The 67,503-nt window shown below is 35.6% G+C and overlaps 1 protein-coding gene across 1 annotated transcript; it reads left to right on the top strand.

Moving 5' to 3' along the window:
* Nucleotides 1–9,998: 9,998 nt before the first annotated feature.
* tmtopsb (teleost multiple tissue opsin b) lies at nucleotides 9,999–49,634 on the top strand. The gene is made up of 4 exons (XM_051098836.1): nucleotides 9,999–10,550; nucleotides 15,130–15,458; nucleotides 33,467–33,700; nucleotides 47,913–49,634. Exons 1-4 carry the CDS (start codon nucleotides 10,187–10,189, stop codon nucleotides 48,186–48,188), a joined length of 1,203 nt encoding a protein of 400 aa, XP_050954793.1. The 5' UTR covers nucleotides 9,999–10,186; the 3' UTR covers nucleotides 48,189–49,634.
* The last annotated feature ends 17,869 nt before the right edge of the window (nucleotides 49,635–67,503 follow it).

Here is a 67,503-nt window from a genome sequence, read left to right as displayed (position 1 = left end):
GACTTGGAATGATTTCTGCCACATTATCAGTCCCAAGAGAGGAATTTGAAGTAGATCAAACTTAGATGTTTTGTGACTTATACTTTGGTGAGTCTGTGTCACCTCACCTTGCCCGCCTCTTTCCCGACCCTACTCATAATGGTGATTTATGTATGCACTTTCTCTTTTCTCCTACAGTAATTGACAGTGTGATGAATGGCTGTGGAAAAGAAGGCAAGGCGCTCCAGCAGAACGGTAGTTTGTTCTTCTTGACTAGGAAGCAGACTCCGATGTCCTTTAAAAAGTGAGAGTTGCATTCATTTGCAGATAGCTGTGTTGAATGGACAATCACTGGCTGACAGCGAGGCAGATTTTTCTTTAGTCAAGTCCAAATTTGAAAGGCAGGAAACTTTAATTTAGCTGAATGAATCTGTCGGAATACACAGCACATAAACTATTCATGAAGCCTAATTAAAAGGAAGGAGACTGTTGAGATAGTTTAGTCTTTATTACTGAAAAAATGACATGTAACACTTTATGATAGACTAAAAATGAACACTTTTGAACAGTTTCTTTCTGAAATCAAATAACTTGACTTTTCCGAATCATTTCAGGTTCACCCCCAAGCAAAATTTGTTAGTAGTTTAATAATTTATCAGTACCTTTTTCCTTAGAGACTTTATTTAGCTTCTTGGTGTCTATTGAACCACAGGTGTGAGGGATAGCTCAGTGCTATCACTTTTGATCATTATTGAATTTTCTTCAAGGCTGGCACTGTCATTATTGGAAAATCTTTCCAGTATATTGTGTAATTTTGTCTGCAGAGATGGGAACATAAATGTATCAGTCACTCTGAATAAAAATGTCTGCTAAATGACATGGAAGTCTGATGTATCTGAGACCCTCTCAGGGCACATTTCTCTTGGACATACATCCCTGCACACACTCTCACACACACACATACATACTCCATCTGTCTTGCCAGATATATGTAACAGTAACATTAGACATAACATATTCAGTATGTCTTCTTCATAGATCAGAATGGCAGAAAAGGCCACTGTTTGATCCACTGATGTCTCTATATGAAAAATAAGATTAATACATGCAGATACCTGAATTGCTTTCAAAATAGTAGCAAGTGGACATTGTAGAGTGACTGGCATGCTAAAAACTATCTGGGGCAAATTCAATAGCGCTTGTGCCACTTTCCATGAAGTGATTAAACTTTAAAATTTTGTTCACTAACCACCAGCAATCCTGTTTAACAATATGCAAAATTTACTGAAATAAGGAATATTCCAGATTAAGCTCAATAAACAGCATTTATGGCATAATGTTGACCATAAACTTTGACTCTTTGAGCTTAACTTAATATGAAATATTCCTTTAAATTGTCATTGTGTTTCTTTTTGAGCACACGTTTTGTTAGAAACTGTGAGCTGAACACACTGGAGAGAACAGATAAGTGCTTAGCTATTGTATGGCGAAATGTCTGTTGACTGCACGGTTGGTTTTAGCTAAAGTTGTCATGGTAGCCCATGTTAATGTCAAGGACTTTCCTCATGTCGTTTCAATGGCTTGTGAATTGGTGGATGTGATTGTCTGAACATCTAAAGAGCGTTTTTCGCTTGTGTTGCCCCTGGTACAGAGAACCTTTTCCTCAAACCTGATTTCAGAAGAGAACAACTCAAGTTAAAGGATTAGTTCACTTCTAGAATAAAAATTTCCTGATAATTTACTAACCCCCATGTCGTCCAAGATGTTTGTCTTTCTTTCTTCAGTCGAAAAGAAGGTTTTTGAGGAAAACATTCCAGGATTTTTCTCCATATAGTGGACTTCAATGGGGATCAGTGGGTTGAAGGTCCAAATTGCATTGGGGTCTTATCTGGCAAATGGTTAGTCATTTTCTGAAAAAAAAAAAAAAAAAAAAAAAAAAAAAATTATATACATTTTAGCCACAAATGCTCATCTTGTGCTTGATTGACTACACGCATTACATTGGAAAGGTCATGCGTGTCGTAGGCGAAAGTACTGACTAATGTGCAAAGAAAGTCAAATGCCCTTTACGAAAAAAGGGCAATTTTGAAGTTGGAGGAGAAATGAGAAATGATTGAAATGATCCCCATTGAAGTCCACTATATGGAGAAAAATCTTGGAATGTTTTCCTCAAAAACCATAATTTCGTTTTGACTGAAGAATGAAAGACATGAACATCTTCGCTGATATGGGGATGAGTAAATTATCAGGAAATTTTTATTCTGGAAGAAAATTTTTTTGCCATTTCATGCTCTGACTTCATTTTGTTTTCAGGAATAACACTGCCAACACTAGTGCCAAAGCGTAACTGTTTAATACCCACAAACTGTTTTTAGCCATCTCACACAATATTCAAATGAAAAATACACTACTCTCTAGTCTCTACACAAGGTCTGTTACCACCCAAAACGATTTTAAAATTAGAACATCAGTGCAATGACAAACTTGTTTTTTTCCGTATGTGTGAACAATGTGAGCTGTGAGTTTCAGAGACACATTTGAGAAAATGAATCTTCAAGCTGTCACCCCATGAGACACAATTAAAACTTCCATATTCCTCACACTGCAGATGTGTTAACCCAGCACCCATGCATACTAGGGTTGGGTACCTGAAATTCGGTGGCGGTACCCAGTGGTACCTTTTTTCACTTTAAAATTAGCGGCAATTCGGTGTCAAGCAATTGTTCGTTTGGGTTTTCCTCTTTTCCTCACTTTCCTTCGCTATTAGCTTGTAAAAGCACCATGCGCATTTTACTTTCACTTTCAAGTTAATGTTAGTTGGCTGTGGATTCAATTAAAGCAACAAAAAAATACAGCGTCAAACTCACAGAACTTTTATTAACAAAACAAATATATTATAAGAAATTACATAGGCTACACAAAGTTTAAATAGCTTAGGTATACAAAACTAAAAATCAGCAAAAACTGTGGAACCAAATAAATAAGAAACATAGAATGTTTATTAGAAAAAACGTTAAATCAGACTCCTATCTGCTGCTGTTCTGTGATGTAAACTAAACCGTCTCTGCCATTCATATATAAAATGGAAAACAGAAAATATAGGATTCATATTTAAAATGTTTTTGCATTTTAAAATTCACAGACACTAGTCTATATCACGATTCAAATTAAGTGATTGACCTACTTTTTATTTATTCATCCAAAAAGTTGACTAATTCTGTCGTGGGATTCCGCATTATGGAGTAATTCCATTTTTATGAATAAACTCTACGATCTTGTCCACATTTTCGCAGAAACTGTATGGCCCTAGAAATATAACGAGTTGCAGGAGTGACATGACGTCACAGGGTTTCTCTCTTTCTCTCTCTCCTTGTAACGTACATAACCACATGCGCTCTCGGGTACCGAAATTTGGTACCAATTGATTTAATGTGAATCTGTACTCAGTAGTACCGACGCAATTCGGTTGGTTAAAGTTCTGTGCCCAACCCTAAATACATGCAAATTTCTTGACAAATGACACATTGAATCTGTAACACTTAATGAAGACAGACAGGATGTAAAACATTGGCTGAAGTGAAGGTATCAGCTGTGATTGGTTCCCAGTTGCTTTGGAAAAGAGTGGCACCACCAGCATAGCTGACACAGCTCAGAAGAAGGTGATTAATGGTGGAAATGGCATCCTTTTGAACTCTCAAGCCCCTCTTTACTATTATTCCCCCAATCAAATCTCCTCCTGTCTTGGCCCGTACCCCAGGGGAACCAGGGAGAGTTGGAGCAGACAACTCCCTACGCTGTGCTGTAGGTTTGGGCCTGAAAGTGATTTCCTGTGTCTGGATGGAAGCGATAAGTGTGTTTTTATCTACACTGTGGCATTAGATCTGGGCCCTAGGGAAAGTGAAGTTTGTCCTCAAACAAAATTCTCTGTCACTATGGAAAATTGTCGATTGTTTCGTTTTTTCAAAATTTAGTTTACGTGATATTACATTTCTAATTCATTCTGGTAAGTGTGTACATGGACCTTGTGTCACCAATCTGAGGTTCTTGGCCTTCTGAATATCATGTACGAACCTCACTTTATACAGTTATAAGGGTTCAAATGTTTTTATTTTTATTCAGACACCATTATTCTCTGGTTCATGTCGAGCTGCAGTCTATAGATGATTGGACATCTTTCATCAGCTGCAGACTCGTGAACAGAGCTTTTACATCAGCTCTAGCACTTGACCTTTCCCTTTCTTTAATCATAGGGAGTTTATGTGTACGTGTGAGGGTGAATTCAAACCTAAGGCGATCTGTAAAGCATGATGCTTGCGTGTGGTCTGTGCATGTGTTCGAGTTAATGAGAAATAGAAGCAGCTAATCAGAATATATAAAACAAATCCCTCTCTGATCCTAAGACCTCTTCACCTCACTCATGTCCACCCATATGATCTAATCAGGCCTCATTATTATGACCTTGGCCTGGCATACTCCACGCTGAGGAAACTCAGTATACAGCCGGCTCCCTGCCGATAGCATGCTGGATGGATTTCATATCACGTTAGACAGAACAGTCCTGGCGTGATGAGAAATTGAGATATTTTGGTGAAAATCAGGCGGTGTGCTGAGGAAACATCTCCCTCTGTTCTTATTTGACACGAACGATTAGTTTTGCTTCTCTTATTCGGGATGTCTCCTGGGCTCCGTCTCAAATAGCAAAAGAGTGTGGAAAATTTCAGAAGAGAGAACAAAAATCTCACTGCAAAACCATGACAAGCAATATGACACAAAAGCGTTTATTGACTTTTTCAGTGATCTGTCTTCTGGAAGTGTTCAAATGTTTCCTATTACTCCAGTCTTAAGCATATTTGGAAAGTAAATCATGTCCATTTTGATTTCATGCTGAAAATCATGTCTTAAACTTTCCCAGTTAAACATGGATTGGATTGTCTGTCTTTGTCCTCATCAGATTTTTACATGTGTACAGAGATTTGGTCTGATCCAAATGGTCATGCCAGTTATGGCTTGTAGAGTAAAGCTTTGATTTACTGGCTTTAGACAATTCATTGACTGTATCAAAGTATTGTTCATGTGTTTGTTTACACATGAACAATACTTCACTGCTTCTCTGACTTCACTGAACTTTATTGCTTTGGGCTGTTGTGCAATCATGGATAAGCCTCTGGTGTTATCGTCAGCACTGATGATTTTGGCAAATTAGTTTTTGCTTAGTATCTAGTTGAAACCCTAACCCTGTAACTATATCCCATCCACTCCTGTTGGATTTCTTATGAGTAATCTCTTCTGCTGATTACCGTCTTCTCTTTTTCTCCCTTCTAACGGGCTGTACAATAAGGTATCTTGCTTTCCTGAACAATGCAGTTTTTTCAGCCCCGTTATTCTGAGCCCATGCAAAGAGATGTTTTAGTGTACTCTGTAACCCTGTCACGATTCACTGTGGGACTATTGGAAGAGACCATCTTGAGACATAAGGCAGCGTTGATGGAAATTTGTTGCGACAGTCACTATTCACACATACGATGCACTTAAAAAGGGGAGACGTGGCTTGTTGGTTTGTTACAAAGACCCGTGGGATGATTGGCATACTGAAACATAGTTTAGAAAGATGGTGTTTAGGCTTGTCATTGACCTTTGCCAGCAACATCCTTGATCTTCTCAAGGTTGTAGACAAGCTGTACCAGCCAAGATTGACTTTGATAGAAATGGACATTTAAAATGTACTGGAAAATTCAGTATTAAAAATAGATTTTAAATAGTAGATTAAAGATTACATTTAGATTACATTTAATAGACGATCCTTCTGAAATCATTCTAATATGCTGATTTAGTGCACAAGAAACATCAGTGTGGAAAACAGTTGCTTTTGTGGAAATCATGCATGTTTTTCAGGATTTAAAGAATAGGAAGTTTGTTGTGAATAGGGTTTGGGCTGACAGACATCACAATGTTTACCTGGCATCACGATTCCCCCTCAACTCGCTGAATCCGAATACCGTGTTCAGAAAGGAGACGATGTGTACTATGGAACCCCTAAAGGGAATAAATTCGAGATGGCAGAAAAAATATATATTTAAGTGCTTCCTCTCACAACTATATCGTTGGGTAATTTTACTGTATATAAATTGTGGGCATCAGGAAGCTGTTATCAATATGTGGGGCACTGAAATCGTATTTAAATGCGCGCTTGTTTTTTACTTTCAGTTTCGAGATTCACACGTACTGTGTGTTTACTATGGACTGGCAGTACTAGTAGTAATTAGGTGTTTTGTTGTGAACAAAAGTAGTAATTTTGTTATGAAAACCTGGCAACCCTGGTTGTGTTTAGGATCTGCAAATCAATCACCATCTTCCTTTCAGTCATGTCTCCTTACTCTGTTTACGTGGTAGGTGAAATGTTATGTAGGTTGCTGTAATGTAACAGGCTACTGCTAGCAAGTGGCTAACGATGTCCTTTTAGTGGCTCCTTAGAATGCGTTTTCCGTGTCTTTCCAAAGAGAGGGTTTGCACTTACATCAGGATTTGGTCAGTAACCCGAATGCGTTGCCATATTGTTGATACTCGGATCTAAACAACAACATGAATTGCACAGATAATGTACTACTGAATAAGTTGTTCTGCTAATTTATGTTGTCTAAACCACTGGAAACCTGCTAAACCAATTTGGTAGGCCTGAGCATATACAGTTAAATGTCCAAAATTTTCACTAGTAAATTAGGAAATCTATATTATTAGAAAATTACTGATGATGGTATCCAATATGTTCTAGCAGTGCTACCCCATGGGTAAGTTTCAGGTTTTCTTTTTTTCCGAATCTAGTCTCAATCCATTCTTGTCTGTTGGTGCTGGGGTGTTATTTTATTCTTGTCTCATATTTCTATCACTCTTATCAGGTTTTCATTTTCTGCAAGAAAGCCTAGAACACCCATGGTGTTATGGTGAATACAATCTGCTGGAATCTGTGAAGCTCATGTGGATTTCATTGTGTTTGAATGAATGTATGTTGATGCGTGGTTACTGTGTAAGAGAGGAAGCTGATCAAGACAAACAAGTCCATCCCGAGGCCTCTTCACCTCACTCATGTCCACCCATATGAACTAATCAGACTTCATAATTACGACCTTGAGTGGCGCACCGCACACAGAGCAAATTCAATAAACTACAGCCTCCCAGCTGATAGCACACTGGAGGGATGGATTTCTTTTGTAATGGTGTTGCCATCCCAACACTTTGCAAAAAAAAATCTTTTGGCTAGGAGATTGTTTATTTTCAGAGATGACAGGTACAAAAGCTAAAAATATATCCATATAATCAATAAGCACTTCAACTGCTTTTTAACCTACCTTGTCATTGGTTCAATCAAACTCACTTTCAGCTGATAATTGGTGGCATGTTAGATCAGGCTTAGATGTTTAGTGATAATGAAATGTGTTTTGAAAATGAGTTTTACTACCTTTCAAATAATGTTCACAAGGCTGTTTATTTGATCAAAAATGTGTCATTTTGTGAAAAAAACCCCAAAACAAAACAGTAATTTTGTGAAATATTATTAGTTTAAAATGACTTTTCTATTTTTATATATTTTAAATTTTAATTTATCACTGAAATGGCAGAATTTCTGTCACTTTAGATCTATTTAATGCATCTTTGCTCAATAAAAGTACTCTTTTTCTTTAAAAAAACATTCATATTTATGTATATTGTGCTCATATTATGTATTTTTTCATCAAAAAATCTTTTTGAATTAAGAGGCCATAAACCGACCCCATAACTACATTACAGACTGTACATTAAGAATCCAGTTTAGGATAAAAGTTGATTTTAGACAGAAGTCATGGGCTTAATGAAAATCAAACTTTTGCTAATCAGCACTATAAAATGCCACGCACCACAAGATATCTTTCCCTCAGGAAACTATAAAAAGAAAAGGCAGCATCCCCTCTGTGCAGCTTCATGGGCCATTTTGAGCCCTGAACATTTCTCTTAATCAAACATTCTTTTATCTTCCACCAGAGGAGCTAGAGATCTGGAATTTTGCAATGGCAAGAAACCTGACTTTACTTAAATCCTTTTTGGTTTGTGATGCATCAGACATCATTAATTAAAGCAGGATACAGATAATGTACCTCTTTTGTGTAGCAAACTCCACTAGATGTTCTTCCTCTTTTCTCGAAAACATCCCTGATGAATGTGTCCCTCATAAGTGCTACAGGACACAATGAAATCCCACATCAATAGAATTGATTGCAGAGCAATTCTCTGACACCCCTTGTGGAAAAAGATGGACAAATAGGGGAGAAAATTGCTTTTCTGACCCCTCACCTGTCAAAAAGAATCCCTGTGAAGAGGTAAATATGCTTACAAAAGAAAATGATTGATCAAAGCAGAGGAAGAACCAGAAATTACTTTGCATTGAACTCGTCAGTGTATTTTTATGTACTCCGCAAATATAAGTCAAATGAGGACTGTTAAATTTCTAGGGGAAAAGCAGGAGTGTGTTTTATTTTTGGAAATATTGACTACAAAATCTATTCCTTAATCGTCATTGACAGTTTTTTTTTTTTTTTTTTTTTTTTTTTTTTTGCCGTTTCATTTCTTTAAAGATTGTTTTTCCTCCACAGGTGTCAGTGTTAGCAAAGACAAAACAGATTATTTTAAGTTAAATTTATTACCTGTACAGTTAGAGTCAAAAGTTTACATACACCTTGCAGAATCTGCAAAATGTTAATTATTTTACCACAATAAGAGGGATCATACATAATGCATGTTATAACTATATTTTTGAGATCCATCTTTTTACACTGAGGACAACTGAGGGACTCGTGTGCAACTATTACAGAAGGTTCAAACGCTTACTGTTGCTTAGGAAGGAAACACAATGCATTAAGAGCCAGGAGTGAAAACTTTTTGAATTTGAAGATCAGGGTAATTTTAACTTATTTTGTATTGGAAACATGTAAGTATCTTCTGTAGCTTCTGAAGTGCAGTACTAAATGGAAAAAAAAATATGATATTTAGACAGGATAGGAGAAATGTAAACATCATTCTGTTCAAAAGTTTTCACCTTCTGAAGCATCAGTAAGCATTTAAACCTTCTGTAATAGTTGTTTATGAGTCCCTCAGTTGTCCTCAGTGTGAAAAGATGGACCTCAAGTCATACAGTCAATGTTGGAAAGGGTTCAAATACAAAAATGCTGAAAAACCAAAGAATCTGTGGAATCTAAAGGATTTTTCTGAAGAACAGCGGGCAGTTTAACTGTTCAGGACAAACAAGGGATTCATGAACATCCATTACTAAACAAAAAAAAAAAAAACAGCTGTGAATCATTCAGGTAACAACACAGTATAAAGAATCAAGTGTATGTAAACTTTTGAACGGGGTCATATTTATAAATTCAACTATTATTTTCTCTTGTGGACTACATGTAAACATCTTTTATGTGACAAATAACATGCATTATGTATGAACCCTCTTATTTTGGTAAAATAATTAACATTTTGCAGATTCTGCAAGGTGTATGTAAACTTTTGTCTTCAACTGTATGTTTAAATTTGTTTTTTGATATGACTAATAAACCTCTCCTGATAATTAGAAGAGGTCTAAGAAACTAAAAAAAAAAAAAACATGTTTGGTATCAGATAGTAAGTTGAGTGAGTATTGCTTTTTTAATACTTAATTATAATTAACAACTTTTTGTCTAGTATTCCAGTTTCCATGGAGTAAAAAACTGTCAGGTAACCAGAAAAATATGCATGTATCAAATACTTTCTTATTTCCACATTTGTACTTTTTTACTGTGTAAATTCCAGTATGCCTGGTAAGATTTACCCTTAATTGTCATATCAGCGTTTTGGTGAATTAACAAGGTATCATTTTAAGGGTGAAAACGAAGTAGAAAAGCGTGTTGTTGGCATATGAAGATCGGTGACTTGAGACGTAGACGTCAGCTAGGCGGGGGGGTAATAAAAACTCCCATTCATCCCGAGGAGGGGCATAATTGGCTTGACCACATCTTGAAACCTCTGTCTAGAATATGTGAGGCAATCATGTACTTCTGCGTCTAGCGCTTGGTGAACTCCAGTCCCACTGAAATAATGGGTTAGAAAACTCTTCAAACTTAATGGATTACCCTGACTTCACAAAGCACAGATTCGTTTCAAAACCAAACTGAATAAGTCCTTTGCATAAGCCATAATTAATGGTGCAATGATTGAGTCCAACGTGAGTCTGAGTTGCGCGTGGTGCGCTGGAGGTGGTGACGGAACCAGCGCGCACTTGGATGAGAATCACTCAGAACACAGTCTGAGTCCGACCGGACACCTGGTGGTCGCCGTGTGCCTTGGATTCATCGGAACTTTCGGGTTTCTCAACAACACGCTCGTTCTCATCCTGTTCTGTCGCTACAAAGTGCTGCGCTCGCCCATGAACTGTCTTCTGGTGAGCATCTCAGTGAGTGATCTGCTGGTGTGCGTCCTCGGCACGCCGTTCAGCTTCGCCGCCAGTACGCAGGGCCGGTGGCTCATCGGACGAGCGGGATGTGTGTGGTACGGCTTCATCAATACATTTTTGGGTGAGTCTGTATGTTACAGCGATGTCGAAACGATTAAAGTAGGCTGGACAGGCACCTGTATTTCTACTTTTGCATACGCAGCAACATCGTGAAACGTTTTAAACGTTAAAATTCGTTTAAGTGATATCTGATACAACAGATGCTGTTTGTTTTTCTCCTTAAAATCTTCCTAAATGCGTTTCACACCGTTGTAGAAATGTACTTGCAGCACGTTCGCTTGGGGCGTTTTAGAAACCGCCACCTCCGACCTGTAAATTTCACCGTCATAAAAATGTTTTGTCTTTCAAAGTAAAAAGATACCAGTAAGGTGATAAAGAGAGAGATAAATATCAAACAGTGACACTCAAGTGTCTTTTTATATTTCATCATACTAGCCTAACTTGACATGAGCTAACTTAATTCAGAACGATATTACTTACGTACGTTTAAATAACCGACATAATAACATCGCTGCAGTCGTATATGTCTTAAAAATCCTCCTTACCTGTGGGTAACCTAAACTTAAATGTGATTACAACAACTATCGTGTGTTATATTAATAGTTTTATAGTAGTTATTGATATAATTTGTCCTGAGGTAAAAGCGTTTCTCTTCACAAACTTCCTGTCAGACTCGTGAGCGCGCGGCTGCTCTAGTCGTGTTTTTTTCCCGCCAGTTAGATGCTGCAACGCCTATTAAGTGTGTTAACCAAAGCTTGCAGTAATATGAATATTAGAATTTATTTGAGTGAATTGTTTGACAGTTGTGGTAAATTGCACGTTGTTGGCACAGCTGGAGTTACAATTTAGGCTGGAAAGCTTATTGCTGTATTTTAATACATTTTAAACCCCTAAATAAAACATCCCACAAACGATGCAGTTCGGTCCTTTTTTAATAAGCATAACATCTAAAAAAGGCATTGTAGTTCACCCGATAACTAAATAGATACCTAATCCACTACATAGGCTATGTTTACACATAATATGAAATCAGGGTATAACCTTCCCCCTGCCCATAGATGGCAATCGGTTTAAATGGATGTTGTCTTGTTGACATTTTAAACTTGTCGTTTTGGATTTAGTTTGTGGAACACGTGTTTCTGAAAATGTACCACAGTAAAAGTACAATATTCTTTGCAATACACTAGAGTGTAAATGCAATAGTACATGGAAGTAACACAGTATTACCATCTGATACCATCTATGTTTTGGTAGGGGTGTTTAAAAAAATAAATAAAAACTACAGACTACAGACAAAGCTCAAAACTACACAAAAATTCCAACCCACTAAACTTTCCAAAGTTACAACCCACAGTAATAAGTTCATTGCCTTTCTCAGTTGCTGACGAAAATGAAGTTAGTACTAGTTAATGAGTTTAAAATTCATTAAATACACTAAAAGTCAAAAGATTTGTCAATACCGGTCAAATTTATTTATTTATTTTTTTTTAAGAAGTCTCTTCTGCTCACACAACCTGCATATATGAGACTCGAAGTAGAGCAAAAACAGCAAAATTTTGAAATATTTTTACTATTTAAAATAACTGTTTTCTATTTGAATATATTTAAAAATGCAATTTATTTCTGTGGTTTCAAAGCTGAATTTTTAGCATCATTACTCCAGTCATATGATGCTTCAGAAATCATTCTAATGTTCTGATTTGCTGCTCAAATAGCATTATTATTATCATTATGTTTAAAACAGCTGAGTAGAATTTTTTCAGGTTTCTTAGATGAATAGAAAGTTCCAAAGAACATTTTGTAACATTGTAAGTGTCTTTATCATAACTTTTGATCAATTTAAAGCATCTTTGCTAAATAAAAGTATTAATTTCTATAAATTCTTTCTAATATATGTTTCTTTTACAGCGAATCAGCATATTAGAATGATTTCTGAAGGATCATGACACTGCAGACTGGCGTGATGATGATGAAAATGTAGCTTCGATCACAGGAATAAATTACATTTTAAAATATATTCAAAAACAGTTATTTTAAAAATATTTCAAAATTGTACTTTGGATCAAATAAATGCAGACTTGGTGAGCAGAAGAGACTTCTTTAAAAGACATGAACAATTTTACTGTAGAAATAAATAATTGGAAACAAAGATGATAAACTTTTATTTAAAGTGTAATTCAAAAGACCCATGTGTTGTCTTAATTGGAAACTTGTTAAATAAACACACGAGGGCAGAGGTGTATTCTTCTTCTGATTAGGGTTTAGCACTCGACCTGAAGGCGAGTAGAGCTTTATTCAGGTAAGTAAGATGTATGCTGTCCTGTTCTTGACCCATAACACAGACTCTGTAATAAGGCTGCGTATAGTGTTTCCTGTGAATAGAATAGCTGTTGTTGTTAATTAACAGGTGTCACTTTTCTGGTGCCAGCAACCCTTGAGATCAAACTGGTCTGTGTGATTATATGACAATAGATTTTACCATCAATGCTTAAGAACTCTATATATGACCTAGATGGTAATTAAAAAAATGTTGTAATGGTCAAAACCGCAATGACCGGTCAGGGTCCTCTGCTGAACAAAGCTGTATGAATCACCACTGGTTCAATAAAACTACACTTATGGGAGAACTAAGTGTGCTTTTATGGAGAAAACCTCTGTAATTGGTTCCACTCCTTGAAAGCCTGATAGCAACTGCTTCTCATTGCTTTCAAAAGGCTCATTACTCGCTTTCCTGATTAGCTGTCATCAGGAACCGTCATGCATATGATATAAGTTGCTTCTTTACTCGTTCTCAATGTCTAATGCCATTATGATGGTAATTGTAAGCAGTGGGCTATACACTTGTTTCATGGATTATTGCTATCTCCCTCAAATAAATGATGCTGATAAAGTGCTAACAAAGCTGATACTTACAAGACAAAAAGAAATTTATTCTTTGAAACATCAGCACAGCAAACACACTGTCAGGCTCATGGAGATATAACTTCATCCAGACAGTGCAGATTTTATACACACACTCACATCAGGCAGAGAAAAATGACTGTATAAAGGTTCAAAATGTTCTTGAGATGTTCTTTTTCATGCAGGCTTATACAGTAGTTTAAATATTCAAGCTCATAGTCTCTTTGAACAACTTCATTTTTGAGTCAAGGTCTTTCTAAGCAGCTTTTATATGATTAGGATGGCAGGATTTTGGGAGATGATTTTCATGAAAACTGTGAATGTGTGAGACTGGAAATGCAGGCACATGTGTTTTGTCTTTGCTTAAAGTGAACTCTAAATGCAAATTTACACACAAAAAAATAAAGGTAGTCTTTAGAGTTCTTAAATCAGTTACTGAAATGAATCTGTACTCTACTAACAGTGCTGCAGAAAGTTTCGCTATTGATTATTGTAGTATCAACTTTAATTTTAATTTCTGGGTGAATAATTGCTTTAAAACAGTTTTTACTCAGAAATTGCTAGTAAATTTCACAATTACAAAGAAACAGCAAGTATTAAACATTTAAGAATTAAATATTTTTTTACATTGTAGAAAATTGGTTCCTTACTAATGGCACATATTACTGAATAAAAAACTGGGTTTAGAATTTAAATAAAAATAGAAACCCAATTAACAATTTAACAATTAAATTTTGAAGTAAAAAGTCTCAAATAGTATTTTCTTTATGTTATGCAATAATCATTTTTGTCAAAATGTATCGAAATTCTCTTTTTTCATTGTTAAAGGAGTCATCGGATGCTAAGTTCACTTTTCCATGTTTGAACATTAATGTGTGTTGGCAGTGTATGTACAAATCTACCCTATAATGTTAAAAATTCATGCAGTGGTTTTTAATTAATCTGTAAAAATAATATTCCCTTTTTCAAATCGAGCCATTCTCAGATGCCTGTCGTTGTGGCGTCACACAGACAGAGGCCGCTCCCACAATAGTTGATTGACATGAGTGTTTTACCTCAGATAAGCTGTAACAGTCCAACCTCTTTGTTTTGTTGCCGGAGCAGGGATGTAAATTAGACAAGAATATCTCCGATTGAGCAATTGAGGTGTTGTGTTGCTGGATGTAATAATGATCGTGGTGGTCGTCATTTACTCCCGACATCTGAGCCCTGAAGATGCAGTAGATTACGTTTGTTTGTGAAGGGAATGCACCTCCCATTTCCTAATAATGTGCTAGTTAGCAAGTTTAGCGGCTAAATGCGGCTAAAGTAAACAGGCTCGTCACTCCACAGAGAGAAGAGAGGGGCGGGGCGAGCAGAGCTCATTTGCATTTAAAGCAGCCTCGACCAGAATGAGATGATTTTTGCAGAGCTGATTTTGGCAAGGTAAAAAGAACGTTGTTTTACACAACCATTGAGAATTTTTAACCAAAGTATATTATAGACTTTTCATTAAGACCCTAAGGAATCATATCAACTTGTGGAAAATGGGCATCCGATGACCCCTTTAAGCAAGCTAAACTCACAGCACGAAATATGATGTATATTTGCAGTGCACCTAATAAAACCACAGATTTGGCCTTTTACTCAATGTAAACAAACCCTCAAAGGTAATAAGGATCTGTAAGCAACCCAGAACTGCAGCTATTACTCATAACAGTGCATTGGTTTGTCTGTGTATCTCTCTTTTGTTTGTACAGGTGTCGTGTCTCTAATCTTGCTTGCGGTGCTCTCTTACGAGCGCTACTGCACCATGATGGGGGCCACACAGGCAGACTCTACCAATTACAGAAAGGTGGCCATGGGTATTGCCTTCTCCTGGATATATTCCATGATTTGGACTATTCCGCCACTGTTTGGATGGAGCTGCTATGGTCCGGAGGGGCCCGGCACCACCTGCAGTGTCAACTGGGCCGCCAGGACAGCCAACAACGTGTCTTACATCGTCTGTCTGTTTATCTTCTGCCTTATTCTTCCTTTTATGGTGATTGTCTACAGCTATGGCAGACTCCTACAGGCTATTACACAAGTAAGTGTCACAACCATTACTGTCTACTACAGCTGATGAGTTATTGATTTCAGAAAAGCTTAATGCTTCATATTATCGACCATTATGCCTGATTTGTAGAGACTTGGCTTGGATGCATTTCTTGAGTTGTGTGATAAATTTGGCCAGGCTTGGTAAAGTTAAATGATTAAATAAATTATGAATTAAGTGATTTTCTCTTCAAGGGATAGTTCTTTAAAGGATCAAATTCTGTCATTAAAGGAGAAGTCCACTTCCAAAATAAAGATTCACATATAATGTACTCACCCCCTTGTCAGCCAAGATGTTCATGTCTGTCTTTCTTCAGTTGTAAAGAAATTATGTTTTTTGAGGAAATCATTTCTGCATTTTTCTCCATATAACGGACTGATATGGTGCCCCGATTTTGAACTTCCAAAATGCAGCTTCAAACGATCCCAAATGTGGTTGTAAATGATCCAAGCCGAGAAAGAAAGGTCTTATCTAGCGTAACGATCATTTATTTTAATAAAAATAATACAATTTATACTTTGTAATGCCAAACACTCGTCTTGTCTTACTCTGCCTGGACTATTTTTGTTCCGGTAAAAGACTTTTGACGGTACTTCTGCAGCGATGTAGGATGATTTTGAAATTATTTTTGAAGTTGAGGGAGAAAATATGATTGGAGTTCTTCGACATACCCTAACTGTCTTGAGTCAGAATACAGAGAGAATAATGAGAGAAAGGCAAGACAAGCTTTGAAATAAAAAGTATTTAAATTTCAATTTTTTTAATGAAAATAACAGATCGTTTTGCTAGATAAGACCCTTCTTTCTCGGCTGGGATCGTTTACATCCGCATTTGGGATCGTATGAAGCCGCTATTTAAACTGCCTTTTGGAAGTTCAAAATCGAGGCACCATATCAGTCCATTATATGGAGAAAAATGCAGAAATGTTTTCCTCAAAAAACATAATTTCTTTACAACTGAAGAAAGAAAGACATGAACATGAGGGGGTGAGTACATTATATGTGAATCTTTGTTTTGGAAGTGGACTTCTCCATTTAATTACTCACCTCATGTCATCCCAAAACCGTAAGACCTTTGTTCATCTTCAGAACAAAGCACAAAGAAAAAAAAAAACGACTTTATTCAACATTTTCTTCTCTTCCGTGTCAGTCTTTGCTGTGCGTTCTTGGATTTCATTAAAGATATCTTATTTTGTGTTGTGAAGATAAACAAAGGTCCTGCGGGTTTGGAATGACATGAGGATGAGTAATTAATGACAGAATTTTCATTTTTGGATGAACTATCCCTTTAAGATGTACATAATACAATAGCAGCAAAAAAACACATTTTCCATACTCTTTTAGTGGAAAAACTGTCCTTGACTACTTCACGTTACATTGCAGCTCATTATTGTGACAGAAAATGCAGCAAATGATTTATGCAACCTTTCACAAGAGAAACAATTACCTGGACTTCAACTTCAGATTTAATTAGCGTAATATTCACAAATTACTATGAGTTTTCGCAATGACCTTTTTGCACCATTAATTAACAAAACCACTCGGCAGTCCTTTCAACGTGCGGTTCAAATTAAAAACTGTTTGTATATTTCAACTCGCGGCAGTTTCCTGTCTGTGTTCCTCTATCATTTTCATTTTTATCAGAGGATGTTAGATTAATTCTTTTTTTGACCACTCACCCCAGAGATGTCCTGTACTGCCTGTTGATCAACACCAGCAGTCAGCAACAATTGAAAATTATTCTTAGTGTTTTGCATCTCGAATGCAAATTAAGCACCGTATTACGTCAGGAATGGAGCAATTCGTGTCAGAATTTGCATGGAGATGGGAAGAAAACAGCATTTCAATTGAGAAGTAGTTTTTATTTGATGTCCCCAGAGTGGCCCAATTTTCTGGAGTAAACAAAACGCAAATGCTCTCAAAGCTCCCACAATTCCTTTCCTTCCTCCCATCCCTCGCAGAGTGGGTGAGCTAACACAGGCCATCAGCTGCTTACATTAAATGCACTGACACAACAAAGCGTTTTGATTTGCAACCGAATTACCTTCAATAGCAACAATGAATGAGAAATCTCCTTGCAAGCTCCGTCTTCTCTGCGTCTTAATAGACTACAGTGTATGAAAATAGATGTTTCAGCGCTTTTAATAGATTGTGATGTTCGAAGAGAGTTCGGAAATTAAAACATTCATGTTTATGTAAATCAGCCCTGCCTAAAATGGGCCATTGATGCTTTCAGAACTGGGAGATTCACCTTTTCGTTTCACTTCATTCAGCAGCAACTCGTCGCCCAGCCTGTGTCATTGCGTTAACATAAGCATTTTTTTCATAAAGGTTCTTTTGCTGTGCAAAAGCCTTGCTGAATCTCATTTTGGTCTGAAGGTCGTCTGTAGATTGATGCACAGTGTAATCCGCAATGAGCTATATGTGAAGCCGGAGTTATATTGTATCATAGTCTATATAGGTCAAGATTTTGCACTAGACATCAGTAGTGTGATCTAACCTCAGTGGTGTAAATACCCTGCTTTTCTGACGGAAACATGCTTGTGCAAGCAGATAACTTTAAGCCTGGGCTTGTGTTGATAGAAGCAGAAACAAAGGGAGGTCTTCTTAAGCCTGAGCAAAAATCATTTCCAATTAATGAGTTGCTATCTCACAAGGGCAGAGAAAGAAAAAACAAACCTTTAGAATAGACACCTCACAGGGCTTATGACCTTGCAGTCGCCTTTTATTTAGCATTATTCAGAAATCTTGAGCACTTAAGCACACATATATATATATGAACTTTAATGGAAGTTAAGCTATTCGTTTACACAACCATTCAGAATTGTGGGGGCAGTGAGATATACATTTTTAAAAGAATACTTTTGAATATGTTTTGACACATTTCCTGCTTAAGCCATGGCCACATTTAGTTCTGTCCTAATACCGATAATTTTGTCATTGAAGGTACAGATGTATATAGATACTGTCTCAGGGGTTAAAGATAAAAGAAAAAGCCGTATATGACAGATGTGGCACACTTTCTGACCAACCAGAGTTCCAAAAGGACCGTCAGTCCCTTATGCAGCAACCCAGGGTTGAAAGGATAGGTCAGCCAAAAATGAAAAGTTTGTCATCATGGATTCACCCTCAGCCGAGGAATAAGGGTCTTATCTAGCGAAATAATGTCATTTTCTAAAAAAAAGTTAAAATTTACATACTTCTTAACCACAAATGCTCATCTTGCCTTACGCCAGTGGGCACCCGCAGCCAGATTATTTTGATAGCAGCTGGTTCTGAAATGGATCTGTCATGACAGCAACAGTTACTCACTATTTATTTAAATCGCCTTTGAATAAGCACTTGCTTTTCACTTTCACTTTCGAGATCACGTGCACTCTGTGTAAAAGGAGCACATTTTAAGAACACTGTGTCCTACTACGCGACTCTGCGACACATGATAAAAGGAGTTTCTGTCCTAACTAGCCTCGACGGCAACACACAAAATTTCTATTTTAGAAACGGTTTCTATTTCTGCATAGAAATAGAACAACACATACAATGACAGTTATAATCTCAGGTACTGATTATGTGCTTTATTCAGTGTTAAAAGTGTATAATGCGAGTTTGAATATCATTTTGCGTGCCATACTGAAAACAACAACAGATTACCTCAGATCTTTACCAAGGGAACCCTGCCAAAAAACGTGTATTTTACCCCCCTCCAAAATGCGATTGGGCTAGTTTTGGGCTAGTTTTGAGTAGCGATTGGCCGGGTTTTGTTGTGAAAACCTGGCAACCCTGGTTTGTAGACAGAGTTGATGTTACAAATACTTCTTTTGAATATATTGTGTGAACTCATTGTCCCGTTAGCTCGGAGAGCTTTATTATCACTTTACTAAGTTGTTTCGAGTTTCTCTTTCTAATTAACCTTACATTAGGTTAGTCACTCAATTAATTCTCTTGTGCTTTGTTCTCACCCTTCTGAATTATGTTGCATTGATAAGGAGTTATCAGCTAAGTCTGTGTAGTTGTGTTATCTTACAATCAATATATAGTAAATCTAAGTTAAAGTGTTGCCTATGTAATGTGCCAGTGGTTTTTAATTAATCTGTAAAAATAATATCCCCTTTTTCAAATCGAGCCATTCTCAGATGCCTGTGGCTGTGGCGTCACACTGTCAGAGGCCGCTCCCACGATAGTTGATTGACATGAGCATCTTACCTCAGACCCTGCCCTAAATCAGCTGTAACAGTCCGACCTCCATTGTTTCGATGCTGGAGCATGGATGTAAGTTAGACAAGAATATCTCAGATTGAGCACCTGAGGTGTTGTTTTGCTGGATGTAATAATGAACATAGTGGTCGTCATTTACTCCCGACATCTGAGCCACTGAACATGCAGTGGATTACGTTTGTTTGTGAATAGAATGCACCTCCCGATCTACACAAACATGTTTATATTTGCGCAAATCATTCATGATTCACTTACAGCAGAAGTGAGTATAAGGTTGTTGTTTTTTTTTATGAATCTCTGCAATCACCTTTCCTAATAATGTGCTAGCTAGCACGTTTAGCGGCTAAACACGGTTAAATACGGCTAAAGTAAACAGGCTCGTCACTCCACAGAGAGAAGAGAGGGGCGGGGCGAGCAGGGCTCATTTGCATTTAAAGGAACAATCCCTCAGAATGGGTTGATTTTTGCAGAGCTCATTTTGACAAGGTAAAAAGGGTGTTGTTTTACACTACCATTGAGAATTTTTAACGAAAGTATATTATAGACTTTTCATTAAGACCCTAAAGAATCATATCAACTTTTGGAAAATGGGCATCCGATGACCCCTTTAAATTATCCTTTGACTATGTTCTGGCCCACCATCTAGTGGCAAAAATTTTTTTTTGGCCTGATGCCAAATTTACTTCTTGACACCTGGAAAGGTCACGCGTGACGTAGGCAGAAGCACCGACCCATACGTGCAAAGAAAGTCAAATGCCCTTTACAAAAAGGTACAACAACAATGACGAACAATTTTGAAGTGAGGACAAAATGAGATTTTTAGCCCCACCCTACCTTTTCGAACCGGAGTACACAGACGAAGAACAAACCACATGTGACTTTTCCAACGTGATTACGTAATGCATGGACACAGAGCTACTGCAAGACGAGCATTTATGGTTAATAAGTATAATTGAATTGAAATGACCAATCGTTTCTCTAGATAAGACCCTTATTCCTCAGCTGGGATTGTGTAGAGCCCTTTGAAGCTGCATTTATACTGCAGTTTGGACCTTCAACCTGCTGATCCCCATTAAAGTCCATTATATAGAGAGAAATCCTGGAATGTTTTCCTCAAAAACCTTAACCATAGAGCACACTTATACATTACATTAAACTTTTTAAAACCACTTCATTTGATTTATATAGTTGCTTACAGAGTGGCATTATGACATCTCACACAAAATCATTTGCATAATGTTGTCCTGAAGATGATAAAATCATTGCATTTGATCAAAGGCGTTTTTTCCTAATCCGCTGCCTTCAATTTATTTGGATGTCGTTTAATGCAAACCAATTATAGGCCAATCGTAGCGTGAGATCAGATAACTAGAGCGGTGTCTCCACTGTATAAGAGTGATTGTAGCTCTTCTCCGCTGGTATTGAACCACGGGCGCAGAGACGGAATGCTGATAAGCTCTGAGTCTTTTAGACAATTAGCACCCTGTGTGTTTATATGAGATGCGACTCTAACCGTTCGATGCGGTGGAGTCCTGGGGGGACAGGTGCCAGATAAATTCACCATCTACTCTGCTAAATCTCAAAGGGGGTGATAAAAATGCCACATGATGTTATATTACATAGTAACCAGCTCTTCGATTAAGCTAAAGGCTCTTTTTAATTGCATGCATCACAAGCAATCAATTAGATAATGATTCACGCACGTTTGTGATCGATAAGGCCATAAACTGCCTCTTGGGCTCCCATGCTAGGGTGGATTCGGTATACCGTGACAGTCTGAATGTCACCTACAGTACAGGCTTTGTCCCTTCGTCCCCAAGAAAGTGTCAGTGTTATATAAGTTTGAATGAAGATTTGACAGTTGCTTATCCACAGTGCATACAGGACATATAGTTACTCTCCCAGCTCTTGTCACTCCACTCAGCCGTTGACTAACCCATCCAAAATGTCACCCAGCAGGGGGTTGACCGCCTTCCCAAAGAACAGCCTCATTTGCTCGGACACGGCCTGTCTCTTTCTGTAAACTCACACTGCGGGTGGAACGGAGCGCACTGGGAAAACGTAGGGAGAAAAACCCAGTGGATTTGCAACGGCAGTTTTCGCCCTCCTTCTAGACAGAACTGTCTGTTTTGCACAGAGACCGGCTGGTTAGGCAGAACGAGAGAAAGAAACAAAGTTTACATCTGCTGCACGTCATGTTGCCAGCTCTGAAAAAGTGTTGACCTTTCAGTTTTTCAAGAAAGAAATTGTGCAGATTAATCTTTTGATTTAATTTGATAGGTTTGGATTGGGGAAATCCAGTCCAGTTTCCCCTAGGGTTAGGGGAAAACGGCTTGGATGGTTATCGTCAGGGTTTACTGCTGATGTCAGTTCTTTCTGAAGGTTGTGAATACACCACACAAATTTTGAAACATTGTGGATCATACACTTGCCAACTTTTTAAATTGCTACAGAGAAAAACTGGGCATCATACACTAAATGACTGAGGATCACAGACCAACAAACTTTTCAAGATGTTCCAAGCACATCAAATTTATACAGAGAAATGTGCATCATTGTTAGGAGATGAATGACAAATGAAAACACGATGTGTTCTAAAACCATCTTAAAATATCAAACATGTTTAATATCCTCCAACCGGATGGAATCAAAATCTGGACCCATCATACACACTACATAATTTTCTTTGAAAAAACTCCAACTACCCAAAATATCCACAGTAGAGTCAACTTGTCCAAACTGTAAGTCGGGGCAGAAATCTGTGCAAATGTTGTGTAGTGTATTCCAATTTTTACTTCTCAAAACTGCATGTCTTTAAAGATATAATTCACCCAAAAATGGAAATTCTTTCTTTCTTCCACAGATTATTCTGGCTTTCTTTCACAGAATGTTTTTGCTTTTTTTGTCCATTCAGCACATGTCAAAATGTTTAAAACAAAAATTGATTTTACTTGTATAAACAACAACTACAAAAAAAGACATTTGTGACCCTAGACCACAAAACCAGTCATAACTTTTATGCCAAAATCATTAGGATATTAAGTAAAGATCATGTTCCATGAAGATATTTAGTAAATTTCCTACCATAAATATATAAAATCTTAATTTTTGATTAGTAATATGCATTGCTAAAAACTTCATTTGGACAACTTTAAAGGGGATTTTCTCAATATTTTGATTATTTTGCACCCTCAGATTCCAGATTTTCAAATAGTTGTATTTCGGCCAAATATTGTCTCATCCTAACAAACCATACATCAGTAGAAAGTGATTTAAAGTTTTATAAATCTCAGTTTCCAAAAACTTGACCCTTATGACTGGTTTTGTGGTCCAAGGTTACCTTTTTCAAATATCATGAGTGTTCACCCAAAAATGCAAATTCTGTCATTAATTACTCTTTTAAACCCGTAAGACCTTCGGTTATCTTTAGAACACAAATCAAGATATTTTTGATGAAATCCGAGAGCTTTCTGACCCTGCATAGACAGCAACACAACTGAAACTTTCAAGGCCCAGAAAGGTACGGACATTGTTAAAATAGTCCATGTGACATCAGTGGTTCAACCTTAGTTTTATGAAGCTTTTGTGCAAAAAAAAAAAAAAAAAAAAAAAAAAAAGGCCTTCATACAGACATGATGACTTGCAGTTTTTTTCCCAGCCCTACTTATTCGAACCCCAGAATATACAGATGGTGAACTAAGAAAGATGGACATTCTACATCAGAACAGAAAGTTATGGTAACACTTTAGTATAGGAAACAATTCTCACTATTAACTAGTTACTTATTAGCATGGCTATTATTAACATATTGACTGTTTATTAGTACTTATAAAGCAGCAATTTTGCATGACCATATTCTAAATCCCTAATTCTACCCAATTCCTAAACTTAGTAATTATCTTACCCACTATTAATAAGCAGCAAATTAAGAGTTTAGAGGCAAAAGCCGTAGTTAATGGTTTGTTAATAGCAAGAACTGGACCTTAAAACAAAGTGTGACCAAAGTTATTTTTGTTTTCTTTGTGAACAAAAAGTATTCCCGTAGCTTCATAAAATTAAGGTTGAACCACTGATTCACATGAACTATTTTAACAATGTCCTTACTACCTTTCTGGGCCTTTTTTGGTGAACTATCCCTAACTTGAATTTGATAGAGTAGTTTTATGGGTATCATGCTAGCTGCTGTCTCTGTTTTCTTTGTTTTGAAGTTGAGCCTGCTGACTTAGCTGACTTAGACAACTTAATTAGTCTGCAAAAGACACTGTCAGTGACGTACAAGTCCATTCTGGAGAATTGATATTCCAGGCTAAGTGACCAGATGTTATAAAAGCTACTTTCATACTCTAAATATGGAAGACATGAACTTTAAGATGAATAAAAGCTAAATGCTGACAGCACTAGTGGGTAGTTCTTAACCAGGGGTCCAGTTCCGCTCCGCCTGCAGAGTTTAGCTCCATTCCTAATTAATCACTTCTGAACCAGGTTTTCAGGATTACTGAAAACTTCCAAGCAAGTGTGCTGGTGCAGATTGAGGCTAAACTCTGCAGGAAATTGGCTCTTCAGATCAGGATTGGACACCCATCTCTCTCCCAGTCTTTCCCCATCTACCGTTTGTTTCAGACAGAACAGACAACCCTCAAGATATCAGAAAATTCAACAAAACTCTGTTGTGACATCTCCTTAATACAGCCACTGCTGAAATGCTACTCTGCACTCCTGCAAGAGAAAGTTACGAGACAATTCTGAAAATGTGCTGTGTTGTCATATTCTGTCTTGTGCTATTTAGAGCCGTTTTTGTCATTGTTGTTGTGGAGCAGTTCTTGTTGGAAGCAGTTCTTAAAGGAGAAGTCCACTTCCAGAGCAACAATTTACAAATAATTTACTCACCCCCTTGTCATTCAAGATGTTCATGTCTTTCTGTCTTCAGTCGTGAAGAAATTATGGTTTTTGAGGAAAGCAAACTTCACTGGTGCCCAGATTTTGAACTTCCAAAATGTAGTTTAATTGAGCTTCAAAGGGCTCTAAACAATCCCAGCCAAGGAAGAAGGGTCTTATTTAGCAAAACAGTCGGTCATTGTTTTCGAAAAAGCAGAAAAGCTTGTGTAGCACAGGCTCTGGGATGCACGTCCGCGACACTACGAATCACGTCTAAGTTCATCGTCTGTGTACTATGGCTCAAAAAGGTAGAGTATGGCGAAAAACTCATCTCATTTTCTTCTACAACTTCAGAATCGTCTGACATCATTGTACTTTTTTGTTTGTAAACAGCGTTTGACTTACTTGCACTTCTTTAGTCTTTGTGAAAACATTTGCAATTTGAATATCAGGGTAAATTTAACTTACTTTGTCTTCTGGGAAACATGCAAGTATCTTCTGTATCTTCTGTAGCTTCTGAAGGGCAGTACTAAATGAAAAAATATGATATTTAGGCAAAATAAGAAAAATGTACACATCTTCATTCTGTTCAAGACTTTTCACCCCTGGCTTTTAATACATCGTTTTTCCTTCTGAAGCATCAGTGAGTGTTTGAACCTTCTCTAATAGTTGCATATGAGTCCCTCAGTTGTCCTCAGTGTGAAAAGATGGATCTCAAAATCATACAGTCGTTGTTGGACAGGGTTTAAATACAGGAAAATGCTTAAAAGCCAAAGAATTTGTGGGACCTCAGGGATTTTTCTGAACAGCGGGGCTGTTTCCTCGTGTAATTTATATCATTGCTATTTTATTGGGTTTGTTTAGAGTCTATAATTAGTGGACACTAAATTTCATTAGAGTGTTATGACAAATAGAGAGATATGATTACACACAGAAAATGAGATTAGCAGTGGAAGGAGTGTTTGTATTACTGAACACACCCTCGTCGCCGGTTTAAATAAGGGCAGAGAATAGAGTGCAGACATGAATGTGAACTTATTTTGCTGGACTGTTTACTTATATGCATTGATTTATGCATGCTGTACAAGCAACTATAGCTGCTTAAAGAATAGAGGGAGTCTGGGAGCAATAAAGAAAGTGAAGCATAGCTCTCTCCTGGGAGCTTTTTAAGCAGCTGTACTCACAACTGTTCTGCCCACCTGTCAGACAGGAGATTTAATGATCTAGTCCACTGTATTTGTTTAGTGCGGGTGACGACGGATCAGGTTATGCCCCAAATCAATGAGAAGACGATGGTCTGGGCCTATTTCACTGAAATGGGTCGGTCTAGGCTGAAGTTTTATCTCTTCTTCTCTTTTCTGTCACTCAGCTTCTACTCCTCATCCGTATATTGTACTATCCCCTTTCTTCTCTCTCACCGACTGACTTTCTTTAAGTCTGTTTTTGACTTTGCTCTGTGCTTCTCACTCGCTGTTCCATCTGTCACTCCAGTCATCCGCCTTTCAACTATCAACTCTCTTTCACTACTTACTTATGGTGTCTCACTTATGTGTGTGTGAGAGAAAGAAAGAGAGAGGGATTTTTACTGGCAGCTACTTTAAATCCCTCCTATTACTTTACTTTACTCATTGCAAATCCTGGTGTTGATTTGACTGATTTATGTTTTCTTATTTCTTACTATTTACTTTTTTTAATGTATTTTATTTATTCATAACAGTTGAGTACATGAGTACAAAACTTTGGAACCTGCACTTCTCTATTCTTATTAATTATTTAAAATGTAGAGGAGAGGTTCTTAAAGAGGTTCCTGTGGGGATGCACAGAAAAATATTTGTTATGGCGTAATGTCGATGTCATAAATGTCAGAGTTTTATTGACAAATAAAATTTTTCATTATAGGCTTTAGTGATTAACAGGCCCAGAGGGGATCTGGGGATTATTTTCTGTGTTGATTTATGGGGAAATCTGCAGAATGGATTTTAGCATGGTAAAATGCGTTAACTGGAGCTGAGAGTGCTACTCTATAATTGGTAGCTGAAAACATAATCAAATTAGCCCGAATATTTATTAATCAAGCATGAAAGGTTGGTGGATGTGTAGAACTTTGTCAATGAAGGGTGTTCCAGTTCTAGAAATCTTCTGTGGGTGCAGATTGTGTGTGGGCCCGCTGTACAATCGCTAGATTAATGCTGTTTTTATTTAATTACTACATGTCTGTCATTAAACAGATGCATAATTGAAGTGAGGTGACAGTTACTGTAGTTTATAACATGCTCAGAGAATTGATTTGATGATAATTACTTGTGCATGAACTTCATGCAAACATTCAGACATATCTTTCTAAACTGTTCAACTGTTGTTTCTTAGACTGATAGCAAGTAATAGCCTCTTGTATGAAATTAATACTCTAACAGTCAAATGTTTTTGAACTATAAGATTTGTAATGTTTTTTAAAGAAGTCTCTTTTGCTCACCAAGCCTATATTTATTTGATCCAAAGTACAGTGAAAACAGTAAAATGTTGAAATATTTTTACTATTTAAAATAACTGTTTTCCATTTGAATATATTTTAAAATGTAATTTGTTTCTGTGATAAAAACTAAATTTTCTGCATCATTACTCCAGTCTTCAGTGTCATGATCCTTCAGAAATCATTCTAATATGCTGATTTGCTGTTCAAGAATTATTATTATTATTATTATTATTATTAATATTTAATACAGTTGAGTACATGAGTACAACATCATACACTATACCACTCAAAAGCTTGGAGTTGTTTTTTTTGGGGGGGTGGGGATGCTTTAAATTGATCAAAAGTGATGATAACACATTTATAATGTTACAAAAATTCTGCTGTTGAAGTGCTGTTCTTTGAGCAGCAAACCAGAATATTAGAATGATTTCTAAAGGATCATGTGACTGAAGTAATGATGGTAAAAATTCTACTTTGAAATTACAGGAATATATTACATTTTTAAATATATTCTAAAAGAAAACATATTTTAAATAGTAAAAATATTTCAAAATGTTACTGATTTTGCTATACTTTGGATCAAATAAATGCAGTTTTGGTGAGCAGAAGAGACTAAAAAAGATGTAAAACCTTACTGTTAAAAAACTTTTGACTGGTAGTGTATATTGTATATTCACGATCATTTATAAGCCTCGATATTGATTAGGCAGTGCACCAGCATACAGCACTGTTGCACTGTTGGTGTCCCAAGTTTGAGTTCTGACTCGCAGACCTTTCCTGATCCTCTCCTCATCTCTCTCTCTTCCACAAGCTGGTCTTTAGGGCCTTCATGAAATGTCTGTAACATACTTTGGTTAAAAATCCTTAATAGTGATGCAAAACGACACCCTTTTACCTTGTCTGTTCACAGCAACCTGTTCCGGGGCATGTCTCTTTAAATGCTAATGAGCTACTGCTCACTCCAATCCCTCTTCCGTTTTTTGTGTATTCATTAACGCGTTATCATCAAAAACAAAACTAATCTGCTGCGTTCTGACTCTGATGTCGGGAGAAAATGGATACTTATGTTGATTTTTACATCCAACTACAGCTGTTCGAGCACAGAAAAAATGGCGGACCACATACACATGTATATCTGCGGTCGTGGGCGGAGCCTGAACAATATGACATCATACTACTCAGAAATCTAAACGGCTTGATAACTGAGACAGCTTAGGTTTTTTGGAGATTACAAAAAAGGAGTGAATAGATTTTTATCATTTTAGAGTGGTTGTGTCCACACATTGCATTCAATGTCCCCTTTAAGAAAACTTTTCATAAATTTTGGAAACTTTCAAAAGATTATGGGAATTTTCGGAAACTTCCAGAAATTTTTCAGAAATTTTCTGAACATTTTTCTACTTGATCACATGATGAAAACGTACCTGTGGAAATGTTTTTGTGAGATGCGTAATACACATCAGTAGGTACATATCACTGTAGTTTTCAACAGAAATGTCCACTAGAGGCAGTAAAACAGTGAGCACTTGTAATCGTTTTCATACACAGCTTCATATGTTTGTGCTTTCCAGATGTAACAAGCTTACTCGATAGCTCAGCTGGCACAAAAATAGACTTAGGATGTGTAATCCTTGGGAACGAATCCTGTGAAAAACCTAACTCACGATGAAACACCTGAAAGATGAGAGCTTGAAAAACAAGCTAAAATGGCATGCTTGCAATTGTATTTTTACATCACATTCGCTTTTGTTTATACAATCAAATAGGTTTAGGTGTAGTATAGATGGTACCTTATTTTAAAATGTATATTTGAAGTCAGAAATGCGGTGACGCATACAAAACCAACGTCACATAAAACGTACCATATGTACGTTCATCTGTTCCGGGGGGAAAAAACAAACACTCTTTTAGTGCCACTCAGTGGACATTTCCCATCGAATATGTCACGAAATATACATGGCGGTATGTACTTCGCATCTTGTGAAAACGTTCCCACAGGTATGTTTTCGTCATGAGATCAGGCACTGTAAATTATAGAATTATACAAGTAGACTAGTTCAGAGCATGAGATTTGATCATAGCCACTGCTCATGTCCATATTGATAAATTCCAAATTTTGCGTAGAAACGATCGTACGCCGAATTTTCTGTCGTACGTTCGTTTCATAAATGAAGCCCGTTGTGTTTTATGTTTTTGCATGCAGCTTACAACTTTATAAAAAGACGTTTTTTACCATTTTCCAGAACAGTTTTATCCACATTTCATCACGTTCAACACTGGCCACGAACTTCCGAACTCAAGATTCAGCAGTGTAGAAAAACTTTTAAGGTCTGTCATCTTGCTTAAGTCTTCAGAATTTAACCCTCCACCAGATCAGCAGAATATCAGGTTCACCGGAGAACTGAAAGATTTACCCACAATCCTTTTTCAAAGGAACACTGTTGTTTTACCAGGATCAGAAGAGACAAAGTTTATTTTAAAGGTCTTAGCTGCGATCGCAGCCACACGGCATTTAGGAATGTTTCACGTCCACCTACCCACATACCCGAGGGATCTTCCCTGACCAAACGCTCTCTGACAGCCACGAGAGCTGCCACGCGCATTAGCATCTCCTTCACAGCGCTCCATCCTGCTAGGTTTGCCACCTTCTGACTGCAGGGCTCACACGCACCCAGAGGGGAGAGTCTCATTACCACAATAGCACCACAACATCGGGGTTAGATGTGTAACGCATGCCTGGATTTACATGCACTCGCCTGCTCTAATGATGCAACCGATGCAGACTCTTGCAGTTTGCAACTCTCCAGGTGCATTTTAGAAGTTTGACAGCTCTGGATGTCATCAGATTTGGGTAGATTTTAATCTATTCAATCTTGTCTTTAAGAGAAAAAAAATGTTTATTTATGGTAATAAGGTTTTGAATGTTATGCTTTCACACTCCATGTGATTATTCTAATGTTCCCAAAGCTTATTTTCTGTCCTAATTTCACAGTTTATTTGTTTAATCCATTTAGCATCTCGGCACTTTTAAATAACTGCTCATAATTGCTGTTCCCCAGCAATAATGTTTCATCACAAGTTGTGCTGTAATTGCTGGAATTCATTTGAGGATTACGGAAAGCAGACACACACCTACACAGGTTATTTCTTATTGTGATTCACATCTGAGGTTGTCCGTCTTCTGTATGGCATCCTTGTGTTTAATGTGACCATGAAGTTTCCACCTGTCAATCAAACTTCAATTGGGTGGAAGTTGTGGATGTCTTGCGGGGTACGAACTGCCCTTTTTTGCATCCACCCACCTCAGCGTTGCAGCCGTCACATCTTCTTCTCACTCCTAATTGGTGGTGCGTCTGCAGATGTGCTGTGGCTTCCAGTGATGTCTGCTGCAATGACTTTACACCCCCGCAGGCCTTCACACCTTGCAGTCCGTGTTATTCGCAGCCTGCATCCCTGAGTGTTGCCCTTCTCTGCATATAGGACTGATTTTTAATGTGACCACTAAAAAAAGACCCAGAAAACTGTGGTGCAACTCAATGGGGAGCCTATTAGCAACTTGACATTGATCTGACATTCTGCTAAGTAATAATTTGTCAAGTTGCGGCTTCTGCTCTAGGTGGACGGTGAAGACGAGGGTGTCTTGTGAGGACCGCCTGTGAAGAAAGGGCCGCACATGTTCCACTCCATTGCTCTTAATTAGCTCTTATTCAAAGCACAATTATGCTCCTCTGGGTCCAGGGTTTCAGCAGTTACATTTCTGAAGTACAGACCCATGAGGAAGACATGTTCATATGGTAATTTAAAGGGTTAATTTGCCCAAAAATTTTAATTATGTCATTAATTACTCACCCTCATGTCGTTCCACACCCCTAAGACCTTCGTTCATCTTTGGAACACAAGACTATTTTAACAATATCCTTACTACCTTTCTGGGCTTTGAACATGTCAGTTGCATTACTGTCTATGCAGAGTCAGAAAGCTCTTGGATTTCATCAAAAATATCTTAATTTGGATGAACGAAGGTCTTACGGGTTTGGAATGACATGAGGGTAATTAATGAGTAATTAGTGACAGAATTTTCTTTTTTTGTAAACTTAGGATATAATTCAAAGTACTGTATGACTCTGATCATTAACTTATATATGATGGAATGTGGCTTAAAGGGGAATTCTTCACATTTTAATAGTTTAATTTTAATTCCCAGTGCATACTCTTCCATCCGTCTTCATTAATAATTTTGCTTATTTGTGTGACAACACAGAACTGTCACTGACTTTTGCTGTCAGAGTCTTCAGAATGGCAGTCACATACATGTGAGAACCAGTGCTGTTTTGACATCAGTGATGTTGACAGGTTATTTTTTAATCTGGAATAATGTGATTTGAGTATTTTTGCCTTCTTTTACAGTAAAGAAAAAAACTTTAATGTCTTTTAAAAGATGAATATACTTGTTTAAAGCACAAATGTGACCCTGGAGCACAAAACCAGTCATAAGTGTCAATTTTGTGAAATTGAGATTTATAAATCATCTGAAAGCTGAGATACAATTATTAGAAAATTTGGAATTGAAAATCTCGAGAAAATCGCCTTTAAAGATGTCCAAATGAAGTTCTTAGCAATGCATGCTACTAATCAAAAAAAAAGTTTTGATATAATTTTGGTAGGAAATTTGCTAAATATCTTCAGGGAACAGGATCTTTACTTAACTTCCTAATGATTTTTGGCATAAATGAAAAATGCTGTTGCCACAAATATGCCCGTGCAATACAGTATGACTGGTTTTGTGGTTCAGAGTCACAAATGTGTATGATATTAATACTTGTTTTCAACATATCTTGAATTATTTCAAATATTATTTAATATTTATTTAAATGTTTTCTGTACCCTATTTTCTAAAAGAAATAGTGAAAGATAATTGCCAACATGCGACCAAACTGTATGTTAAATATTTATATCAATATATATATATCATATAGAAAAAACTTTTTGGAAAAAAAAAAAAACTATTTTCATTTGAAATAATGTTGATTTGAATACATTTGTAGGTATGAAACATTTTAGACATGGGTTGCATAGTGTTATTACTGTTGTGTGTAACATTAACTGGATCAAAGTAGCACTTTAGTTTAATTATCACATAAATTACTGATAGAAATGTTTTTAACCAGGGATGATTATATACATTTTATATATATTTATATACATATTTTTTATAACTGTTCAAAAGTTTGTGATCTGTAAGATTTTTCAAATGTGTTTCAAATAAGTTTATACTCACCAAAGCTGCATTTATTTGATTGGAAATACAGTAAAAACAGTACTATTAAGTACAATTTCTCACAACTTCAATGTAATTGCATCATTGCAATATAAAATAACAGTTTTCTATCTGATTTTATTGTAAAATTTAATTTATTCCTGTGATGGCAAAGCCGGCATTCAGCCGTCATTACTCCAGTGTTGCTTTCTTTTAAGAATCTTTGACTAGTTCAAAATAACAGCATTTATTTGAAATAGAATTATTTTGTAACATTCTAAATGTCTTTACTGTAACTTTTGATAAATTGGTAACACAAGGTTCCAATGTATGAACTAACACGTAAAAACAATGAATACTACATTTATTACAGTATTTATTAATGTTTGTTAATGTTGGTTGGTGAAAACAGTTGTGTATTGTTAGTTAATGTAAATTCACAGTGCATTAATTAATGTTAACAAGCACAATTGTAATAATGCATTTAGATAAGATTAATAAATGCTCTAGAAGTATTGTTCAATCTTAGTCATTTTAACTAAAGTAGTTAACTAATGAACTTTACTGTAAAGTGTTACTGATAAATTTAATGTGTCCTTGCTGAATAAAAGTATGTTCTTAAAAGAAAAAGACCCCAAACTTTTAAACAGTGTAAATAAGGTTGTTATTCCATAGAAATTCTGGGAGGAAATGATAAAGAAAATTACTTTTTGAAGTGAGTTTACTTTGTAGCCTGAGAGTGAATGACTGCAGAGCATCACTGCAACAAACTTCAGGGACTAAAGTTCAGCCAAAGTAGCAGCTCTCAGCTCTTGGTTGCCTACACCAAGAGAGCACTTAGCAGCCGTCAGACAAAGTGCTACAACACTGAGAAAATGGTGCATCATGCTCAGTAGGCAATTCTACAACGTGTAATGGACCTTCTGTTCGCCCATTGTTTTGTTTAAGGGTCTATTACAGGCCACAGTGATCGATTTCATGGCTGTATCCATTTCTGCCCAGCTGGCCTGAAGCTATATGCAAAACGTTCATTCAGGCATTTAATGTAAATGTCTGCATATACAGTTTTATTACTTTGGCTAAAGAAGCAGTGACGCAGCTGTCTACTGTGATGCCATGTTTCTCACGTCTCTTATTTCTCTTTCCCTTGCTTTTCCTCTCCCTCATCACAATGGCAAAGATGAGCAGGATCAATACGGCGGTGAGTCGTAAGCGGGAGCAGCGTGTTCTCTTCATGGTGGTTACAATGGTGGTGTGTTATCTGCTGTGCTGGCTGCCCTATGGGGTTATGGCCCTGCTGGCCACATTCGGACGTCCCGGCCTGGTCACACCAGCGGCCAGCATCGTTCCTTCTCTGTTAGCCAAGAGCAGCACCGTCATAAACCCCATCATCTACATCTTCATGAACAAACAGGTGGGTGCTAACAGAAAAACAGTTTTAATGTGCAAAGATACTATGCTTATTTGATCTTCAGTGAATGTAGGTTACTATATAATGTTTTAAGTAATGTTTTAATAATAATTTAATAACTATCATATAAGTAATATATTTGTCACATTTTCTTCAAGTTAAAACAAACTTTTATTTTGGTTGCTGTGAACACCTGTAAAATTGATAGTTTTTCTCAAAAGAAATGGCACAGTTTTCATAAAGTGACTCTCAAAGCCATTCTAGAGATTATGTTCATGTGTTCATGTACTTATATATTCACGCACACTTCAGTATGTGTGTATGAACTATGGAAGGCCAAAAGGTTCAAAAGCACATTTTCAACGACACTTAAAATACGCGTATTTAACACGTATTTCACTTGTTTACACTTGAAAAATCAGCATGTTATGTATAATATGCGTTAAATACATGTATTTTGTTGATGTGTTAAAATTAACTTGTTTTTGAACTATTTGGCTTTCCATAGTAAACGAAACCACGCGTCTGCGCCATTTTCACAGTCAGCTTAATTTTCACAGACACTAATCCATATTGCATTTTGATTTAACTGTACTGACCTACTTTTAATTTATTCATCCGAAATTTGTCAAATTCTGTGTTCCACGTTATACAGTAAATTCCATTTTTATGACTGGATTTCATCCCCATTTTCTGCATCACGGAAATCATAGGGCCCTATATATAATGTAACTGTAGAGAGCATGTCAGTAGGAACACAAAGCTAAAACCTGGACACGTAAAATACGTGTATTTAACACACATTATACACATATTTTATGTGCTAAATACATGTTAACACGCTGATTTTTCAAGTGTAAACAACATGTATGTAACGCCTTCCATAGTCTATTACACACATACTGAAGCATGCATTACGCTCTCAGTGTATTTAACCAATGCCACCTCAACATATGAGTACATGAACACATGAACATCATCTCTAGAGCTGCGTGTCACTTTATGAAAATTTTACCTTTCTTTTAAGAAAAAGTATCGCCATATCATATACAAATAGAAACTTACAATTGTTTACAGCAACCCGCCAAAATAAAAGTTTGGTTTAACTTGAAGAAATTGTGAAAGGCTTAATGTAGGTCTAATGATTATAATTAAAACAATATTTTTCAAGGAATATTTACCAGAAAAAATATTCACCAGAATTTATTTACCAGAAAAATGTAAATACACAACACAGTATTTCTGAATAACAAAAACAGTGTTAAATAAATAAAATAATTAGTGCTGCCAAACGATTAATCACGATTAATCGCATACAAAATAAAAGTTTGAGTTTGCCTAATATATGTGTGTGTACTGTGTGTAATTATTATGTATATAAAAATACACACACATTAATGTATATATTTAAAAGAAATATGTTATTTATGTACAAAATATTTATAATGTGAATATTGAATTAAACTATTAAAATGGAATTCAGAAAATTAATGGAAACAGAATTTGATAAAAATAAAAGTGAATTTCAGAAAAAAAATTATATTTCATAGCCATATTAAACACATGTTTCTTAGCCCTCTAAATATGTAATTTTTAGGGCTGTCAAACGATTAATCGCGATTAATTGCATACAAAATAAAAGTTTGAGTTTACCTAATATATGTGTCTGTGTGCTGTGTGTCATTATTATGCATATATAAATACAAACACATTCATGTATATATTTAAGAAATATTTACAAGTATATGTATTTATTATAATTTTAATATGATATATATTATATATAAATAAAAATATTTTATACATAAATAACATATTTCTCTTAAATATATACATTAATTTGTGTGTATTTATATATACATAGGCTAATAATTACACACAGTACACACACATACATTATTCAAACTCAAACTTTTAATTTGTATCCAATTATTCACGATTAATCTTTTGACAGCCCTAAATTTTTGTTAAACTAAATAAATAAATTGCTGTTAAATTAAGTTTCATGGTTTCAATTAACTATGCTTTTTGAGCAATATTTTTTAATTTAACCATTAAAATACAGCCTAGAACAATTAAAAAGTGAAATAACTTGTAATTTGATATAAAATAAAATGGAAGTTGGAAAAAATAACAAATAAAAACCTACAAATGTATGTGTATTTGTAGTGTTTTACCCATTTCTGTAGATCCTACCTTCTCACCATGATTGGTCAATTATGACCAATGTCTGCACGCTATTGGTCAAACTACTTGCCAGTCATCAAGTAGAGTGCAAGTAGAAAAACATTAATAAAACAAAGCCAAAACCTGGATTTTTTGAAGCAATTTAGATATCCCGGCCTTGCCATGTTTGGGAAAAAAATCACGTATTTATGTGCATGCAAATGCAGCATTTGAATGCTTAAATCACAAAAAAAAATAGATGATAGCAAAAAAAGCACATACTTTTATGCTTAACATTTTACAGGAAGAAGTGTGTTATGTTAAAATTGACCTTCAAAGTCACCAGTGGTTGCAAAAATGACTAAGAAAAGTATAATGTCAGTTTTGAGAAAAGGTTAAACATAGTTTACTGCTATTTAGTTGCTATTTTGTTAGCTAATGTATGTAAATTCAATTTAAGCATGGCTTAAGTGTCCATATACTTTGGTTTCTACTTTATTTGTATAATCAGCTCATTCTATTCTTTACTATATTTAGTCTTTAACAAATATAATCTCACGTTTTTCTTTAAAAGAACACACTAACTGCAGGATTGCTTGAGATGTCTCATATTTAATAAGGTTTTCAGCTGGAGTGTCATTCCCAAAAGCACATTATCAACACCTTATTTTAAAACGTATTCAACAAACTAATTAAAGTTTTTTCTCTGCCGTTGGCAAGAATTTTAAAACCACCTTTGAATGTGAAATGTAGGGATTGTGTTAATTTATTTTGGTCCAAAATGTGAGCTGAAACAAACGAAAAAGGTAATTTCTAGGTAGCTTACGTTAAACTATGTTCATAAGATTCTATCAAGGCCACTCAGTTCATCTAGTCAAGCCATTATAGATAAAATTATAACCTTTTATGAGTTATGTATTGAAATATTACAAGGCTGTCATCCACAGGCCGCATTATTTAAACTACCATTTGAAAAATTCATTAAGATGAAATATTAAGATCAGGTTGTGAGGTTCAGTTTCTCATCGAGGACAAGAAGTGAATAAGGATTCGGCCTTTTCTTTCACTGAGTTTTGACTTGTACTCGGTTGATAACCTCCAGTTTCTCTTTCAGCTTATGCTTTTCCTCTCAGTGTTAAAAAAAAGGAAGTTAAGGCAACATTTTGCATGGGTTTCTTATTAGCTGAATTCATCCGGTTATTTTTGCAAATGTACTGTCTGACTGAACTTTAAAATGTCAAGATGCCAGGATTTAAAATTAGATATTGAGACTTCTTAAAGGGCAATTCACCCAAAAATGAAAATTCTGTCATTATTTACTCAACCTCATGTCGTTCCAAACCTGTATGACCTTTTTTTTTTCCTGTAGAACATTAAAAATGTAATAAATGTGTCTCATTTTGTCCATACATTAAAGGTCTGTTTGGTTTTCAGCGTTCTTAAAAATACATGAAAAGACATTAGGTTGAGTAAATGATGGTATCTTCAATTTTTGCATGGTCTATCCCTTTAAATATCAGCTTGAAATGTGTTTGGTGTACACTTTTTTTCTTCATTTATATGCATTTTCAGTAATAAGTTTGTACGTTTCTATAAGTAATGTACATTTTGTGTAAAGCAAAGTGCTAAATTATTGAAAAGAGCATATGAATGCTCATGACATGACCAAACTGATCATTTTAAGCTACTAAAACAACAATTTGAATTAAACTAGCAAATGCAACTACTTGATTACCAGTGTATCTGGGAAGAGGGAAAATAGGACTGAATCACAAAACCATGTTTTTATCCCATTTGAGATAAAAATGCATTAATCCAACAAACCTGTAATAGAAATGCTGCTTTGAGATGCATTACTTATTTTTCTGAAACTGAAAAAGACTACAATAATCACGTAAATTATTGGTGTTTTTTAGCATTATTTACTTTATTTATAGATCTTTTTAAGGGTGTGTGTTCATAAAGCCTAGGCTTTTCAAATCCATCCTAGCTTTGATGGCTGATTTTTATTCCAGCTTTTATTGTAGTGTATGGCTGGACAAAACAATCAAATAGTTATGCATGCAATTATGTTCAAGTGTTTGGAAGAATGCACAAACCATTTGAGTAAATATTTTCTTTCAGTGCTGTGGTTTTTGTGTTTGTTCAAGGATTGTGTTGAGAATATGTTCGCCGAAAGTAGTAGAAAGTTTTCAAAGAAACTTTTCCTTCTTATATGATCAAAGTGATACAAGATGCACATTTTATTTGTATTTCTGAACTTGTGTACATGTGAACAGCTTGTTTTTGTAATATCTGTGCACTTCTCTTCTGTGTAAGTTTAAGCTTCTGCTCCAAACAATTGCTTGCGATAAGACCCGGAGATGAAGACTTGGAGAAACTAGTTTTGCCTGTCGGAGGAGACACCAGTCACCTGTATGTCATTTTCAGTCTTCAATTCCTCCCAGCCCGTAACCATGGAAACTGTGAGTTGAGGCGAGTTGAAGACTTAAAGTGCTGTACAGATTCAAGTATCTACTCGGCATGTGTCGATATGACCGGCGGAGATTGAAAGACGGCGGAAAATGGAAGAGTACCTAAAAAAGAGTGAGTTTTGGAGTGCGAAAGAACTGCGAAGTTCCCAAGCCCGTAAGTAAATAATAGTACTATTATACCGCTCGGGTTCAGGAGCTGTCATGCTGTGTGGTAATTACATTTACTGCTTCCTCTTTCTCTTTTCTGGGAGGCAAGGAATTTTCTGCCACATTTCACTGTTTCCCCCTTATTAAGGGCACTTAAGGGAATCATCAGTATGCTGAAAACCTCCCTTGTTCATTAATTGGCTATAAGGGTCAAAAGCACATGTAAATTGCACCACAAAAAGATTTTTTTTGACTTGGTTTCTAGTAAAAACATCCTTTAAGCATTCTATTCAAAAGTTTTCACCCCCCCAGCTCTTAATGTATCGTGTTTCCTTCTGGAGCATCTGTGCTTCTGTAATACTTGCATATGAGTCCTTCAGTTGTCCTCAGCATGAATAGATGGATCTCACAATCATACAGTCATTGTTGGAAAGGGTTCAAATTCACAATTTGAATTTGTGGGACCTGAAGGACCTTTCTGAAGAACAGCGGACAGTTTAACTGTTCAGGACAAACAAGGGACTCACTAAACAAAAAACACAGCTGTGGATCATTTAGGTAACAACACAGTATTAAGAGTCAAGTGTATGTAAACTTTTGAATGGGGTCGTTTTTAATAACTTCAACTATTATTTTCTCTTGTGAACTATATGTAAATGTCTTTTATACGAAATTTCTTTTTTAGGACAGTACTAAATAAAAAACAACATGCATTTTGTATGATCCCTCTTGGTAAAATAATAATTATTTTGCATATTCAGTGTGAGCACCAAACCAAATCTTCAGGTGCTCTCATAAGAACCAGTCTGAAAAAACTTGTGCACCCCTAATAATATATTCTTAATAATATATTACAAGTAAAGCTGTGTGCTTTAATAAGTGGAAATATCTTGAATTCAGTTTAAAAAATATATATTTCAGGACATTCTCAGAAAACTCAAAAAGACTTTTTATCTCACAATTCTGACTTTTATTCTTGCAATCCTGAGTTTATATCTCACAAATCTGAAAAAAAGATTTAGGAAAAAAGTGGCTTTTTTTCTGACTTTTTTTTCTCAGTTGTGAGTATATACAGCATATGTCACATTTAGACTTTTCTTCCTAGAATGTGAATTAATATCTCACATTTCTGACTTGTAAGGAAAACAGACCGAATTGTGAGATATGAAGTAGTTATCTTTAAAAAAATATATATATTCTGTGCCAGAAACTAGTTACAAACAAACTAGCATACAAATCTGATTGTTTTTCACCTTATTTCTTTTCAAGTAAGAGCAGTGTTGGCAGGTAGTTCCTGTGGAATTGGGCTACTTTAAAGGAGAAGTTTACTTCCAGAACAAAAATTTACAGATAATTTACTCACCCCCTTGTCATCCAAGATGTTTGTGTCTTTTTTTCTTCGGTTGTAAAGAAATTATGTTTTTTGAAGAAAACATTTCAGGATTTCTCTCCATATAGTGTGGTGCCTGTGAGTTTGAACTTCCAAAATGCAGTTTAAATGCAGCTTCAAAGGGCTCTAAACAATCCCAGCCAAAGAAGAAGGGCCTTATCTAGCGACAATTTATATACTTTTTAACCTCAAATGCTCGTTTTGTCTAGCCCTGTGTGTACTCTGTGTTTTCCGGTTCAAGACAGTTAGGGTATGTCGAAAAACTCCCATCTCATTTTCTCCTCCAACTTCAGAATCATCCTACATCACTGCAGAAGTACCGACCCAGTATTTACAAAGTGAATGTGCAAAGAAGATCAAACTCCATTTACAAAACAAAGGTAAAACAGTGATGTAGGATGATTTTTCGAGGTTAAAAAGTTTATAAATTGTCTCTTTTAAACTGCATTTTGGAAGTTCAAACTCAGGGCACCATAGAAGTCCACTATATGGAGAGAAATCCTGAAATGTTTTCCTCAAAAAAACAATTTCTTTACGACTGAAGAAAGAAAGACCTGAACATCTTGGATGACAAGGGGGTGAATAAATTATCTGTACACTTTTGTTCTGGAAGTGAACTTCTCCTTTAACACTGTTGTTTTTCATGTACGAGGGTTGAAGCAACCCCAATAACTTGATATTTATCCCCTGGAATGCAAATTTTACCACGGGAACCCTGCCAAAAAAAAAAAAAAAAAAGTGTATTTTACCCCCCAGAATGAGTTTGGGTTACTTTAGGGCTAGTTTTGAGTAGCAGTTGGGTGGGGTTTTTTGTTAAAACCTGGCAACCCTGTGTAAGAGGTATCTATTTTGGGATCATTAAATTTTTTTGCTGCAAACCAAGACAAAAAAATCTACATTTTTAATTATCATTATTAGTATTTTGTGAAAAGTAACTGCAAATAGGCACATTATTGCACACTGCGTGAGAAACATCAAGGCCAACAAAAAGTGCCAGCTTCAGAATTAAGAGCTTTCCGGAGAGACAGGCAGTTCATCCAAGCAGTGGGATCAGTTATTCCGGACCACCTGTGAACAGGTGTACCATAATTGGCGAGGAAGTTCTGTCCTGCTCTCCCAAGCTTTTCAGTGCCCCGCAGAGAGCTAATCATCTCCATTCCAGACCATCATCTGCTCAAAAGTCTGCTACTCAGCGCTCCTCTCAGATCTGGACTGCACCCGGCCAACAGGCCATTCACTGATCCAGCATGAGTATACACTGAAATTACTGCTCATTATCCGCCAGAGGTGAAAATGATTCCCTAAACCCCGACTGCTCAAGTCAAGTTCAGACTTACAGGAGACTGCACAGATATTTTATTCGCTTCACTTCAATTTGCATTTTCACACTTGGAGATATCAGATGTTCTCATCATGGGGAATATGTAAATTACATGTGGAGGGGTTAATGCAGGCCCACACAGATTCTGCGCTCTGCAGATTTCTGTAAAATTGGAAGGCCGGTTGTTTACAAAGTTCTACTTGTTTATCAAATATGTCACAAATACTGGCAATAGAGCTTAATTTGCTTTTGACTTGATTTACCCATGAACGAATTACACATACTAATCATCAAAAATAATGTCATCTAATCCTAGTAAATTCAGTTAGTGACCATGTTAAATCAAAGTGCCACATGTGCTAGATCTGATTGGATGAAACACCCAGGCAGATAGTTGTGTTAACTGTCTTACAGCATGTCCAGATGCACAACCACCTTCTGTGCCACCTTCGTCATCTCCGCAGGGTTCACCAGACCTCCTGCCAGCCCCTGTAATGAGCGTGTGGATCTGAATCCATTTATAGACTCATCCCTCCCACCTTAACCATATCACATTCCTCACCTGTCCGCTTTACCAAAAAAAATGCATAGCGTACACCTGCGATGTGCTGACAGCAATGTGACCAGTTTTCAAATTCAGACAGCCTGATTACATTACAGGTCATCTCTGTCAGTACAAACATTAAGGAGATGTTTGTCAGGACTAGTGGATTTATGGTAGGGGCATGGAGAGATTTTGTGAGGAGTGTCATGGTCATGCATGATTGCGTCCCATCAGTGCTAACAGAACACAGAATAGCCATTAACAGGATGACTGAAGTCGATTGTCTTGGGAAAAGTGTGTATTTGCAGTCTGCCATTAACCGTGAACCCTTGACCCCAATCTAAACTCTTCCAGTCGCCAGTCTCTCTCTAGTTTGCCCTCTATTTCAAAGCAACTGATAATTGAGTATCAAAAAAAGCACTTTTGTTTTCAAACAGCACTGTTACATGTATGTCTGCAAAGAAACTGAACTGACAAAACATGATGGTTCTGCAGTGTCTGGCATCTTCTGAGGAAATGTAGTAGACTATAAGTATACAGTGAACATGGACGTATACTAAGTATACTACGTTTTCTCAAGGGGTGAAATCTTACTCTGAGTTTTGTGGATTGAAGTCTGTGAACAGCTTCTACTTATGATGTTTTTACTGTGTGTGTGTGTGTGTTTATAGAGATCAAAATTAGAGAACAAAGAACGAAATGGGGGCATTGTCTTGCATGAAAATTACAGGCTGATTGGGAGATGCTTGCATGGAAGGAACTGCATGTTGCTAAAGGAGATCCTGATAAACATTTGCGTTCATCGTGCTACTGTATGTAGCCGTATAAAAGGTTGCCGAAAGCCTTGCTCCTTGTTCCTTCTTTACGCACTTGGGCTTCAGTCTTTCCTCAGTTTGATGTCGAACAAAATGTTTCCCATCAGTCCCAAATAAATTAATCTGGCTCTCATCACTAAAGTAAACTTTGGACCAGTTCTCCTCTCCACACAACATGTTCCTCAGCAAAGATTAGCTTTTAATGCTTTCAGTCCAACTTCTCTTAGGGTTTTTTCAGACTTGTAGTTTGGTTCATTCAGTTAATTTGGTCCAGACCAAAGCATTCCTGGTCTGCTTAGCGTTCACACTGGCATTTTTGACAGCGAACCTAAAGATACCGAACCTAAAGGCATAGTGATACATTCACAACCTGATAAGTTGGGTTGAATGATGTATATTTTGTAACATATACCCCAAACAAAAGGAAATGGTGCATTCAAATTGCATTCAAAAAATACACCTAATGCCGTCTTCTGGACTAAGCACGCTCACTGTTGCGTGTATATGATTTTCACCACCTGTGAACTCACAAAGAGCTCATAAAAAGCACTTAACCTCATCGTTGCTCCATGTTTGCCCTCTGCTCATTTTGTTTTGGATACACCTTCGTAAAATCATGTCACATATAGCGTTGTATTTTGTCATTAAGGTTCGTTTAGAAATATTTGGTCTGTGTTCCATTCATATTTCATTCGAACTGCACCAGAGTTCATTTGGAAGCGGACTCGGCCCTCTTGTTTGGTACGCATCAGGATTTGGATGGCAGTGTTCACACTTACTCAAATGAACCGCATTAACAGAGCAATCGCACCAGAGTTCGTTTATTCAAACCAAACATGACAAGTGTGAACACACCCTTAAACATGCTGAGACAGATACTTACCTTTTCCAGCACTGAACTGCTAGCAATTCCAGCTGCAGTGCTGAACCCATTCCCCATTAAGACTCTCTGCTTTATCCTGTCTTCTCATGCATTTGTCTTACCCAGCCTTTTTAGAGGACTTGAATGGATTAGTTTTATTGTAAAGCTACAATAATTGAGAAGTCACAGATTTGGAACGATCAACCTCTCTTGCAACAGCTGAAAGAAAAAGTGTGTTCGAATTACAGCAGCACTGCCGGTGCATGACATCAAAGTACCCATTCACTAATCGGTCTGCTTAGCGGCGCTTTTAAGCGTGCTCATTGTTGCATGGTTCATTTAGAAGTATTTGGTCCATGTTGCATTTCATTCGAACCGCACCAGAGTTTGTTTGGAAGCGGACCAAGACCCATCTTTTTAGCAGTCTTGGTCCGTTTGTTTGCTGCGCACCAGGGTTCGGATGGCAGCGTTCGCACTTACTCAAATGAACCACATTAACAGAGCAATCGCACCAGAGATTGTTTTAATCGAACCAAACATGACAAGTGTGAACACACCCTTAAACACGCTGAGACAGATACTTACCCTTTCCAGCACTGAACTGACAAGCAATTCCAGCTGCAGTGCTGAACCCATTCCCCATTAAGAGTTATCCTGCGTTATCCTGCCTTCTCGTGCATTTGTCTTATGTAGGCAACCAGCCTTTTTGGGGGACTTGAATGAATTAGTGTCACTGTAAAGGTGCAATATTTGAGAAATCACATATTTAGAATGAGCAGTTTCTCTTGTAATGGCTGAAAGGGTCATCAATTTGGCCTTCATCTGGACAGACTACTGTTGCAAGGATTTAGTCACCTTAGAGCAGCCTGCCATCTTGCTTATTTCAGTGAAAATTGGAAGAATGCTGCCAGTTAAATAGGGTTTGTCAGATAATTAAGGAAATTAGCACCAGGTTAACACCAATAACTTGGAGGTATCTGTAAGTGTTCTCTAATTTTGATCTGAGTTCTTTTTCAAATAGTTTTAAGTTTTTTTTATACTGTGTATATGTATGTATGTAAATTGATATTAATGTTTTAATTTCTTAATATGTGACCACAAAACCAATCTCAAGTAGCATGGGTATATTTGAAGCAATAGCCAAAAATACATTGTATGGGTCAAAAATTTTGCCAAAAATCATTAGGATATTAAGTAAAGGTCATGTTCCATTAAGTTATTTTGTAAATTTCTTACCGTAAACATATAAAAATATATTTTATATATAAATATATAAAAACTCTCAATATTTTTTGGCACCCTCAGATTCTAGATTATTAAATAGTTGTATCTTGGCCAAATACTGAAAACTTATTTATTCAGCTTTCAGGTGATGTATAAATCTCAATTTCAAAAAAAAAAAAAAAAAAAAAAAAAAAATACCCATATGATTGGTTTTGTGGTCTATAAATGATGTTTTACTTTTTGACTGTGTTTGTTAAGGCTCTAAACTTTCTGTTTATTTCCAGGTTGAAATATTTATAAATATTTTAATTTTTGAATCTGTTTTTTAATGTTATTTCAACCACGGTTCCTCAAACAGGGAGGATTTTAAAGGGAGGATTAGTTACACTCCCCTTCTGAGGGAACAATTCATGACTAGACATTCATTTCTTGTCATTTCTTGAAATCTTGTTGGAGTCTGATGGTGGTATAGAGCCAAGGCCACACAAGTTTTTTTCTTATTTCAATCTGCTGTAAATTGTTTTTCTTGGAGCAAAATCTGTTTGGTCGTCATAAAGGATAAAATAAGTGTTTCTGTTACTTTCTGAACTTTTAGGACACACTAGCACCTCTTCAGTTTTCATAAAACTCTCTTCAAAGTTTAGGGTGAATTTGTCAGAATGTAATGGTAAAGGTTGTTTTGTGAGGATAAATCTCTCACATGTCGACAAAACACCTTCTTTCTGAAAATGTGTTTTACTCCTCCAAGACCTTTGCAGACAGTTATGATTAATTACAATAAACCTTTATCTATAATGAAAAGTGCAGCGCAAGAACACGCCGCTTACTTTGGACCACAGCGCATTCCCTTAGATTGTTTTTTTCTGAGTATCTCCTGTGTGTTAAGTTGTTTTTCTCAGCCTAAATCAGCCCACTTTGCTTCCATCTGTGGTGACCTAATGGTCAAAGCCTGCAAGCTGTTTCCTCTGAGCGTGTGATCGCGTGCGGGGGAATGTAGAGGTATATACACAGACGCTCAGTGAGGAATTGGCACCTTCAAACAAGCATCTCCATCACTCTCAGATAATCACTGCCTACGCTTCTGCTGAGAGGTCCTGCCTCTGTTAATGAATTTTGTGCACGTAGAGCTTTCAATTTGCAAACAAGCCTGTCCACATTAGAGGAGATAGAGCATCAGCTGTTGTTCCAGAGCTGATGATTTCCACGTTTGGCTGGTGTTTTATTATTCTGTCTGCACAGTTGCAAATCCAGCAAAGGAAGGGAGAAATGAGTTGTGGGATCGAGTGAGCGTTCAGGCTTTGTCTTGTTTGTCTTTGAACATGTGCATCTCTTTCAATCATATCCAACTTTCTATGCATCCAGTACACTCACAATAAATACTTAAAGGGTTAGTTCACCAAAAAATGAAAATTACCTCCATGATTTACTCACCCTCAAGCCATCCTAGGTGTATATGACTTTCTTCTTTCAGACGAATACAATCAGAGTTATATTAAAAAATGTCCTGCAGGGTTCATACAGATACTGTAAAATTAATTTCCGAAACTTTCAAGGATTTTTCAAGCACTACGTTTTTGATTTTCAAGGACTTCAGAGATCTCACTTACCAAAATTCTTCTCTTTCAAAAATTTTTTTTTTTTTTTAATATAAATAGATACATAAAAATATACTAATGAACGAATGTGTAAAACCTCAGTTAATTTCTTAGGGGATTTGTATTTGTGTATATTTTCTTTCTTCTTCTTTATTTAGTTTTTATAACTGTACTGCTTTAATTGTTTGGTTTTCTATTAAAAAAACAGAAAAAAAGATTTGCGAAACCTCTCCGAAATCCTGGAAACAAATGATTCACTATACATGCTCCAAAGTCCCGAACATCCCAAACAAAGTTCCGATCTAAAGCAAAAGATTTGCAAACCAGCTCCATAGTTCCGACCTAAATTAAATGATTCAGGCTCCGAAGTCTCGTTTGAATAATGATTCGCGAACCATCATTTCAGACCAGGACTCGAATCGTGAATTGTGAATCATTTGACTTAGATCGGAACTTTGCGTATGGTGAATCATTTGATTTAGATCGGGACTTCAAATCCTGTATCACAAATCATTTGATTTGAATCATTCAGTTTGCAAAATCATTCAGATTTGTTATACGTGCTCCAAAGTCCTGATCTAAATCAAATGATTCACAATACACGATTTGAAGTCCAGTTCTGAAACAAATGATTTGTGATATGCAATCCCATTGGAGCGCTTTAAAGCATGGAATCATTTTGCGATTAATTGGTCTAACTCATTCTGAGTTTTGAAAATCTCCGTTTCACCCATCACAATGTGCTTTTTAATATCATTACAAGCGATGTTGAAATTCAAAAATGAATAGCTCTTTTAATTTGATGTGGCTTTTGCCAGTGAATCGTTTGAAATAAATTTGAATCAATCAAAGCAGTTCCAGTGTAAATGACTCAATTGATCTGGTTCATCTGTTCCTCTTTACGTGTTTTCAGCGAAAGCATTTAATTCCATTTATTCAGGGAATTGTCAGTACTACTACTGGCTTAGCTCGCTAGTTTTATGACATTAACTGAAATAAGTAAAAAAGTTTTTTTTTTAATTGCATGGATTTTGCGTGAAATTATATGTGCTTATTGAAAAACTTTAACACTTATTTCATATATACATTGTCTTTCAATAATTAAGCACTTTTATATACCTCTTCAGGAATATTGCTATTTTCAAGGGTTTTCCAGGTCTTAAATTTCAAAAAGTTAAATTCAGGTACTTCAAGCACTTAATGCACCTTGACCTGGTCCTGGCTCTTCCCAGCTTTATAATGGCAGTGAATGGCTGTTAAGATTTTGAAGTCCAATAAAGTGTGTTAAAATCGCATAAAGTACTCCACATGGCTTCGGGTGGTTAATAAAGGTTAAGAACGTTTATTTTCTTTTAAAAAGGAACCTCATGCTGTTCCAAACTTTCCAAGACTTTTTCTGTGGAGAACAATAGAAGATATTTTACATAAAATTTCAGCTATTTTGTCTGTGCAATTAAAGTCATTGGTGTCCAAAACAACTTTGACTTAAATTATATGGACCTAAAAAAATATATATATATATCTTCTTTTGCGCTCCCACAGAAGAATGAAAAGTCATACAGGCTTGTAACAACATGAGGGTATGTAAATTATAACAGAATGCTCTTTTTGCGTCAGCTGTCCCTTTAAGCATTACAAATGTAATCCCATCTCTCTCAATCTGTTTTTGTGTGTCAGTTTTGCAGATGTTTCCATGCACTCATCATGTGCACCACCCCAGAGAGAGGCTCCAGCTTCAAAAACTCCTCCAAAGTCACCAAAACTCTCAGGACAGTGCGACGCGCCAACGGCCAGAATGTGACCTTCGCCGTGGCCTCAGCTGGCCATCCTGCTATCTTTGCTCCAAACAGCGGCAGGCAGAAAAGTTCCTCAGAGGGTGAGAAACCATCTCCTGCTGCGGGCCAGGGCACCAACAGACCTGTTGTCTCTCTTGTGGCCTATTACAATGGTTGAGCTCATACAGTAAGGACAAACCAACACTAATACAATGGAATTAAGGTTGACGGAGGTCACGGATTGCGCAAAAAGAGAATTGATGAGTGGATGTGTCTTGCAGAGAAATGTGGAAGTAGGACACACTCTCGCTGACAATCATGTGTATGCATGACCGTTCTAAGGGGGAAAAAAAAATGGAAATTGAAAGAAGAAGAAAGGACTGACACTCCATAAGTTTAAAACATGCATATGGAACTAACTATTCATTTAGCTGATGTTTCTTATGAGTCCAGGATGTAAATGTGCTCTCTGATTTTGGTGAGATGTCTCTCTCTTAAAAACTGGGCATGAGCCAGTTTTTTCCTGTTTTATTTGACTTTAACAAGAACTCTTTTTCTACCAGTTCCTTACTGGTTTGGATAACCAGTGTAGCACAGATTTAAAGTGTGGACATGTACAAGTACACTAAGCACACAAAGAAATTTTGTGAAAGAAATGGTTGACCCAAAAATGAAAATTTGCCCCAAATTTACTTTCCCTCAGGCTGTTCAAGATGTAGATGAGTTTGTTTCTTTATCAGAACAGATTTGGAGAAATTTAACATTACTGTACATCACTTGCTCATCAATGGATCCTCTGCAGTGAATGGGTGCCGTCGGAATGAGAGTTCAAACAGCTGATAAAAACATCACAATTGTGACCCTGGATCACAAAACCAGTCATAAGGGTCATTTTTTCAAAATTGAGATTTACACATCATATGAAAGCTGGATAAATAAGCTTTTGATTGATGTATAGTTTGTTAGAATAGGACAATATTTGGTCGAGATATGACTATTTTAAAAATCAGGAATCTGAGGGTGCAGAAAAATCAAAATATTGAGAAAATTGCCTTTAAAGTTCTTCAAATAATGTTCTTAACAATGCATATTACTAATCAAAAATTAAGTTTTCATACATTTACAGTAGGAATTTTACAAAATATCTTCATGGAACATGATCTTTACTTAATTTCCTAATGATATTTGCCATAAAAGAAAAATCAATAATTTTGACCCATACAATGTATTTTTGGCTATTGCTACAAATACATCCCAGCGACTTAAGACTGGTTTTGTGGTCCAGGGTCACAATTGCTTTTTCCAGTGAAAAGAGGAAAGTATTGAAATCAAGCACTGTTTACAAGCCAAAACAGCTCTAAATAAATGTATTGGTGGGTTTTGATGTTAGAAGATGATGGGATGGACTTTTTCACTGGAGGAAGCATTATTATGGATTATGGACTATTACGGTATTTCGGCCAGAAGCGACAGTTGAAAGTTAAAATGCCTTAAAGTGACAGTTCACCCAAAAATGAAAATTATCCCATGATTTACTCACCCTCAAGCCATCCTAGGCATATATGATATATGATAATGCAATCAGAGTTATATTTAAAAATCTCCTGGCTCGTTCAAGCTTTATAATGGCGGTGAATGGCTGTTGAGATTTTGAAGTCCAATAAAGTGCATTGATCCATTATAAAAAGTACTCCACCAGCTCTGGGAGGTTAGTAAAGGCCTTCTGAAGTGAATTGACATGTTTGTAAAAAAAATATTCATACAAAAGTTTTAAATATGGCTTACACAAATGCATCGATTGGCTTTAGGAGGCCTTTATTAACCCCCCAGAACCATGTGGAGTACTTTTTATGAAAGATGGATGCACTTTATTGGACAATTGAATCTCAAAAGCCATTCACTGCCATTATAAAGCTTGGAAAAGCCAGGATATGTTTTTTTATATAACTGTATTTGTCTGAAAGATGAAAGTCATACACATCTACTGTATGATGGCTTGAGGGTGAGTAAATCATGAGGTAAATTTCATTTTCGGGTGAACTGTCCCTTTAAATAATTACTTTTTTTAACCCTTTGCTTCACAGTTGATGGACTAGAGTCATGTGGATCATTTGAGGATTATTTTGATGTTTTTATCAGCTGTTTGAACTCTCATTCTGACGGCACCCATTCACTACAGAGAATCCGTTGGTGATGCGATGCTAAATTTCTCCAAATCTTTTCGGATGAAGAAACAAACTCATTCACATCTTGAATAGCTTGAGGATGAGTAAATTTTTTTGGGTAAACTACTCCATTATGGGATATACTGTATGTCACTGAAATTAAAAAGGGTTATATAATTTTCCATGGTCGTTTGAAATACAGAAGTTTTATAACTTGTTTCTTAGTCCTAAAAGGCATCTGCTGAATCTTGAAAATAACATGAAACCCAAACACATACACATTTATAAATCAATAATTCATTTTCATTGTCAAGTAATTCTGCCCTTAAGATATCACTAAAAGTCGAGAGATAAGAAGAATATCCACTGAAAGTTATGCTAGGCTGTTGTTTATTACTTTATTTTTATCAAGGACCCTGATCACATCAGTGAATTTTTGCAGCTCATTTCAGCTGGACTTGTTTTATGACTCCTTAAAATGTTTGAGGACATAAAACCTGTTTTGAGCTATAAAAAACCTGGACTAGCATCATTATTCGACCTCAGGGAAAAATATAAAATGCATGACATGACCCCTTTAACAATTAAAATGCAATAGCCTACATGAAATACACTTTACAAGTGTTTCTATGTAAGCTCTTAAGTTCTATTTTAACAGATGCTGTATAACATGTAGATCTGCTTAGCAAATGAAAACAGCTCTCCATAGCCTTGCCAATGTATTTCCAAGTTTAAATAAGCAAATTATTCATTTGGAATACACAATTTATTTAGCACATTATGCATAATTGGCCACAGGCACCCATCCCATAAAATCTGTTTATCATACTGTTTACGCACAGATACACACAAAATAATAATTAAATGCCAAAAAACTTTCATAAACTATAACGTATCATAAAGCAATGATGCCTTGAAGCCAAAACAGAATCAGTTGACAATTAAATTAATTTCATTTTAATAATTTATAGTATTCGGATATTTGTTTTTGGTTCATTTTTTTTTGATTCCAGTATTTTTGTGATCAGTATTTAAATTTGTTTTGCATCAAAAAGACAGGCTTCTCAGCAATGAGCAGACTGTTGACTCCTCAACACTTGAATAATGTGGGATTGTCCCAAGTGGGGCTGTGACTGTTCTTTCAGCTGATAAGTGTTTACTATTGTAGCAACATTCACAATCAAACAACACAAAATGATGATTTATTTCTATTATAACGCCCTGGTGAGTAGGGCTGGATGATATGATCTAAAATCAAAACCTTGATTAATTAAACATTTTACCTCGATTGCGATCAATGAATGATTATTTCCTTACTCCGCCATGTTGCAGTTGTCGCCATGTTGGGAAAATTAAGTCGGTTAGAGGTTCTGATTTTCGGTTTTAATTACTTCGATTAATCATCCAGCCTTGCTAGTGAGTCACAGATGGGAATCTGAAAAAGAAATATGTAGATATTTTTGGATTTACCGAAAGCATTTCTTACTGTAAGTGTTTTGTGTTTTAGGATCGTATTTTTGCTGATCAATTTTAATTTCCATTTTTGTGCACATACTGTGCTTAGTACCATCTTGTTAAGGCAAACAAATTATAATTATAATATTCATTATTATTATAATTATAATTATAATAAATAAAAATAATTCAGTGTCAAAACCCCAGTTTTACATTTCTAATCAAAAGTTTGAGAGCAGTAAGGGTTTTTTTATGGCCCAAGGACCCTCTTGGAATTGCTTTGTTTATTATTATTATTTGTTTGTTTGTTTGTTTGTTTGTTTGTTTTTTGGATAGTAATATTTCAGATAAAGTATGTTCTTTGTAACTTTTTATACATCAAAAAATCCTAAAATGTAGCACTATTTCCACAAAAATATTAAGCAGCACAGCTGTTTTCAACATTGACAATAATAAAAAATGTTTCTTGAGCAGCAAATCAGCATATTAGAATAATTTTTGAAGGATCATGTGACACTGAAGACTAGAGTAATGAAGATGAAAATTCAGCTTTGATCACAGGAATAAATTATATTAAAATATGTTAATATAATATATTTATTTTAAATTGTAAAAATATTTCACAATATTACTGTTTTTACAGTTATTATTATTATTATCATTTATTATTATTATTATTATTATTAAATATATGCAGCCTGGATAAGTATGGAAGCACATTTCCACCACTGAATAAAGGGTAAAAAAACAAAACAAAAAAAAATGTAATTGCGACTTTTTTCTCACAATTGCGAGTATGTAAGTATTATGTATTATATACTGTATGTATATTAGAATTGCTAGTATTATATATGAGATATAAACTATGAGTTTGTCATGGAATTTTGAGAAAAAGTCAGAATTGTAAGTTTATATCACGGAATTTTGAGGAAAAAAGTCGCATTATTTATTTATTTATTTATTTATTTATTTATTATTATTTTATTTTTATTTTTTTTATTCAGTGCCGGAAACAGGCTTCCATACATAAGACACTTTTTTAAAAAAAACGTTAAAACATTTTACAGACCCCAGACTTTTAAATAGTATATTTCATTTCATTTATTTTTCGTTTTTATAAATTTTTCACAAATCAAATGAACACTTTATGGCTCATATAGTAATAGAAAATAACCTTGAAATCCAATTTAATCTATAACTGCACATTACACAAACACAAGCATTTGGATTAGAGCCACAGATCTGTTTTACAGAAGTATTTTTACAAGAGTTGGATTGGTGAAACAAACAATTATCAGACAATTATCTGAATGTTTGATTACAATTACAGTGTTTATATTGAGGGTTGTTTGTATAACAGGGTTTTTGTGATTTAACTGTGTGAACATTAGTATTTTTATGAGGCCATTTCTAGTTTAAGGGGTACAGTATGTGACTCATTTTATGAGTTGCAATAGTAGTAAAGCTGGCGATGTGCAAAACTTCTGTACATTAAGTGAAAATGCTGTATGCAGTCTGTAGATACTGTGTCGGAATACATATGGAAATCCAAGATAACAGCACTTTGAAATGCATAAAAATGCAAATGAACAGCACTGAATGCAATTTTTGGACAGCAATGAAAAATTACATTTGTTACAGTCCAGTTGTAAGATTCAAGCTTTTTTTATTGGCTTTTTTATTCTAGCTCGCTTTGTACATTCTAAATAAGATTACAATTGCTGATTTCTTTTTCTGACATGCCCTAAATGAAGCTTATACATCATAGTGATCTCCAAATCGGAGTTTTGTTTTGTAGTTGTGTTTGCACGTTCAAAAGCACTGGACTAATTGACAGACGGTCACTAATTCATTTGTGCATTCGTTTGTGCAAGTGTGTGTGTGCGTTCATCTGTATTATATGTTACCAAAGCATTTTTTCCTCTACTAATGTTACATATATTAATGCTCATAATAAAAATATCTGGATATAAAATATGTATATGTATGTGGCTTTTATAGAAGTAACTGTTTTCGTTTGATATTTCTAGTTTGTGCTCTGTTGAAATTTCCAGATTGCTTTGGTGTTGTGTATAAGAAATCTTTGACGATCTGAGCTGTCAAACATTTTCTCACATATCCTCTTTTCTGCAAAATGAGTAATGTTTCCTATTCTTTCAGAACAAAATGCATAGGGTAAAGCATCTGTGTCATCTGTCTTTGTGACAGATGTCTGCTTTCTTAGTTTCCGTCATAACAGTGTGATGTACTGGGATCTGGTTTGAGACTTGAAAATGGGAAAGTCACACCATAGTGTGATAAATCCCTCTCTGAGCTGGATGAATCAATAGTGGGGTTGGTGGAGAGTTGGTGAGAGAGAGAGAAATGCTAAAAGACAGAAAGAGTTCTCATGCCTTGGAAAAAGTAGTTGTTAATGGGCCATCAGATGCAGCAGGTGCATTAGGAAGAAGAAATGTGCAGAACTAATAGCAGGAGTGTCAGTGTGAGTAGTGTCATTTCCAGGTATGCATACTTCCAGATAAGTATGCCAAACAGTAAGAAGTTTCAGATAATGCATTTATTAATATATATTATTAATATATATATATATATATATATATATGCAGGCAGTGGTTAGAAAAATGTGTGCATATATGTGTGTATATGTGGAGTTGATGTCAGTAGGTTGTCAGTCAGACTCTGTGAAACTTTAGGTCTCCAGTATTCACACTGTAAGATTGAGCTGCTGACAGTCCTATCACTTATTTTTAACTTCACACCTCATGACGGTCACTCAATTTTACACTCACCTTGGCCTCTGTGTGTGAAAGTATGGGCACATTGGTGTTTGTGTGGGTGATTTATAAATAACATAGACATGTTTTTTCAACACCTTATTATAAAGAACAGTATTATAAAGAACAATATAATTTATAAACTACTCTATAATGTAACAATTTATTTGTAATTCTTTTTAGATACTGTAACTGGTATATGTGTGTGTGTGTTTATAATAACTATAAGTAATAATAATTATAAACCATATGATATACATATAATTTTTTTACTTTACTTTTTTGTAATAATTATTTATTAATACAGTACAAATTTTATGTGTTTGTAATTTACTTAAAATATTTATAACAAATAGAAGCAACAAAAATTAAATGTATTGTATATATCATTTATACATTATATGTGTGTATAATTGATAATTTACTTCAAATATATGTAATAATTTACTAATATTTAGTATTTTTTGTAATAATTATTTATTATTGCATTATAATATATATATATATATATATATATATATACCATTTATAATTTACTTAAAATATATGTAATAAATATAGAAGAATATTAGTAAGAATATAGTATATTAGTAAGAATAATTATATGTATTATATATATACCATTTATAATTTACTTATATTTAGTATTTTAGATTTGTAATAATTACCTATTAATACAGTAACCAGTATAAACAAATATAAGTAACAAAAAATATCATATGTACTATATAATTTGGAATTTACTTATATTTAGTATTTCTTATTTGTAATTATTTGTAATACATTTTTAATTATGGTATAATTATTTATTAATACAGTAACAGTTTTATATATGTGTGTTATTCATATTTTGTATTTTTCTTAATAATAATTATTTTTAAATACAGTAATAGTTTTGTGTGTGTGTGTGTGTGTGTGTGTGTGTGTGTGTATAATATGATTTATAATTTACTTAAAATTTTAAATATACATAACAAATATAAGTAACAATAATTATAATATGTATTACATTATTTATAATTTACTTATTTTGTATTTTTTATTTGAAATAATAATTTATTAATACAGTAACCGTTTTAAATGTGTGTGTGTGTGTGTGTGTGTGTGTGTGTGTAATATGATTTAAAATTACATTGAAATCATAAACTATAATATGATTTATAATTTATAATAAATAAATTATAGATAAATAATAAAATAAATAAATAATAGATATTTTATGGGTAAAATATATTGTGAATAATATGTAAGTATAGATATAGATGAAACCCATATGACTTTGTTTCTCTCAGGAACACAGTTATTTTCACAGAATTTCTTTGATACTTCTGGCCAAGGTGCGTCACAGCAGGTTTGACGTCAATTACATCAGATAATATTGATTTTGGATAGTAGGGTTGAGTACATCTGGTCAGAAAAAGTGCTTTAATATGAGGTCATAACACTGCTTTAAATGCATTAAAATTGTTGAATATAAAGTATACAGTACAGGACACGTGCTGTGACATGTCATGTGAACTGCCCTTGTGTTTGTCTTGGTATGTATTTAAATACAGTTAAACAGTGGGCAGATGGCATTAGGTATTCACAGAACAACACGTATCTGCTAAATCGAATAAAAACCTTTCACCTTGTAAGCCATCATAATCAATCTCCCACAGGGACGGATGAATGTTCAGCAATACACATTTATCCTTCTGTGCAGTAAAAGACTCACTTACTGTGAACTACCGCCAAAGCCCTCAGGCCTGACCGTAATCATTTCACTTTGGCAGAGTGTTAGTGTCACAGTGACTTCTGTGAGGGATCTTCCTGTTTATCATGAGGTAAAGCGTGTACTCTAAAATTTGATTTGCCACTTCAGATGCCATCCTAAAATACTAAATTGCAATTGGTTAAATGGATAGTTCACCCCAAAATGAAAATTAACTTAAAAAAATTTAAAAATGATTTACTCACCCTCAACCCATCCTAGGTGTATAAGACTTTCTTCTATCAGACAAATACAATCGTTTTTACATAAAAAAATATGTCCTGGCTCTTCCCAGGTTTATAATGGCAGTGAATGGGTGTTGAGATTTTGAAGTCCAGTAAAGTGCATCCATCCATCATAAAAAGTACTCCACACGACTCTGGGAGGTTAATAAAAGACTTCTGAAGCGAATTGATGCATTTGTGTAAGAAAAACCATAGTTTCAAATTCAAATTTTTTTGTATTTGTGACAAAATACGCCCACCCAATCTTTCTCTCTCCCTCCATGTTTTTGTTTCTCTCAGTCTCTGTTAGCGCCAGTTCATAGAGAGAGCCATCTGCTGATGTGCTTCTCTGCGGCAGGAGCCAGATGCCCTCGGTGACAGATTAGACGCCAGTGACCTGCAGTGACTGGCTTCAGTCAGACGTACAGGAGGGAGCAGTACTGGCATGCTGGGCCGTCCGCTGTGGCGCACTGGCATCCTACCACCCCGCAGCTCAGTAAGCCCATCACAGCTCACCGCTTATCTCCACCGTGCCACAGCATACAAACACATGCACGTACCCAAAAGAACATTTAACCAAGTACAAATGCCACGTGACAGCGGGATATACAGTAGGGAAACATTCTATCTGTGCACTATTAATCAAAAGCATTGGAGGCCGCACACACTGCTGGGGTTATACAAAAGAAAGATGCTATTTTAGTACAATTTCATGAACAGAAATGCAGCACACTGTTGAAGTTCAACAGAGAACTATGTAAAGTTAAAATGAAGTCAAAATTTAACTTAAAACAAGCGCCTAGTCTTATCATGAATGATTAATTACTACAGGCTCACTGAAGGAAAAAATATAATCTTCATAATCAAAAATTGCTCTGACATTCCTTTTCAGATGATCAACAAGTTCTTGTATTTTTTAACTCATCCTCTCCTCAATAGAGTATTTGCAGATACCGATGTATATTTAATCTATGTTTAGTTATTTACATACTCACTGACGCTTCAGAAGGAAACACAATGCATTAAGAGGCGGGGGGTGAAAACTTTTGGAATTTGAATTTCAGGGTAGATTTAAGTTATTTTGTCTTTTGGGAAACATGGAAGAATCTGCTGTCGCTTCTGAAGGGCAGTACTGAATAAAAAATATATATATATTTAGGCAAAACAATATAAATGTACACATTCTCATTCTTTTCAAAAGTTTTCACCCCTGGCTCTTAATGCATAGTTTTTCCTTCTGATGCATCAATGAGTATGCATCAGCTATCACTAAACAAAAATAAACAGCTGTGGATCATTCAGGTAACAATTCTGTATATAACAGCCAATATTGTATTGTATATTTTTATTGTGCAATTCTCATGTTCTTCTTATTTACATTTAGATATTATTTGCTATAATCTAATGCTCACCTAAAAACGCTCACTTAAAAACACAATAATTTAACACTGTTAAATGTAATCAAAAAAGTTAATAATAATAATTTTTTATATATTTTCTGTATTTTTACATTTACATATTTTGCTGTAACCTAATGCTCACCAATAAACACTAGTAATTTAATAACACTGTTGCATATAATCTAAAACAAAAATTGTTTTTACTATAATTATATTTAATAATGCAATTCATTTTCTCTTTTACATTTATACCGTATATTATTTGCCATACACTAATGCTCACTTAAAACACAAAGTTTTTTTTTTTTTAATGTCATCTAAAAAAATTTGTAATCATTTTCATCCTGTACATTTAAATTAGAACTTGTAGAATTTAAAATTTAGTGTTTTATTTTTAAGTGAAATGTTTGCAAACACCGTCTCGTGTTGACTTTGCACTGTATATATGCTTAAATATTAATCCAGATTTATAAAAGCCAAAAAATAGCTCTCTGCCCGGATTTGAACATTCACGCTTGTGTCTTCAATGCCCTTTGGTGCCCTTTTCCAGGCCATTTGCAAAGCCGTCTCCCAGAGCGTAGTGTTCTCGTAAAAGATTTCTGTCATCGAATGCCTTTCCTGTGCATCAGAGCACAACCTCTTCAGAGATTTCCCAATGAGCAGTCAAAACTGCTCCTAAATGGCTCTATTATGTCTGACCTCAGGTTCCTCAGTTGAAAAGGTTTGAATCGTTGCGAGTCAAACTGGGTCAGCACACCATTTCTCCTCAGCAGCTGTTCTTTTATAGTACCTAAATGTCATGTGTGAGAATGTGCGCGAGGCTCTGGGATATGAAAAAGTTCAATTACATTAATCGCACAAACAGTGATTAAAATACATCTGTGAATTCAGGGGGTGGGAATAGAAAAATGATTAGAAGATCATTGTGATGCTAATTTGTTCCTCAGAGGGATTTTTCTGCTTAATCTTATTTGTGAAATATTAGCTAAATTGAAAAGCATGATAGTTCAGTGACTGCAGGCTTTTTGTTTTTTTATACATAACCATGGTATTTTGAATATTCATGTCTTTTTTCCACTTTGATAAAGTTTACTTTTTATGTTTATTTTTACCAAGAAGAAAATACTTTAAAAGTAAAATCTATAAAAATAATGCCATTTTAAGCCTTTTCAAACTTTGTTTTCAGGATTCAGAGTAAAGATGTAGGTGTTTTTATTTATGCTCTTATTACATTACTTATCTGTAATTGTATTTTAAATATTCATACCCTAATTTTGTACATGCAGGAACCTAATTTGACACTCAGAGGTGCTTCTGTTTTTTTTTTTCAGCCGTTGTGAATTATAGATGTGTGAAATTTCCTGTTCTCACAAGTTCACAGAGAACTAATATTAAATAAAGGTGAAATGACAATACTGTTCTCATTTAATCCACTGATGCATGAATTTTTATATCACAAAGAAGGAAAGATCAATGTTTCACTTTTCTTCAAACCAAGAACATAATCATTCTCAGTTCTGGAGAAAGTTATGTGTCCGTTTTAAAAGAAGATCATGGTAAATATTCCAGAGGTCCCGTAACTGATGTAGTATTCAGGTTGTCATAAATAAAAACATAAAAGAAGATGGCATATAGAAGTCATACAGGGTCAAAGGTCACTCATGGTGGTCCAGATTAAACACACTATGAACGGTTAATGTAGCTTTTGAAAATATTTCTATTTTGTGTAGACATTATGCATCAGTGGGTTAAAAGATTAGTTCACTTCCAGAATAAAAGGTTCCTGATAATTTATTCACCCCCATGTCATCCAAGATGTTCATGTCTTTCTTTCTTCAGTCAAAAAGAAATTAAGGTTTTTGAGGAAAACATTCCAGGATTTTCTATATATAGTGGACTTCAGTGGTGGTTAGTGAGTTGAAGGTCCAAATTGCACTTTCAATGCAGCTTCAAAGGGCTCTACACGATCCCAGCCAAGGAATAAGGGTCTTTTCTAGCAAAACGATTTGCCATTTTCTACATATTTTAACCACAAATGCTCATCTTACACTAGCTCTGCAATACGTGTCTGTGACTTAACGCATTACGTAATCATGTTAGAAAGGTCACACATGGTTAATTCTTCGTTTGTGTACTTAGGTTCAAAAAGGTAGGGTAGGACGAAAAACTCCATCTCATTTTGTCCTCCAACTTTAAAATCGTCTGACATGTTGTTTTACCTTTTTGTAAAGGGCGTTTGACTTTCTTTGCACGTCGATTTTGTAAAAATTGGGTCGGTACTTTTGCCTATGTCATGTGTGACCCTTCCTACATGATTATGTAATTTGTGAAGTCGAGCGAGTGCAAGAGTATAGCTTTGTAAGTATACATTTCACATACCCGTATTCCTCGGCTGGGATCGTGCAGAGGCTTTTGAAGCTGGATTGAAACTGCAATTTGGACCTTCAACCCACTGGCCACCACTGAAGGCCACTATATATAGAAAATCCTTTTTTTTCTCTCAAAAACCTTAATTTCTTTATGTGTTATAGATTTGAAATTTATATTAAACTAGAATTTTAAGCATTTTTTATACTGTAGTATTTATTATGTTTATTTTTATATTTTCAGTTTTAATTTTACCAATTTAGTTATGTGCTTTTGTAATTTTTTCATTTTTTAATATCCATTTAGCTTTAATTTCTTTTTATTTCAGTTTAACTATTAGTAATTTCAGCTTAAACTTATTTCATCCGTTTTTCATATTTTTTAAAATTTATTTTACTTTTATTTCAGTTATTGAAAATTATTTTTAACAGCTTTAGAATTAGTTAAAAATAAATATAAAGTTCTGTCATGAAACTCTAGATGGCGCAGTCCGATAGGTTTTAATTTAATCTGAAATAAAGACATCAGTATTCATATGGCCCAGCTGATTGGTTTCTTTTGACATCAGCAGCCAATGAGCTTACTGCTCAACATTCAAATACTCGGCTAGTGCTTGCTGTAGCATTTGCAGTGCGCTTCTGAAACCCTCCACCTCCCCAGCTCCACCTGTACAGGTCTGCAACAGAGTAATAAATTTGTATAGTATTATTTGTGCGTTTTCATAATCTGCATATGTACTCACTTACAAATGCAAATTGTCACTTTTACAAAATAGTTACATTTTCTTATGAGATCAGGTTGATGATATCAGGGTATGTAAACACGCAGCAACCGAGACAAATCTGAAATGTAAAATATATACACCAAATAAAAGTTGTTTAGTCAAGCATGAGCAGAAATGACCATGAAGTGCTCCGCCGTGTGATTAAAGAAGGGAGACGCCGTCTGATGAATGTCCAGACGGTGAAAGAAATTGAGGCGGTGGAGATGAAGGTGCACATCAAACCCAATGCAACAGTCTGATAATTTAAAATCTGTGAATGCGTACTCCAGTCTAAACCCATGATTTATTCATACAGACAGCAAAGCGGGGAGCAGGAAATGGTAATGGTAGGAGCTGACTGTTGAGCGTCTCTCAAGGACGCTGTTGTCTAGCGCCGATCCAGAGACGAGCCTTCTACAGGGCCTCTCTGTATGCGCGATCTCGCTGTCGGCCTCTCATTAATTCACACGCAGCTCTTCCTTCACGCACCGCGTTCACACTACAAATGGCCGTCTGGCCCTCAGGGACCCCGGCAGAAACAGTGTGGCTTTTGAAGAGTTCTTTTGGCTCACTTTGTGTCCTCAAAGGTGGGGTAGATTAAACAGACTTCTGAATGCAGAAAAGCAGAGGGGGAAGAACCTCTCCAAGGTTCTCTATCGTATGCACACAGACTTAGTGGCTGTCAAATGAGTTTGATTTGTCAGGATAATGGATCCGTGCCACGCTCACAACATAGCTTGACTGTTGTTTGCATGTTGGCACGTGTTCTGGTGTAGAGAGATGCAGGAAAACAATAGACAACAATAGAGCAATGACAATTCCCCGGTCGCTGCTCCCGATAATCAAAAGGATTTCTCTCTTGCAGACAAGTCTTCCATCTGTGGTTGTAAAGATCAGAAATGTCTTTGCTCATGGGAAATCCCTTGTTATGTAAAACGCTTTTGATAATGTCAGGTAGTTGTCAGATATGTCAGAAACAACTATATTTTGCATCTTCACGTTCTATCTATCTATTTGTCTAGTAGACTATAAATAAAATGACCACGGTGCAATGATGTTAGTGTACTGATCTTTTATTTCATTTATTGACCATTTATTGATCTGAATTTCCACTCTGTATGGTGGACCCCAGTTTCTGTAGTGGTTAAAGTCTACAGTCTAAAAGTCTAAAGACATTTTATATCTGTGGTAGGAAAATATGTTTAAAGTTTATGAGTTTAACATTTGACACTGATATTTTTAATCAAGTCAAGAGGGGTAAACTAGGAGTCAGTTTTGTCCATACATTGTGGTCCCATGAGTACAGCTTTCTTCAAAATATCTTCTGTTCCACATAGGAAATACGCTCATAAATGCTGACAAACTTTCATTTATGGATAAACTATGCCGTTTGTTCTAAATACTCTCATTTATGTCCTTAGCCACTGCCTTCATAAAACTCAAAGTTTCAGTTTCAATCCTTCATGCTAATAAAATGTGTAGCCACAGCTGAGACTCTGGCGAAGTGATACAAGTCACTGCACAGACTACATGTGAGGATACTGTGGGGTCTTTTTCCAGACTTCAAACAGCAAAGGTGGTGAGTGTTGCATGGGTTTCAAATCCTCCTTGGGTATTTCTGCATTAGAAAAGATACATATTAATGCAATCCTACTTTTTCCCTTTTCTGTGTATTTTATTAACTTTTTATACACTACCAGTCAAAAGTTTTTGAACAGTAAGATTTTGTTTTTTTAAAGGGGTCATCGGATGCTAAGTTCACTTTTTAATGTTGTTTAAACATTATTGTGTGTTGGCAGTGTATGTACAAATCTACCCTATAATGATAAAAATCCATGCAGTGGTTTTTAATTAATCTGTAAAAATAATATCCCCTTTTTCAAATCGAGCCGTTCTCAGATGCCTGTCGTTGTGGCGTCACACCGACATACACCACTCCCACGATAGTTGATTGACATGAGCTCGTACCTCGGACCAGCTGTCACAGACCAGTAAGTTTCCATGTTTTGATGCCAGAGCAGGGATGTAAGTTAGACAAGAATATCTCCGATTGAGGTGTTGTGTCGCTGGATATAATAATGAACATAGTGGTCGTCATTTACTCCCGACATCTGAGTCGCTGAAGATGCAGCAGATTACATTTGTTTGTGAAGGGAATGCGCCTCCCGATCTACATATATCCGTCTATGTTCGCGCGAAACATTCATGATCCAGCTTCTCTTACAGCAGAAGTGAGTATAACGTTTTTTATGAATCTTTGCGATCGCCTTTCCTTATAACGTGGTAGTTAGGAAGTTCCACAGAGAGAAGAGAGAGGCGGGGTGAGCAGAGCTCATTTGCATTTAAAGGAACAACCCCTTAGAATGAGATGATTTTTGCAGAGCTGATTTTGACAAGGTAAAAAGGGTGTTGTTTTTACACAACCATTGAGAATTTTTAATCAAAGTATATTAGACTTTTCATTAAGACCCTAAAGAATCATATCAACTTGTGGAAAATGGGCATCTGATGACCCCTTTAAGAAGTCTACTCTGCTCACTAAGCCTGCACTTATTTGATCCAAAGTATAGCAAAAACAGCAACTTATAACAGTAAAAAATATAATTTATTTTTTGTGATTTCAAACCTGAATTTTTAGCATCATTTAGTCACACGATCCTTCAGAAATAATTTTAAATTTCTATCATTTTTCAATCGCGTCTCGGAATTGTTTTCGCTTGTTTAACTTTTAAATAGTTTGCAGAAATCTAGAGCAGTAACACTCTGATATATAAAGGATAATGTACATCCAGCTGGTTGCTATCGCAGAATAAAGCCCGACAGGCTTATTCAAAGTCTTATCAGCTTGTTAACGTAGTTCTTCGCAAAATGACAGCAGCTGCATTTGTATAATGAGAGAGCAAGTCCGCGATACCAGGATGACATAATTAATTAAATAATTACTCATTATTATATTGAACTGAGTTTTAATATTTTATCAGCCAACCAAACGCAAAGCTTTCACGAAGAAAAAAATGCTCCCAGTAAACAAACAGCGCCAACAGCAGGCAGTTACCTGGATGAGCCTGTGTTATTAGTTTTTACCGGTTGTTATCTGGGAATATCAAACCTTGGAATGCGGTGACTGACCAATCAGAATCGAGTATTCCATGGAGCCGTGTAATAATAAAGTTTAAAGTGTTGTAAAACGCTTTGTTACTGCCCACCACTGCAAAATACGTGTAGCACTGGCACTCTCTCAGCTCAACATAAACATTACGTGAGTATTGTTCACCTAATGTCAACAAGCAATATTTCAAGGAATGATTTTGAGTACTGTATGAGAATAGAGAAACGCTCAGTGTTTGGTTCACTTCATGTGTGAAATTGAATTCTCTCTTATACGAATTTACATAGTTCTACTTTGACACAACAGATTGATCTTTGTGTGTTTCCTTCCAAAATTTTATATCGTATCAAGTCTCATTTGATAATTTACTGCGGCCTGATGTGAACTGCAGGTGTTGGTGTTGGTGATGTAAGATTGGTATGGGCCGTAGGTGTACTGCTGCTTTCCTATTAAACTGAGTGTTCAACTTTGTGTGGCTGTTCGTACTGCTGACACAGAGGAAGGCAGAACATGATTAATAATTCTGCTTTGATAAATCTATTTTATATACATCCAGCCTGTCAGTCACATCCCTGTTTTTCTTTTTTGTAAGAATCATGTGTATTGAATACATACAGTGTGTTGCATTGGTCCTCTGGTGACAGGACGTATTGAGTGAGAAGACAGTTGCTTGAAGGGAGATGTTAAGAGTTACTCTAAAGGTGAGTGTGTTCAATGAAATGATTTTAGATGATGACCCCCTATGAGCGCTGCAGGGCAAAAACAAACAGATCGATCACCCTCCTGTTACCTTTGAGCAAGTTGTCTAAAAGGTTGTGAGGCCCAATATCTTTATAAACTAACACAATAGAGTGATTTTATCACTAAGAAGTTGCCAGGTTGCTGTTCTTTTAGAAGTTCCTTCTGCAAATCACAAATTGTCAGTGAGAACAGCCCCACATCTGCAGCCACTGATATAGCCCTTAACTTTTTCTATTAGTTTGAGATTGGCTTTAGATTTTGCAAATGGAGTCAAACTGTGTTATCTGATATGTAGCAAACAAATTGGAGGACAAACACTAACACAAAATTGAAGAAAGATTTTTATCCGAGGTAATTGATATACTCTTTTGTTTTCGTTTACTCTTAGCAGAGCCCTCTCCAATACCAAGCCTTTACACACACACAGTAAACACAGTGATGAATGTGAATCATCTAAATTTTCTGAAGGAAAACTTTGCCCATGCTAATACTAGGTAAACAGTGCTAAGTAAACACAATATTTAGGTGTTGGAGGTGGATGTCGGGGGTTGCTTACATAATATTAAAACTAGGGCTGGGTAAAAAAAAATATGAAAGTCTTGATTTTAATCTATTCTAATTTTTATGAAACAATATCAAACAAGAATCGATTAGTCAAGCCTGGTTTCAGTTGAAGAACGGAACATTGTTGCACACCTTCCATCAAATAAATTTTAATAAGCTTTGTTGCTTTTGATATGAAGCAAAGTCTCAGATGTCAAATTCTGTCCATTTTATTACAGTATTCAATCAATAAATGCTGAAATTAGTGTCAAAACCCAGCCCTGATTAAAACAAAAAGTGATTCATTCATATTTTGTTTTGTGATATTGTTCCGATAAGTTCAAAACTTTGTCAGTTTTACATTATTATCCAAAACATGCTGCAGAGATATAGAAATATATTAGCATTTTAGATCAAAACTACAACAGCATTTTCTTTATTTTTTAACGTGAGTTACAAAATTCCGAGAATAAAGTCGAAATGTTTTGACTTTATTCTCAAAATATTTCGACTTTAGTAATTTTGTAATTCACAAAAAATTTAAGATTGCGAGATTAAAGTAATATTTCAAGAATTATGTTGAAATTACAAGAGTAAAGTCAAACTAAGAATAAAGTCAAAATTTCAACAATAAAGTAAAAATTACAAGAATAAAGTCAAAATTACAAGACTAAAGTCAAAATTTTGAGAATAAAGTCGAATATTTTGAGAATAAAGTCAAAATTACAAAATTAATTTGCAGCAATTATGAGAATAAAGTTGAAATATTATGAGAATAAAGTCGAAATTTCAACAATAAAGTAAAAATTGCAAGAATAAAGTCAAAATCACAAGACTAAAGTCAAAATTTTGAGAATAAAGTCAAAATATTTTTGGGAATCAAGTCAAAATTACAAGAATTAATACGCAGCAATTACGAGATTAAAGTTATAATATTTTGATAGTATATTCTAGTTTACGACGCTGTTTTAGTGGCACGTTAAAAAAATAGAAGATTACGAGATTAAAGATGAAATATTTCAAGAATAAAGTCGAAATTGTGAGAATAAAGTTGAAATATTATGAGAATAAAGTCAAAATATTTTGAGATTATAAATATTTTTGACTTTATTCTCAAAATATTTTGACTTTATTCTTGAAACGTTTCAACTTTATTCTCGTAATTTTGACTTTATTCTCAAAACATCTTGACTATTCTCAAAATGTTTAAACTTTATTCTTGTAATTTCAACTTTATTCTCAAAACATTTCAACTTTATTCTCGAAACATTTCGACTTTATTTTCATAATTTCGACTTTATTCTCAAAACATCTTGACTTTATTCTCAAAACGTTTAAACTTTATTATTGTCATTTCATCTTTATTTGCAAAACATTTTGACTTTATTTCTGAAACTCTTCAACCTTATTCTCAAAACATTTCAACTTTATTCTCGTAATTTCAACTTTATTCTCAAAATATTTTGAGTTTATTCTCAAAATATTATGACTTTAATCTCATAATTTTAGATTTTTTCTTAAATAATGTGTCAACAAGAAACCACTGTCTTTACTGACAGCTCTCATATTTGCAAGCGTAAAAGTGAATTTCTTATGTACCTTCATCAGAAAAAAACAGCTTTCTCTAGAACTGCTTGTTCACAATAATTGCTTTCCATGTATGTTTTCTCATTACGGGTGTGTGTGGGACTAATATTAGTTTGTGCTCAGGCATTATTACCATTTGAATGGCTGTAGCACAGGATTTCACAGAAAGACCAAAGCTTGCTGTGTCTTTTCCCTCCAGCTAGAGCTGCAGTCCAGTAATAATGAGCCCAGTTGAAACTGGTACAAGCTGCGTGGTCAGCTGGGACCAGACCCGCTGCTCCGTAAGACACTACAACTCATAGCCTGACATGACCCGGCTGGACTTCTTAGACTAAACTCAGCACAATTTCTGCAGTTTCAGCAGACTTTACACCCCTTGTTACTGTTGCTGTGTTAATTGATCCAGCACAGTCAATAAGAGGGAACGCAGGACAGCGTGACAAAAAGAGGCAAACGGTGAGGTATGTTTTAGCATCACTTCAGTTGAACCATAAAGTATTGTACCATTGCTGTCTGATTTTTTGGTAATATGGTTTATTTGTAATGTTGTCTTTCCCCATTTATATAGATGGAGCTGTACTTGTAAGGCTAATGCCTTCTTTGAAAATAGCC

Source organism: Labeo rohita, chromosome 24 (genome assembly GCF_022985175.1).
Source record: "Labeo rohita strain BAU-BD-2019 chromosome 24, IGBB_LRoh.1.0, whole genome shotgun sequence".
In the NCBI taxonomy this organism is placed as follows: Eukaryota; Metazoa; Chordata; class Actinopteri; order Cypriniformes; family Cyprinidae; genus Labeo; species Labeo rohita.
The sequence above is the reverse complement of the archived record's forward strand: the minus strand, read 5'-3'. Positions and strand labels throughout refer to the sequence as shown.

Bases quoted from the DNA above. Each gene is read 5' to 3' on its own strand.
- tmtopsb (XM_051098836.1), top strand. From the start codon at position 10,187: ATGATTGAGTCCAACGTGAGTCTGAGTTGCGCGTGGTGCGCTGGAGGT. The intron at 10,551-15,129 runs GTGAGTCTGTAT...TTGTTTGTACAG, and splicing joins CTTCATCAATACATTTTTGG to GTGTCGTGTCTCTAATCTTG. The intron at 15,459-33,466 runs GTAAGTGTCACA...ACAATGGCAAAG, and splicing joins TCCTACAGGCTATTACACAA to ATGAGCAGGATCAATACGGC.